Source organism: Nelumbo lutea, chromosome 2, assembly GCF_056320005.1.
Source record: "Nelumbo lutea isolate HS-2025 chromosome 2, American lotus-T2T, whole genome shotgun sequence".
NCBI classification, from domain to species: Eukaryota; Viridiplantae; Streptophyta; class Magnoliopsida; order Proteales; family Nelumbonaceae; genus Nelumbo; species Nelumbo lutea.
Window position 1 is genome coordinate 73,230,662 of NC_142685.1, and position 72,089 is coordinate 73,302,750.

Genomic DNA, 72,089 nt, shown 5'->3' on the forward strand with positions numbered 1-72,089 from the left:
GTTGAACCAGTTTTGGTAACAAGGGTTTAAAGTTTATTAGCTAAAACTTTGGTTATTATTTTGTATAGAACTTTGTAGAGACTAATTAACCTATAGTGCTTTACGGATTTAGCTCCCTACTTCTTTGGTATGAAAACTAGGTTTATGTAATTTAGTTCCTTTAACAACTTTTTGCTTTTGAAGAAGTTTTGGACAACTAATGTTACATCTGGGCCCACAATGTGAATGTGCCAGTATTTTGGAAGAAGAAAGGTGAGAAACCATTTGGGCTAAGGGCTTTGTGAGGGTTCATGGAGAAGGTGGCCTGCTTGACTTCATCCTCTTTGGATAGGATCAAAAGAGATTTTTTTTTCTCTTCCTATGTGATTGAAGGAAGTTTAAGGCCACCTAGAAATTCTAGTGAGAATTGCTCTTCCACCCCACTAACCTTGAGAATTTGATTTTTTAGACAACTTATAATTTCTTTTCTTTCTGTAACCCAGTTCTGATTGCTTCGCTTTAACCATTTTGTTGAACTCCACATTCTTCAAGATTTGGTCCAGAGATGGAAAATCTAGTGTTTTGTCTCCATATTTTACCCACAATTCCCTTGATTTTAGTCTCCATAGCTATTCCTTAAATTTTTGCCAGTTATTCAACTGTTCATGCAACTCTTTGACCTTTTGCTTTTGATCTTCCGAAGGGGATTGATTCTATTCCAAGGTTAATTTTTCTTCTAGGTCCTTTAGTTTGTGGCTTATATTGCCAAAACTGGTTTTGTACCATTCTGAAAGTTGGACTTTATTCTTCATAATTTATGCACAATAGAGAAAGCTCTTGAACCATTTACTTCCAATGACCAACTATCTAGAATGATTTGGTCACAGTCCTTATAGTTAGAATTAACTGCTAGATTTGTTGCTGATTTATCTAGTCTTTCTCTCACTCATCTTTTTCTTGATTGTCTATTCGTCCATGTGAAAAAAAATGACCTAAACTTCCTAGGTCGGTTAGAGAGAAGAAATCAAAGACCCCTTTCATACTATGAGAGACACAAGTTAAGGTGCTAGGTCCTTTGTACTCGGCTGGATCGGTTAAATCATTTAAATCCCCCGTTAGAAGCCAATGTTTGTTATTGAGGTAACTCTTCTTAGAAATGATGTTTTCTAGAAAGTAGCTCTATCTTCCCTTCCAGGGCAGCCATGGATATATAAGGACCAACTCCCAAAATTTGTTACTTGGAGAGGTTCCAATTTCCAATTCTATGAGTCTGAGAGAGCTATCAATTATGTTTACGTCCAATCCATCTTTCTAGCAACATAGCGTGCCACTTTTTATACCTTCAGCTTATATTGTTTGATAGTTGAAATAGTTTATTTATTTATTTATTTGTTTTTTGCTGAGTTTTTAGTTTCTGTCTTGATTTAATTTGGTTTCTGAGAGAAAGAGCATGCCAGGGTTAAATTTGTGGCATAGTCGTTCAATGGCACGTTGGGTGTCAAGCCCTCCTCCTCCTCTAACATTCCAAGAAATTATTTTCATAATAGTAACATTCCACAAGAAATAGTTTAAACGAGTATGGAGTTTTTGATAAACAAAAATTACAAAGTTAAGAATTAACAAATAACAAATCATAAGTGACTGGATTACAAGAGAGGCAATGGCAACAATCTATTGTTGTTATGAGGGTAGAGTTTCCCATTTCTTCCACCAGCTCAGATCTTCGAGGCTTGCAAAGAGGTCAGCATTAGTTGCTTCTAGGTCAGTCTTGGATGGTAGTCGGGAGGGCCAGTGGTTCAGCGAGGGGTTAGAGGTTTGGTTTAATGGCTGTAGGAGATGGGAAGCTTTTTGTCAACATATCAGTTTTCCCTCATGTCTCTGTAAAATATGCTTCTTTCACTTGAGTGATCCACTTTCTAATAGATTTTGTTTTTGCCTTCTACCTTTCTTTTTAAGAGGTTCTATATTTGTTGAAGCTTTCCCATTTAAATGGGTTTTTAAGTTGGATGTACATTTAAAAGGCATTCCTCTTCTTTTTGATCCTATGGAGAGATTTAGAAATCCAAGGCCACCATTTTGGGTGGGATAAACTAGAAGATATGCCTCTAGTAAGTTTTCTAACAACATCTCTTCATTGGATTTGAAGGAGTCATTTTAGATTTTCTTTTCTTCTTTCAAGTTAAACCCCTGCTAGAGTCATTCTACTTTCATTTCGATGACTTACTGATCTCATCTTAGGGTTATGTGGGCTTCTAGTTAGTCTTCTTTCCCTTGGTTTGTATCATGGTGGTGGAGAGAGAATTTTTAGATATTCATTGATGTTTACCTTGAATGTCATCATTTTCCGAGTCCTCCTCCAAACTAGAATCTCCTTTGGTTAGTAGAAGTTGCTTGTAGGGGGTGGTGTTTCTTTTAAGCTCTAGATATCTGAGAAGGTTTTAAAGTTTGAAGCCAACTCATACCTAGTTTCCTAGGGAATTTATTTTTCTTTCTTCTATTTCTTTTAGCATTGCTTTATGAGACTTGTCTAGGGGGATTTATTTGCATTTCTTCCAAATGTGGCCCACTAAGTCACAGTAAGCATAGGGTTTGGTGAGTCCTTCATAGGTGAAACGGATCCATATTGGTCCTACTTCAGTATTGAGGGAAAAGCCTCTAGAAAGTGACTTGCGAAGGTCGATCTCTAAACGTAAATGAATCATGCCTCCTCTTATGTGTTTGCTTGGCTAAATCTCTTCATTTTTGTTAGAACCATTCCTGCAGTTGAGGTGAAGAGTTTGAAGTTATTGTCTAAAATGTATTACTTGGGTATGTGATAAATTTGCATCCAGATTTTTTGGTTCTAAATCTTTATTTTCTCATTTTGTTTTGCATCCTTTCATTCTGCAACAAGCATCCAACTCGAGCGAATGAACCAAGAGCCACTGTTTAAGACTCTTTGCATGTCATCTTTACCATCGAAGGTGAACTCCCACCCTTCGCTATCGTCATGGCCACCTTGAACTGGCTTGACAAGGTCCTAGACGTGTTTAATAAAGTTTTTGACATTTTCTATACTTACTTGAATGTGGGGGAAGATTCTCCTCCTTATTGTTCATTTCACCAGGTCTTTAGCTTCCAGGACTGGGTTGACTATGATTTTGAGTAGAGAGCCATTAATCCTTGCATGTTGAACCAGCTCTTCTCCTAGTTCAGCAACTTATGAAGGAAAGAGGAGAACTAAAGGTAAAGAAAAGGAAAACCAATACAACAATAGTAGAGTGTGAGGTTTGATGTCAAACAACGTGGAATGGAGATAAAAATTCCCAAATTGATGGTTCAAATTTGTTAAAACCACCCATTTTCTCTCATTCTTTATAAAATAAATTGTCAAAAATCATCCATCTAAATTATTCTTTCCATTCAAATTCAGATTGTTTACACCCCTACTAGTATTATGGCAACTAGACCCCTTATTTATGTGGACATTAAAATGATCAGAGAAAACTCTGATGCCGTCCTCTAAATCTTTTTAAGTATTAAGATTATCATAGTGAGAATCATTTTTCTTCAAATAAATATTTCATAAAGTAGGGAGATGATGTTAAGAATGATGGTCAACAATCTTCCACGGTTTTGAAGAGAGTTTCATGAGAGATTGTCGAAATTAAGGTCTTAGAAATTGAAGATGACCAAATGCACTATTTTATCCACATAATGATAGGAAGGAGAGGTGGAAACTAGAAAGAAAGAGACAATAGGTAAAATCTCAATGGGTTTTCTTTTCTTTTTCTTTTTAACTACTTTTATTCTTCTCCCCCATTTTTTCTTTATAAGCAAGAGGTTGTCTCTAGCTCTAACAACATCCAAAAAAGAAACACACACATGTTAGTGACCTCAATGAAACATGAATATGACATGTTCATACTTCCCTATTTTCCTATATGCATTTGGGTTGACAGTTTTCAATGGAGGAATGATAGATTGTAGGCATACACGCATATGACCTATTCATGTTTCTGCAAACATCGACAACTCTCCCATAGGATAATGGTGTTTAACTAGAAAGCAATGAAATAGCATGAATCTATAAAGTTTGAAAAGTCTAAAATTTTGTTGAACTATTGCATTTAACATAGAGGAAAGAATGCTTTTCCCAAGCTATTGATTTGTTTATTAATGGTTCTTCTATGTGTTCAAAACCTAGATTGATTTCACTAATAAATTAACCATGGTCAAGCTCATCTTCCCTTTTGTTTTACTCAAAGCCCCAAAATTCACCCTTGAGGGCGATCTTGTTCATGTATCCATTTTATACCAATGAGGATGATCTTTTTCTGTCACGTTGAAGGATGATTTTGAAGAAGTCTATAATTCCAAATTGCATGTCCTTGGCCTATGACAATGCCTCTTTGTATTGTGGTTCTTCCACTGTCTTTCTATAAACACAAGGTTCATTTGGATTTTGCTCAAAATCAAACTTTTTGACTAATGAATCAAAATGAATGTTCTATCTTTTGGAATGTTACTTTAATCCCTATGGATCTATTGAGATTACACACCATGTGTTTATGACCACTTGGCAACAAAATCTTTCGGTTGTTGCATATAGATATTTTTAGTAAGATATCCATTCAGGAACACAATTTTAACATCCAATTGTTAAATTTCGTAATCATAATGTGCAAATATAGTCAATAGTATTTTAATAGATTTAAACATGACCATGGCGAGAAGGTTTCCTCATAATCAAATCCTTTCTGACTGTAACATTTTTCCTAGACCTGGCAAAAAGTTGACCCAACCCGCGAATCCGACCCAACCCGACCCGAAAAAACAGAGTTAGGGTATCATATTTAGCAACTTGAATGTGAAAATGACCCGACCTGGCCCAACCCGAAAAAGACTGGTTGGGTTGGGCCATGGGTCAACCCACTGACCCCGATTGTCAAGTCTAATTGAGATTATTTATGCATTGTTAGAAGTTTCCACTCTTTAATTTATTCTATTTACTCTTTACTTTTTTATTATTTACTCTTTAAATTGTTAAATGTTCAAGTTTTTTATTTTATATTTGGAATTTTAAGGTTAAATATTTTAATTTTGACATTTTCATGTAATTTTTCTTTATTTTTTTTAATTTCAATTATTTTTTGGGATGACCCAAAATGACCCATGGGTCAACCCTAACCCGAACATTTAGGGTTAGGGTCTAGCATTTGACAACCCAACCCGAAGTTCAACCCGACCCAAAATCAACCCAAAGTACCTTGACCCAGCTCGAACCTGACCCACCCAACCCAATTGCCAGGTCTACTTTTTCCACAAGTCAAGCTTTATGGTCTCAACTTTTCCATCAGGCCCTTCTTCCTCTTGTAGATCCATTTGCAACCGATTGTTTTTACCTTAAGATGTGAGTCTGCAAGAGTCCAGACTCTATGGGTATTCATTGAGTCCATCTTGGATTTCATGGCATCTACCCACTTCAATGAGTCTCTTTCTAACATAGCTTTTGTATAAGTCAATGGATCTTCTTCACTGTCCATGGCTTCCATCAAGTAACTTTCTTAATCATAATTGAAACGTATAGGAGGTTTAGATACCCAAGTAGATCTTTTAGGATGGGTATTGTTATCTGAAAATTATCAGTTATCTCCCACTACCTCTAAGCCCTCATCATCAAGAATAATTTCCTAATGATGATTGTTGAGGATGTAGTTTTCTTCTAAGAAATGAGCATTTTGACTAATAAACACATTTTGTTCTCTTGGATCATAAAAAAGATACCCAATGGAGTCTTTAGGGTAACATATAAATAGGCAACAATTGGTTTTAGATTCTAGTTTGTCTGCATTTGTCTTTTTGACGTGTATTAGACAACCTCATGCTTTAAAGTGTTTGACACTTTATTTATTGCTAGTCAAAAGCTCATATAGAGTATTAGGAACTAACTTGATTGGAACCTAATTCAACACGTAAATTGCAGTCTCTAATGTGTGTCTCCAAAAGAATATGGGTAGTTCTGAACGAACGAAGAGTGGTCGAATCATATCCAATAATGTTTGGTTTCATCTCTCTAATACACTATTTAATTATGGTGTAGTAGGAGAAGACAATTGTGATATAATCTTGTTATCCTTTAGGTAATACCTAAATTCATTAGAAATATTCACCTCATCGATCTGATCAAAGGGCATTAATTTGTTTCCCTAACTATTTCTCAACTTCATGTCTAAATTCTTTGAACTTTACAAAGGATTCAAACTTATGTCTCCTTAAGTACACGTAGACATATCGATAATAGTCATCGTAAATGTTATAAAATATGAATGTTGGGTCTGTGTCCTAATATTCATGGGACCACATGCAGTGTATAAGGTCATGTGTGTCTGTATTTCTTTCAAACTTACTTATAAATGGTCTCTATGAGTAGAGTAGAAGCCCTACAAAGTTTTACATGCATGGGTAGAAACTCAAAGCCAATATACCAGGAGATAAAAGTGACCAACATATTGGTCTCTATGTCTCAAGTTTTAAAAATACATTCTTTCTTCTTCTTGCGGAATTCTACATATCGATGATAGTTCTTCTTTTAGTGCCCAGTCTGTTTATAGAAGTGACACTCATATGATGATTTGTATCTTTTTTACTTCTTTGATTTATCGGTCTTCTTTCGATGACTCTTCCTGCCCTTACGTTTCTTCTTGCCAGATTTGTCTCTTTCAACAAGCATGGCCACTGGCTTGTCCTTTCTGATTAGTTCCTCGACCATTTACAACAAATTGCCAAACTCTTGCAAGTTATCTTTTAGCTTATTCATGTTATAGTTGAGGAAAAATTGATTAAAAGATGGAAGGGAGTTCAAGATGGCACAAATATTTGTATCATCATCTAATTTGGAGCCAAGAACCTCTAGTTCATTTATGAATTCTATCATCTTCATGACATGGTCATGAATTGACTGGTTCTTAAACATCATAGTGGTCATCAACAGTTTGAGGACCTTTTGTTGTGCAGAATGATTCTCCTCCTCATACATGGCCGTTAAACTATTTAGAATTTCTTTACAAGTTGTTGTTTAATCAAGTTATTTCTAGATAGAGTTGTCCAGTGAGCCGATGATGTAACAATGGGCAATAAAGTTATTCTCTTTCCATTATTGATATTCCTCCTTTCTGGCCTCAGAAGCTCTTTCATTGGGATGCTCAAATGCCTTCCTATTGGCAATTTTGTCTAATTTCTTGGATGTAAGCACCATGTTAAGATTGCGAATCCAGTCTATGTAGTTGGGTTCTTTAAGTTTGTTATCATCTAGCAACTTAGTGAATGGTTTATATGACATTTTTGACAAATTGCACGAGTAATTAGTTCAATAACTTAATTATTATTTCATGTTATATATTATAGAATGAACTTTTATCTACATTTCATTTCTATTTGTTCATTTATGAAATTTCAATCTATATTAAGGATGGTGACATTATTCATGTCTCTAGAAATGTGAGAATTACATAGGTGCATGGGACCAACTATTTCAGTTACATAATCCCATCATTTTTTGTAAATGATCATGAATCCATCAATGTCTCATAAGCTTTCCCTTTTACCTTTATTAGGCAATGTTCATAGCCATTATAGATTAAACATTTCTAATCGGTAAGTGTTGACCTATTGTATCGGCAACCCCAAGGTATTTTGAAAGAGTCTTTCATTTCAAGATAAACCCCTCCCACTAGTTTATGACATCCCTATCATCTAATAAAGCAATTCAACTATCTCAGTGAAATAGATAGCCTACTTTTATGAGCACCTTTGCTCACTAATTTAGTCAATTTTCATGGTAATGATGAAAGGCCTTTAAAGATGTCATCTTATAATATTCTTTATCATCTAGTACTTATATCATTGATGAGGGAACAATTACATCAATCCCTAAGTCAATTTTAGGTCTTACTATAGTGGCTCTCACAAACTTTCATAAAGTTAAATTTGAGTGAGCTCTAAATGGGATAGGGTTCCAATGGGGTTCCCTCTTTGGAGAGGAAACAAGATAATGGCCCATTAATCTGTGGACATTATGGTAATGATGTGCATTTAGTCATGATGGGCATAAAGAGCCACATAAATTCTTTGTATGGGCCAAACACTTATGGCCCATGTATGAATCACATTCACATAGCACATCATACATAATTAATCAAAAATCAACTTAAATCTTGTAAAAACCTAGATCCATTTAGATTAACACATTATAAATCCATTATTGGACCCATTTATCTAATAAAACTTGTCTTGGTATATGAGCCCAACTACAAGAAGTAGTTCGGCCCATATAGTAGTACATGTTGAAATTGGCTTGCCTTGTTTTAATCTAAACCTAACTAGGTTTTACAAGTGTGGACCGAATTGATCTATGTAATGGCCCATCAAACCCCTAGCCTAGGTCTAATATTTATCACTTAATCAGTAATCTAAGGGGCTCAAAATTAGGTCAAATCGGCCTAGGGTTTGGTGCCCAAAAATGCATCATTTAAAAAGAACTATGAAATGAAAATTCTCATGTATGATTCACAATAAAATCAACAAATAATTAGTAGTATAATAGACTGATATAACTAGGGTTGATAGTGTGAGGGTTCAAATCTAACCCAAACAATCAACAAGAATCCATTGATCTATTACCTCCATAACGATCTTGTACTCCATCATTCTTTGCGATCTCCAACTTGTTTTCCAATGTAAACAAACATAGAAAATACTAATTTCTAATGCTTACATCAAGAAAAAACCCTAATATATTTTGTCTAAAATAAAATAAAAATAATTAATTAGACGATGGACATCGAAATTGCATGGTGTGCATTAAACTTGCCACCAATAAAGAATTTGATCTCCATAACACTTTCAGCCCAAGATTTAAAGAATTCAGCATTAGAATCACTCTAAATAATATAAAGAAATATAAAGATTAAATTTAAGATCATTTGCCCCAAACTAAGAACTGAATTCTCAACTCATATGTCAACTATGCTAAATCAACTAGACTCGTTCATGGCAATTTGATATTTATTTCAAATCTGATTTGATTCAATCCAAGAACTAAACCTAATGCTCTAATACCACTATTGAAGGGGTTAGAAATCAGTTTAGACATGGCCTAACTAGGTTTAGTGGCTGGCTGAATTTTTAAAATTTTTCTAACCCTACTCGGGAACCGATTGCTAGGTGATTTTGAAATCTGAAATTTTGGGATTGATCTTGCACTGAACTGGACAAGATTTGAAACCAAATTAAAAACTGATTGTACCTGATCTGGAGATGACAATATGCAACTCCCAGAGTAGTAATTCACACCCAATGTACAAAAAATGAATCGGATAAGGAACTAAGAGGGTAAGGGCAATTTCACAAATTCTCTCCACTCTATTACTTTTTTCTCTTCTCCCTTGGCTCACATCCCAAGGTATTGTATGAACACTTTAGGCTCGGATATTGTATGGCATGGGATCCACAAAAGTCTCACATAAGTCCACGATGATTCTGCCCCACCTTTGGAAGAGATTTGGCCAAATTCACTTCTCAGGGGTAGTGAACCCCTAACACAATCAATTTGGGCTCAATTAGGGCCTAACATTTACACATAAATGGTCATTGGATTCAATCACCCTATGGAGACCCAAGGAAAATGGACTTATGAAAGATGAAGCCCATCAGGTAATTAGCCCTGTAATGGTCTCTTACACCTAACCTCTCGACCCATAATCATCAAAACACTGCCCACAAGGAATGACCTCTTCCCTTACTACAAAATGTTGTATCACACTCTTTGCTTGGATGGATCATAGGATTAAAACATTTTGCGAACATTTTTCCATAAAATAATAGCATAACATATAAATACATTTTGCAAATCAGATTTCATATACAGTTGAAATCCACTGCTAGTAGTTTAGGTTTTCATGAGAGAATGTAAACCTTGATATTCACTTTGTTTGACAAAGGGGTCGATCCTATCATTATAATCACCCACTTAGGTAATTTCCATGGTTTTTAAAATCGGATTGGACCAGAAAAATCAAGAACCGGTCACCTGACCGATTCCATTTTCCCCCAAAACCATTGATTTTGGTCAGCAAACTGTTGAACCGACCGGTTAACCGTTTGAACCATTTAAACGTTTTGATTGTTTTTTAATTTTTTCAATTTTTTGTCAGAATAGGTTGATCGTTTGAACCAGTAATTTCCTAAACTACCCAAACATGCACAAATATTTGACCATTGGTGGATCTCACAAGTTAGTATATCAAAGACAGTTCAGTCCAAAACTTAGTATAGTATCATAATCAAGTTTGGGGTTAAGTGCAACTTTATAGTTTTGCCCATCTATCTCTCGGGGTCCAGGGCATAATTGGAAATTAGTCTAGGTTTAGTGTTTCTTCTAAACACCCACTGGTTGTGCTTGGGGTCTAACCCTAGTAATCGAGATAAGTTGCTCCACCAATTCAACAACACACTGGTGTCAGTCTTGTCGTCAGGATAAATTCCCCAGGTCTATCCAGTGGAAGAGAACATTCTAAACTAATAATAGTCTCATAAGTGTCAAACTTAAGGAGTAATTCACAAAATCACACCAATTTAAACATAAAACAATAATATACTTTATTTATTTACTGGTTTTTCTCTATTTGGTAATGAAAGATATGAACTTGAAAGGCATATACTCTAAGAATCTCATAGAAGCCCAAAACAACCAAAAATCTAGAAGCTTCAAAATGAAGCCTCCTATCTTTCTAGACCTAAGATATTTCAGTTAATAGTTTTGTAAACCATGGTAGACAGATACTTACCAAACATTCTAGATCCTTAAAGACAAGACCCAAAAGCTCATTACATCTTTTGGCCATCTAGGCTATCAAAAGATCTTGCCAAAAAGACTTGCCAAGCGACACCTAAAATTCAACTAGTTTTTAATGGTGTTAGCACCTTATTTTTGCTTAGTCCCCTCTCCAACCCACTTCTCACACTCTAGATGCCCGATTAGACCTCTCCACTCTTTTTATAATAAGTCAAAACCCTAAAAACCAAATCTTGGCTCAAATACCCTTAAATCTAATGTTAAATATCTAAGATTCCCTTTCGGTGGTCACGATTATACCACATCGCCACACTTATCACACGATTAGGCTCCATCACATGAAACAAAACCTTTAAACAACTAATAACACTAAACTTGAACCTTAAATTCCTTGATTTTGTCATTTATCTATCAAAGATCTCATTTTGATGAACTTGACACAACAACACTTCTCGAGCTTGAAACCTATGATCCATACGTCTCTAACATGACCAAACCTTGCCGATAGCCTTGAAACCCAATACTCCCCCATTTACCCATGCACCAAACTAAGATTCCATGGCTAAAATACTCATGGCCCGGCCCCTGGACGGCCCCCATTTACCCATGCCCGTGGGCCTATAAACATGTTCAAGCCTGTCCAGAGGCTGGGACCCATGAACAGGTCTAATCATAATGTGTCACTAAAAACCTCTATTAACATCCCAATCCATGATCCGTGAAATTTCAGTTCTTAAAATAACTATTTTATCATTTGCTTAAAAAGATTCTAAATAAACTATTCTCGTTACTCGATAAACTATTTTATCAATATCCTCACTATAACGCATCATTCGACACCTATAAATTTCATTAAAACCTCTCGAATGGAGATTCATCAAATTGTAGACCTTAAAATGATCATTTTACCATTCACTTACAAAGATTTCAAATAGACCATCATCGTCACTCAATACCCTTCAAATTTAAGATTTATACCGTAATGCATCATCCTACGCCTCCAAATCTTATCAAAACCTCTTGGTTGGCAACCGATCAAAATTTAGGCCTTAAAATAACCATTTTACCCCTCCATTAAGAAAGATTCTGAATTGACCACTCTCATTAGCTGTTATTCTCTTACTCCAAGATCTTCATCGTGGTACATTATCCAAGATTTCCAAACCTTACCATGACCTTCATTGACCTCCTGATCGGCCAACCATCAAATTTCAAACCTTAAAATGACAATATTTTCCTCTATTTTAAAAGATTCCAAATAGGTCATCCTTATTGATAGTCGTTCTCCAGATTCAAGACTTGCATCATAGCACACCATTTAAAATCTCCATACTTTATCAAAACCTCAATCAACCTCCCGCCCCATGATCTGTCAAATTTCAGACCTTAAAATGATCATTTTACCCTTCATTTTAAAAGATTCCAAATAAACCATCCTCATGGTCATTCCTCTCCAAATTCGTATGCATCATCCAACACCTTCAAACCCCATCAAGACGTCCTTCAACCCCCCGATTTACGATACATCAAATTTCAGACCTTAAAATGACCATTTTACCTTTCATTATTCCAAATAGACTATTCTTATTAGTCGCCGCTCTTTGAATTCAAAATCTTCATCGTAAAGGACCATTTAGAACATCCAAACCCCATCAAAACCTCCATCAACCCCTAATCAATGATTTATCAAATTTCATATCTTAAAATGACCATTTTACCCATCTATTAGGAAAGATTCTAATTCGACAACCTTCATTACCCCATATCCTTTTGGTTACAAAATTTCACCTCAATGCACCCTCCAATATTGTTAACTCTCATTGACACCTTGTTTGGACCACATACAACACCTACGTTGAATTTTATTATGAAATTCTCCATTTTGCCCTTTCATCAAGAAAAATTCCAATTCACGTAATCTTATTAGCCGAAATACTTGAGGTTCACTTTATCCTTGATCTCGACCACCCTACTTAAACTTCATTCCATAAAAAATTTGTACAAAAATACCCTTCCTACCCATGCCAAAAATTTTGTACAAAAATACCCTTCCTACCCTTCCTACCCATGGACCCCATCAACCCTTGACTTTTAAACAATTGCAAGAGGCCCAAACTTCCCTATCCCTAGGATTTCCCAAACTTTTCTCCCATCAATTTTCGGCCCTAGGACAAGGTTTTTAAAAATGAAATGGAAATGGAACCGGTCAGAGGACCGGTTTCCAGTTAAGAGGTTCAACAGTCCAGGTCGAACGGTTTGACCCCTGATGTTATAAATAAATTAAAATAAAAAATATATTTATAAATAATAAAAATAGTATGATATTAAATAAAAACAGACAAAAATACAGGAAAATGCAGAAAAAAAAAACAAAAAAATAAAACTACCTAAATACAAAAATAACAAACTATATAACAAATAGAAAATAAAAAAGTAAAGAATTGTCCTCTCTGTTCTCCCTTCTTCTTCACTGCAATAAAGAGTAGAGCCGACAGTCTCTCCCCATTGTTCGTGGTGTTGCAATGAATCCAGTGGATCATCCTCATGGAGGAGGTAAGGGGTGCACGAAAGGAAGTAGACCTTCGGTGTCATGGGGGAAGCCCACCAAAGCTGGATTATTTTTAGAGAGAATGTCTCTTGGTAACTTCAAATTTATAAACCTTTAGAAATTAATATGTACAAATTCCATGACAGAAGGAAATAAAACAGAACTTACAAATTAAGGACAAAATAAAAAAAAATCATTACATCAGTTGTTAACTGTCGCAGCGAAAGGTTGAGGCTCAGGTCGAAAAGAGCCCATTGATGGTAGCAAGACCCAAATCAGTCTTGGGTTCTAACCCTCTTTGCAAGCTGAAACCTATACTCCGCAGCTTTCTTCGCCCAGGAGAACACATCGATCGGCCGTGCCAGAACTGACACACAAGAAACCAAATCAATCTCATCATCTTTTGAAACCCTGATCGTGGGGAAACACAAAAATTATTCTAAAGATGGAGAAAGTTAAAAAACAATAAAATGAATAAATTAACAAAATAAAAACAAGAGTATGAGGGAGAATGAGAATGAGAATAAGAATAAGAGAAAATAAGTGGAGAGATGGAAAGGGGAGGAGGAGCAGTGACACTGTTCTCGATGCTCGCGAAGTAGAGTAGATGTGTTACTTCGAAAACAAAAGGAATAGTTTTGAGAGAACTTATGTAAAATAATTGGCCGCCACTGTTCTTGTTGCTCCTTGTTGCTACTGATGACAAAATGAAGGAAATCCGCCGCTTCTCCTTGTTGCTCACCGCCGTAGATGAAGCCTTTTTGAGGAAGGAAATCTGGACGACAGCCACCGGTCATCGTGATTCATCGTTGGTCGACGTCGGTCGTAGCTGCCACAGGTCATCGGTCGCACCGTTAAGGAAGGCCGGAACTAGAAGGGTTAGAAGTTAGAACGAAAATAACCCTAACTTGTAAGGGAGAATCGTGAGATATGAACGGAATTAAAAAAAAAAATCGAACGAAAATAAATTTTGCCTACCCGCGAACCACTGCCCGAGTCAAACAGTTTAACGATTTGACCACCCGGGTCAACGGTTCTTTGATTTTTTCAACGGTTATTTTTAAATAACGGTTTAGAGTATAACCGGACCCAGGGGGCTGAATGGTTACCGGTTTTTTCGGTCCGATCGTCCGGTCCAGTCCGGAACTAGAAGGGTTTCCACTTTTTAGAAACGCTAGGTGCCCCTATCCTTTTTGAAGTTTCAAAACACTCCCCTTCTATAAAATGAGCCTTTTTGACTCCAAGAAAGCTAAAATTTTGAACCATGCAAGGAATCCCTCTCCCCTATTGATTCTAATTCAAACCAACCATTCTTGAGAAATCTCTCCCTTTCCTTCCTATTTGCATTCCAAAGCTCAAAACCAAAATACGCCCTACTCTTCTCTTCTCCCATTGTACTTTCTACTTTCTTCTTGGTGTTATTAGAAATAAAGCAAGAAAAAGAAGAAGAGCCCCTCTCTATTCTCAGTTCGTTGTTGGGAAGAAGAAGAAACTAGAAGAGGAAGAAGAAGAAGGAGAGGCAAGTCCAATTCAGCTCCTAGTTGTTTTGATGCCTCTCTCTACCATGCCTATGTTATTCTCTCTCTTATGTAGAATTGAATTGCTTCATTGGATAAATCTGCATCTCTTGTATTTAGTAGATTGTAGGAGTTAAGATTGACTCTCTAGAGATATCCACTAGTAGGAAGCCTATGAGAGGACAAAAAAGGATTAGGAGGAGATTTTCCAATTACTTTGCTCCTCTCTAGGGATTCCAAAAGGAGTGTCACTTGTAGAAAATCACTTTCAAGAAAAGAGACGGAGAGGAAATCTCTACCACACTTTGTTTCAATGGGAAATTTTGAAAGGTCCATGAGAGTCAATCTCCAATTCTTGTAATTCATTCTTGAACGCTGTCTTTTTTTTTTTTTGTGAAATTAGAAGGGTTTTTTTCTCTAAGAGTTAGTGGGAATTGCATTCTATATAAATCAAGGGTGTCTAATACCTTCCCTCTCTCTCATTAGATGCCTAGAATTGCTAATTGGGTTGTGAGAGTCTATGTTTTTTGAGTTTTTAAGTATGGAAGGCCCATCACTCCCATGCTTTTTCCAATTGATGGGTGGCAGCTCCATAGGATTTCAGCTGTGATGTGAGCCCCAAATCAGTTGGGTGCTCATAAACGGTTTTGCTGGGTTTTGACCAGTGATTCACAGGTTGAATGGTTTGATTGTCCGATCCGATCATTAAGCATTAAGGTAGCTAGAATATATATAGTTGGGTTGGGTTTCATCAATTCGGTTGACCTACACCAGTTTGCACCCCATAAATGAATCAATTTCTTGTCACTAGATCATAAACTATTGATTTTACTAATATTCTACTTTAAACCATTAATTGAAGATATAACTTGTGCATATCCATGATTTCTAGGATCAAGGGACTACTTGTAATTGGAAGATCTAGAGTAAGCACTTTGATTTGATTTATAAGGTAATTTACCCAATCAAAGTGCCTAATAGTTTACCCAATGTTGGTCCTTACATTGAAATGTAAATTCTTGTACATGAATCTAACAATTATTTTATTTTTCCTTGTAGGGATTCAGCAAAATCACAATGACTCAAAAGCTAATTGGATTGCGATGTTTAACAAAACATTTAATTAGACATGTTGAGATTTGATGTTCCAACTGAACACAATGATACACTTGATGCGACTCCTTTTGGGCGTTTCATTGAAATTCCACACATTATCTTGGAGAGGACATTAAAAGCCAATATGAAAAATCAAGTTATATTAGTTTCTCTTAATGTTTTAGAAAAGTTTACTACACAAAAGGCCAATTAAATTCTTAGTCTCTTGGAAATATCAAGTGAAATTTTTTTCTAATTATTCTAAATATAGCATCCCAAGTTTATTATTTTTCTCATTTCTCTTCCTAATGAATTTATTTTTTATTGGTCTTTTTGCATAGATCAACAGTGTTTGGTTCTGTGTGCGTTTATTCAATAAACGCTGCCACATAGGCACCGCTTCAGCAGTTCCCCTCTTGTTCTTCCGTACGCATCGAGAATGACAAAAGTGGACTTCGGTTTTTGTGCATGCCTATCATTTGGGAAAGTTATTTTTGAAAGCTTCCACAAATGGTTAGGCGTTTTTTCACTATTACACTGATGTGGAGCCTAATGGCACCTAATTGTCATAAACGGTTGTAATTATTACCTTTCTTGGTTTTGCAAGCAAATAAAGTACAAACATTGAATGTAAAGACATAAACGGAACAAAAAACTTACCAAATTAATTAAGTTGTTTACTCCTTCTAAATTGATTACTTGAATTATTTGAAAAATTTGCATTTTGAAACATGTAAAATGTTATTATTGTTAGTTGATTAGTTATTATTTTATTTAATGCTCAAACCTCGAATGCACAAACATATTGCTTATAAACTTATTTTATGGATATTTATACCCCCTATCTTTCAAACTTGGCATATTATATGTTACTTTTATCAATTTATAAACTTTAATTAATTTTACTCTTAAGTATTTTGAAGCTTACACTTCACCTTTTTGGGCCATTATGCCTCAACATGCCTGTCTGATAACAAAATTTAATCACACTAGATAGGGTAGGGGAGGTCTCAGTTCAATTTGAAAAGAGAGGAGTTTTAACTTTAAGTATTCAAGAGAAACCCCAAATGAGGTTGAAGTCTTTTCTTCAATCTTCAAACCAAAACGTTTTGACCTCTTTGATGGCATTCTGGAGTCTTGACGAGGTGACGAGTTATCGAAAACACAAAACAAGTAGAGCCAATATGATGGAGAACTCCAAAGGTCTGTCTTTTTATCATCAATACTGTGAAGAATTGAAGGGCAACTTTGTAATTCAAGATGTTGGGGGAATCATCTGGGACACTTTTGTTTGGTTATATTTGGTTCGAGAAGAAAAGAGAAACAGAAAGTTGAGGAAAAGTTTTTCCCTTACTATGTTTTGTAAAATTCCACAAGAACTTTTCTTCAACTTTGCTTCTCTCTTATTTCTATCAAAACACAGGCCAAAAATGTCCACAATCCCTGGGGATTGTCTTTTTCCATGTAGTTTCATGTTTTATTTTATTGGGGATAAATAAGAAAATCATATATTATCACCTACCAGACTAGAGAACTCAATGGAATTTTATGATATGTAATGGAGATAATGAAATCCCCATTTACAAGTCATTCCTACAAAATAAATTAATCATATCTTACTATTACTACCTAAAAAACAACAAAAAGAGGAAAATTAAAAGAAGCAAGGGTTCTAAACTCATAATCACTAAAATCAAGTTTAAATGTTCTTGATTCTTGTTGAACACTACTTGGCAAAGCTTTGCAGTAAACATGTTCCAACACCATTTGGTACCTAAAAGAATTCTAAAAGTGATTAAAGTGATTTTTTTTTTTTTTTGTTTACATTGACTGATAATCTTAATCTTCCAACTATTTCCCTATTTTTTTTTCAGCAAAAAATCGCCAATTCCTTTTCATGCTACAGATCAATGTGCTGTACATTGACTTTTTGTTCTACTTATTTTGTTTTGGCTCTAAATTTTGCTTGAGCCAATCTGTTTCACTCAGAAATTCTGATCCCAACTCCCAAGCAGTAAAAGGAGGAGAATGGTGAGACCAGAAAAATGAGCCTTGCTAGTCAATGATCAAATAGGGTACAAACATGTAATATCAAGACACTAATGGCACACTATACTGTTTCGAAAGCACTCCGCGCTAACCACCTTCAAAATTGCAAAATAAACACAGAAACCACAACTTCAATAGTAAAAAAAAAATAAAAAGAAAAAGAAAAAGACATGATCACAACTTTAGTTATAATAAAGATAAATAAGAGGGAAGAGGCCTTTTTGCGATCTCTGCCAATGTCAACAAGGATTTAACATACACTTGCAAGGTTCCAAGAAAGAATTTAATACACTCTAATTTCTGCACTTTTCATCTCCATGACTCCCATATCATAAAGAAAATTTACCTGTCAAGTCATTAAAGTAAATACACAAGAGAACAACCATAAGCATAGTTTCAAGAATTGAGTAATGAATATCAGAAATGTTGGATAACTTTGGTGGATTTACTGTTATGGACTGATGATAACTTTTTCAGATATTGACTATTTTTTTTTTTTTTGGTAAGTAGGTGTTGACACAAAGGTGCTGCTTTCTCTCTCCTGCACATGTGCAGTTCCTTGCCCTTGTTTAAAGGGACCGAATGTAACTGCTGCTACATTGACAGCCCACTAAATATTTCCTTCTCACTAGAGAAATCCAACTAACTACGTACTTTATTTCCTTATCCCCCAAAGAAATGTCGTATTGCATCAAAATATTTTGGTTAAGAATACGTTCATGATTGTTACCGATTATAAATGAAAATAAGTATTGCTTCATAATACCATTGCCCTTTACATTGAGTGCTAATCGGACGTGGTGATACTGAGAAAAGCATTTAATGGCTTTTTTTTTTTCTGATAGTGTTGTAGTTGTGAATCATCTTTGTGATGAACAACAAAGAGACCGAAACACTGTGTAGAGGAGGAAAATGGTGAGAATTCCCAAATAACAAGGTAGAATAAAAATAAAAAAAAAAGACTGGAAATCTTCTGTTTTTTCACCTTTTATCATCATCGATTTGAAGCAATGGCGTCGGGTTCTTCTGTCCTGTGAGCAGCAATCGAGAAGATGAAACGAGACAATAATGTTTTGCTCGATCTTTTAAAGGGACAATGCAGGCCGCTTTAGAAATTGTTGGGGATATTTTTGACATTATGCATCTAACTGTGTTTGGAAATTATTTGGGGTTAACTAGTCATGATAATGTCTAATGTGTTTGGAAATTAAGTAGCTGGCTCATGATAACATCTAATTGTGTTCACTAGTCATGTTTGAAAATCATTTGGGGTTTGAAAGTAATCCCAAAAATAGATGTTTTTTTTTTCTTTGAAGAGCCATGCATAACAGCATCCCCATTGGCATTGGAGCCTATTGCCTCAAAGGATACCAGGTATGGATGATAAGGTGGCATTTGATAAATCAGAAATCTTATGTCTAAAAAGTCAATAAACTATTTTGTCTCTGAAGTCTGAAAGGTGGCAGAAATGCTTTCTTGCCTTTCAGAAGCTTTGAAAAAATAAGATAATTTGAGTAGGAGCAATTCAATAATGTCTCTAAAACTATGAAATTCACAATTTTACCCTTAGAAATAGACTGTTTTTGAACCATGAAATTACAGAGGAATACAAGAATACACATCTAGCTTTGAAATGGGTGGGCTACTAGTTTTGAACCATGACATTACAGAGGAATACAAGAATACAAGTATGCAAATTGAAGAAGGCAACATATGGGCTGAAATAATCTCTTTAGGCATGGTTTGGCCACTTCAATAGTATGGTGCAAGAGTTTGGGTTGAAGCAATTCCATGTTGATTATCCTGTGTTCAGTCATAACATTATAACTGTGGAGATTGTGTTGGTGGTCTATGCTAATGATATTTTAGTCATAAGGTATGATATAGCCATATAGGTGGTATCAAAAAGCTTTCCACACCAGGACCTTGGATAATTAAAGTATTTCTTGGGCACTGAGGTAGTGCGGCCTAAGAAAGGCAGTAATCTCTCTTAGAAAAAATATGTATTTGATCTCCTTGAAGAGTATTTGAAGACCTTGGGAAGTGCAGAAGGTTGGTTGAGAAGTTGAATTATCTTACCATTACTCAACTTGATATTAAGGGGCCATTACTCGGTATAATGGTAAAATCTCAGGCTGCAAGGTGTGAGAAAGTGGGCTTGAGTCTGAGAGTGGTCCTTTATGTGAGAAAATGCCAAACATTAAGACTGTACCCAATAGGGGCGAGCAAGAAAAACTGAAAAACCAAAAAACCAAACCGAACCAAAATTCCCGGTTAATCGAACCAAAATTCCCGGTTAACCGAACCGGTTGGTTCGGTATTTTTAAAAAACCAAAGGTACCAGTTCAGTTTCAGTTAACCAATATAAAAACCGGCGGTTAACCGAACCGACTGGTATACAAATATTTCTATATATTATATGTATATTATATTATTTTATATTAACCATATATTACAAATTAATGAATATGCGTTATATATATTTACAAAATATAATATATTACTTATTATTTAAAATATAATATTTTATATGTATTTATAGTTTTTATTATATATTTATTTATAATATATTATAAATATAAAAAACCGATGGTTAATCGAACCAGTCAACCGGTTAACTGATCAACTTCAGTTTGGTTTTGGTTACCGGTTCGGTTTCAAAAATAAGCCCATGGTTCGGTTAACCGAACCGTGAGCACCCCTAGTACCCAATCTACCACTCCCAACAGTTAGTGTTTTGAGCCAATTCATGCGAAATCCTTGAGTACCTTACTGGGAAATGGTTATAAGGGTAGAGGTATTTGTAAAGTGTGCCAAGACATGAGCTATTATATACTACTAGGAAGGACTTGAAACTAGAAGGATATACCTATATAGACGGACTAGATCATCATCAAATAGACGGTTGGCAACTAGAAATTGTACATTCATAGGACATAATTTGGTGACATGGAAGAGTAAGAAGTACAGTTGACTAGGGGCATTGTAGAGGCAGTATAGACCCATGGCTCATATCACATGTTTATTGATTGAAACATGTACAGAGTGAGATTAGGATCCCTATCACATAGCCTGTAAAGCTATTCTATGATAACAAGGCAACTGTACACATTGTATCCGACCTAGTGTTTCATGAAACAAAAAAGCACATTGAAGTTGACTACCACTTTGTACAGGAAAAGGTTCTAAGTGGAGAAATTTCTATGCCCTATGTGAAGCCTGAAGTTGCCAATTTATTTACTAAAAAGATTTATAGAAGTAGAATGGACTACATTTGTAACAAGCTGGAGTTATAGCTTAACGGGAAGTATTAAAATTTATGATTAGTTGGGCATGTGAAGTCATGGGTAGTCTAAACATTTCCCATGTTTAAGCAAGGGTACAATTGTCTGACTCCTTTTATAACTTTAGGGTCAGATCTGTTTGTCTTTATTTTAATACTCTATGCATATCACACTAGGTGGGGACTCAATTAGTGTCTCCACCAAACTGGAGAGGAGTTTAATTCTTTCTTGCTGTCTACACTCTCTTTCTCTCTCTTCTCTCTATTCTTATGCTTTCTGCTTAATTCTGAATCATTCTTATAAATATTATTAATGTGCACTAGATTAGGCCTCAATCAACATATACTTGGTCCTCCACTCTAGCAATTTATGGCTTTCATTGCCTTTCAACAAGACAAAGACCAACTTAAGGTTTTTCCTCCTCTAATTTTTCCTGTTCTATCTTCCTGTCTGAATTTGATAATGCTTTGGAGAGTGAAATGAAATTGTTGTTCTTTTTAACAGTAAAAGGAAACTCAATTCAATAAGAAAACTAGTTTGTTCTACCTTTCTCTTTGCATAGGCTCTCCTAAATGGATGAAGTGTCCATGTCAGACATGCGTTGGACTCTTGATAATCCATGGAATCTTGAAGGGCACTTCTGTTTCAGATTTTCTTTTTTTTTCCTTGTTTATTCAACATAAATGAACAGCTAATCTCTACAGACTGAATGTCATTTTTCCTATAAAACGTTATTAAGTAGTAAAAACAATCTTTCAGACCTTTTTTTATAGGTTTATAATGTTAAAGTTTAAAAATATATGGCCTATTTTAAAAGTTTGTCCTTTTCTATAGACATGTCTGTGAATCCTTGTTTCTTTGTGTTGCAAAATCAGACTCCTGGACACGCATTGGATTCCAATTCCTATGTCTTTGTTAATGTAACATTATAAGAAACTAAAATTTTAATATTAAGTAGAAGATCAAAATGATAGGCTAATTATACAATTTTTTAGTTTAAATCTTGAATTACAACTAAATATAATATAATTCAATTGCCAGTAACAATGCACTAGCATCTGAAACAAAAATCAGTGGTATGAACAAATATGTTGCCTTACCTTGCAAACTGGAATTTGTGGAAGATGGATTTATATCTAGCTGCTATTGGACTGAGAGCTGTAGAACTGGAGGATGGGAATATGGGACTGGTGACCCTTCACTGCTCTGGTATTCTCCCCTCCATGCATCTTGAACCTGAGATGCAAACTGAAGGTTCCACAAAACATCCTCAATTGAGGGTCTATCTGTCAGTTCTTTAGACAGGCACCTTATGCAGATCTCAATCACTGTCCTCAAAGATTCATCTGAACATGTCTTGAGATTTTCTGCATCAACTATGCTCCTTTGAGCAGCATCATCAGATGCAATACTTATTTGTATCTGCAGGAGAATGATAAATTAGACGAGTAGGAACAAATCATGAAGCTTCATATGCATGGAATTTACTGACATAATATCAATAGTTTTTCTTGACCATTCTAACATGATATCAGTGTATTTAATGAAATTTTTCAATTTTGGTCATACTCCAGGATAATCTAAAAAATTAGATTAGTAAAATGTATTTTTCCAACATATTAAAAAGGTTTAAAAAATGAATGATGCTTTTTCACGTCATAAAGTATCAAGGTAAAGAAGAAGAAGAATATCTGCATGGCAAAATAGTTGCTTCCCATGGTTTAAGATGAAGATTTGTAACTGTTGAGTTTTGGGCTGATACAACATGTTTTTTTATTTACATAGCATAGTTAGGGAGCTGTTGGGCCTTAGGCCCATTAGTTTATCTTTTAATTTAAGAATGTTTTTAAGTTCTCACAAGTAGCTGATTACTAAGGACATACTTGTCTTTGTACTCTCTTTTATTTATGAGTATATAATCTAATGAAAGGGGCGGCCGGACCTAATTCTGAGCTTCTCCCATTCTCTTCTATATCTAATCTCTCTCTTTCTTAGCTGAAACCTTTTCTCCTCTTTTTCTTCTTCTTTTACAGTTTTTATATCAAAACAGGTTGTTCAAACCTTTCTACTGTAACTAATGTGCATTCATGCAGTACCAGTTTCAAAATCTGACATGAAAAAGCTTGGTGAACCTTAAGAACTAGGCTGTGGACTGAATGGTGAATTTTAAATACTTGTAACAAAATTAATAGTTTTCATATTAATCAAAAAGCATTATATTGAATTTAATAGTAGTGCATTTATTTTATGGGTTTTGCAACATACTCAGGGACAAAAACATAACTAAATGCAAGTGTCGTGTTATTTACCTAGTTATTTTCTTCACTGAAATTGAAATCAGTAGTTATTTTTAATAATTAAATGTAGCTAGAAACTCGCTTGCTTGTCTAGGCTAGCCAGCAGAGGTAATACATACAAACAGCATAAAGTTGACCATATAATGCAGGAAATCAATATTTTAGAATTACAAGTGAATCCCCAGGCCCTGGCATTCCCCAAAGACATCCTTGTATGGATACTCCTGCTCTAGAAAACCTGCCAGCTAGGGTATTAGCTGATCTAGGGATCCACCTGAACGAGTAGTTTAGATTGGTTCCAATGGATTTGGCTTTCCTAACCGAAGTTATAAATCTCCACATTGGTTCCTCTTCTGAAGTAAGCTAGGAAATAACAACATGACAATCTCCTTCTGGTAGCATGTTTCTCCAGTTTTGTTGTTCTATCAGCTTGAGACCTTGGATTAAAATCATCAGCTCTTCTCTCAAGAAACTTTCAAAGCCAACAGTACCAGAGAAGCCCAGCATAACAGTGTCTCTTTGTGCCTTACCACCCCTCCCACACCACTCACCCGAGTTGCCTAAACAGCACCCATCAAAGTTAAGCTTCATTCTATCAGAACCCATCAGAGCCCAATGTGCCATTTTTATTTTAATTAGTTCACTAGAAGTTCAGGACTGTTATCAGTCTTGAACCCTATAGAATCTCAGGATCGAAGATAAGAAGAAAGAAAGAGGAGAGAAGAGAAAGAGGGACGAGAAGCAGTAGAACACAAGGTTTGAAAGGAGGAGCAGAAGCTTAATGTTCTGCCGCTGCCACTTTAATTAATATTTATAGGTTATACTCATTACAGGGAAAGGACAGATATGCCCTTAGTTTTTACATAACAAATAGAGTAAAACAAAGACTGAAATAAATAACAACTGAAACAACTAAATTACCAATAGCTAACCCTAGGCAGACTAGAATATCTTCTACCCTACGAACACAGTGGGACCATAGCTGTGGGGCCCACTTCAGTGTTCTCTACACTCCCCCTCAAGTTGGGAATAAATGTTTATCATTCCCAACTTGGATAGATCTGCCTCTAACTTCTTTCGTGATACAACTTTAGTGAGGATATCTGCCAGTTGCATATTGGAGGTGATGTATGAGAGACATACTTCTTGTGATGAGACCCTCTCTCGTACAAAGTGTCGATCAACTTCAATATGTTTAGTCCTGTCATGCTGCACTGGGTTGTGTGCTATATTAATAGCCGCTTGATTATCACAATACAGCATCAAGGGCTTCTCATACTCAACGCCCAACTCCTCAAGTAGTGATCTCAGCCAAAGAATTTCAGCCACTCCATTAGCCATTGACCTATACTCAGCTTCAGCACTGGATCGAGAGACAACACTTTGTTTCTTACTCCGCCAAGAAACCAGGTTACCTCCCACAAGAGCACAATATCCAGAGGTAGACCTTCTGCCATCAACACTCCCAGCCCAATCGGCATCCATATAAACTTCCACCTTCATGTGGTCATTGTTCTTGAACAGTATACCTCTACCCGGGCATCTCTTCAAATATGCTAGTATACTTTCTGCTGCTAGAAGGTGTGTGGTTCTAGGAGAATGCATGTACTGACTGATAACACTAACGGCATATCTGATGTCTGGTCGGGTAAGGCATAGATATAGGAGTTTTCCCACTAACCGCTGGAACATAACTTTGTCTTCAAGCAGCTCCCCACTCTCTGCATTAATCCTGTGGTTCTGTTCAATGGGTGTATCTGCAGGTTTGACACCTAGCTTTCTAGTTTCAGCCAAGATATCTAACACATATTTCCTCTGAGAGACAAAGATCCCCTACTTAGATCTAGCAACCTCAATACCCAAAAAATACCGTAGTGTACCCAGATCTTTCACCTCAAACTCTTGATGAAGGAGCTGTTTGAGGGACTCAATCTCATGGTTGTCGTTTCCTATGACCACAATATCATCAACATAAACTGCAAATAGTGTCAGTGACGACTCCACCCTCTTGATGAACAGTGTATGATCTGACTGAGCCTGTACATAACCGAACTTCCCAAGGGCTAGTCTGAATCTGTCGAACCAAGCTCTAGGTGACTGCTTCAAACCATACAATGCCTTATTGAGCTGACAAACTTTCTTACCTGCCTCTGTATCATAGAATCCAGGAGGCAACTGCATGTAGACCTCTTCCTGCAAGTCCCCATTCAGGAAAGCATTCTTAACATCCATTTGGTACAAAGGCCAAGTGTAGCTTGTTGCAAGAGATAATAGAACCCAAATGGTGGTCATTTTGGCTACTGGGGCAAATGTCTCCAAGTAATCTATATCATAAGTTTGAGTGAACCCCTTTGCAACTAGCCGAGCTTTGTACCTCTCAATGGAACCATCCGCATTATGCTTCACAGTAAATACCCACCTGCATCCAACTGGTTTCTTTCCTTTAGGCAAGTCAACTAGCTCCCAGGTATTATTTTTCAACAGGGCATCCATTTCAACTTGCATTGCACCTCTCCACTCCGGGACTGATAGGGCTTCTTGCACTGTTCTCGGAATAGGGACATCAGCAACAGAGGTGAGATAGGACCTGTAGGAGGGAGATAGGCGATCATAGGACAAAAACTGGGAGATGCAGTGGGCTGTAGATGTGGTGCAATGCCGTTTTCCTTTACGGAGGGCAATGGGAAGGTCAAGGTCATTTGCAGAAGGTGAGGTAGCAACAATGGAAGGAGTCTCTATGGGCCCTGGGACTGTAATATCTGGACTTGGAGCCGCAGAAGAGATTGTAGCTGGCTGGGACTGCTGATGAACAGAATCAATCTGCCTGCATCGCCTGTGATAGACTCTCAACTCCCAATCCCTTTGACCACCCTCGCTATTACAACCCTCATCACTACAGTCCTCATCATCAATTGGAATAGGTAAAGGAATAGCCCCAAAGGTATTAACCCTGTCCTCACTACACTCCTCCTCCCCCTGAAGAAAAAGACCCAAATCTCCACGCTCACTACTCTCCCCTTGAGGAGAGACCCGAGAATAGTAGGGTGTCTCCTCAAAGAAAGTGACATCTATATATACAAACTTCTTCCCTGAGATAGGATCATAACAACAATAACCCTTTTGAGTTTGTGCATAACCAAGAAAGATGCATTTGGAGGCCTTGGGTTGAAACTTGGAGTGATTGAGACCAAGAAGCTGAACAAAACAGGTACAACCAAATGTCTTGAGGGGAATAGTGAACAACTCCTCATTGGGGTATAGAAGGGAAAAAGGAGGTTTCATATCAAGAACCCGAGAAAGAATTCGATTAATAAGATATACCGCCGCAAGGATAGCATCACCCCAGAAGCGAATAGGGACGTTGGAGGTAAACATAATACTTCTAGCCACCTCCAAGATGTGCCTATTCTTCCTGTCTGCAACCCCATTCTGCTGAGGTGTATGAGGACACGTGCTCTGGTGGATAACCCCATGATTAAGGAGGTACGATGCCAATGGCTTAGCAAAGTATTCCTTTGCATTATCAGATCTAAGCACTTTTATCCTGGCATCAAATTGTGTTAGGATCATTTGGTGAAAGTTTTGGGTCAGGACAGGCACCTCATCTCGTGATCGCATAAGATAAACCCATGAAAAACGGGTGTGGTCAACAACAAATAGCAAAAAATACCTGTACCCCCCCATAGAAGGAATGTGATATGGCCCCCAAACATCAGTATGCACAATATCAAAAGAACTATTACTCCTTTTATTACTCAATGAATAAGAGTTTCTACAATGTTTAGCCAACTCGCAACTTTCACACTTCAACCGAGATAACTCAACAGACTCAAACAAAGTAGGAAACAGACTCTTCAAGGACCAAAAAGATAAATGACCCAATCGATTATGCCACAACACAACCGGACTCACAACTTGAGAAACCAGTAACTTCTTATCCACTGACTCTTCCCGACGAGAACTCTCCCCGAGCAAATAGATCCCATTCGTCTCACAGCCAGTCCCAATCACCTTCTTCGTCTCCATGTCCTGAAAAACACATCGGTCAAGAAAGAAAGTTACTGAACAGTTCAAATAATGGGTAATGCTACTGACGAAAAGGAGGTTAGTATCCAGTTTAGGAACATGCAAGACAAAGGACAAGGATTTAGTATCTGACAGTTTGATGTCACCCTTGCCAGAAATAGGAACAAGAGAGCCATCAGCTATAGATACTTTATCCCTACCAGAAGATAAGTGATAAGTAGTAAACAAAGAGGGCAAGCTGGTCATATGGTCAGATGCACCTGAATCTATTACCCAACACGGTTCAGTAGTACCTGGAGCGGAGGCATGGTAGGCTGAGGCTCGAGTACCTGAGTGTGCAAAGGCCGATGTAGCTGGAGCTGATGATGACTGCGGTAACTGAGCTGAACTGCCAACTTCCTTTTCCAATTGTATTAGAGCTGCCCGAACTGCAGCTAAGGTCTCTAATGGTGTGCCTCTCGTGCCAGATGAGGATGTTGAATTAGTAGTCGTAGCCACATGAGCATTACTCCTTTTATTTCTCAACTTTGCCGGGACCAAATGTGGATGCAACTTCCAACATGTTTCTTTTGTGTGTTTAGGTTTCTTGCAATGCTCACACACCACATCCCTTTTATCTTCCTTCTTTCTGTCCCTCTCTGAATCACCCTCTGTTTTGGGTTTGACAGCTACCAAGGCAGGTGTAAGCGGCTGAGGTTGCATCATGACTTTCCTCCTGGTCTCTTCACTGTGCACTAAGGAGTATGCCTGAGAGAGGGTCACACTATCTCTGGTCAAGATCTGTTGCCTCACAATATCATATTCTGAATTCAGTCATGCCAGAAACTCAAACACTCTGTTTGTCTCAATGTGCTTTCTATGTATCTGAGCATCTTTGGGACTCTCCCACTCAAGAGTCTCTAAGTGATCAATCTCATGCCACAGGGACTGCAGGTTAGAGAAATAGACCGACACCGGTTTCTCTCCTTGTTTAAGGGCATTCACCTCACATTTCAACTCATATGCTCTGGCAACATTAAGGGGTTGGGAGTAAGTCTCTTTCATCACATTCCATATCTCCTTAGCTGTCTTTGCCCATAAGTAATTTCGGCGGATATGGGGCTGCATTGAATTACAGAGCCATGTCATAACCAAATAGTTTTCTTGGACCCACTTGGTATACGTAGGGTCTCCCTTAGAAGGTTCTGCTACATCTCCCAAGAGATACCCTACTTTGCCCCTTCCCCCAATAGCCATCATGGCTGATTGGGCCCATTCCAAGTAGTTTGATCCATCAAACTTTACGGTTGTAATCTGAAAACCAGTCTCAGAACCACCACCATAACTGCTGTTCCCAAAACTGCCTTCTGCCTGATTCTTAAACTCCATTTCAGTCAAGAACCAGAAGTATCAAAGATTATGGTTACTACAGTCAAAACCAGCACTAGAACTCCCAACAACAGTCACAACATCAGTAGAGAACCAATCTGTACTCACAATAGATGTGCATGAAATATATATAAGACTGATCTGAAATCAATAACCACACACAACAGCAACAGTCCGAACTGTTTTCACCCCTTCAAAAGTGTTTGAAACCCCAAAAAAAAGACTGAAACACAGTTTGAAGGGCAATCTGATATGTTGAAGCCAATTCGAGGTTTTAATCAGTCCTAAGAGCCGTACGGATAAGGTTTGTATTAGGGTTAATATGAAACCCTAAAACTGATCAATGTTGAGGAGAATTCTAGGGTATGCCGCAGGAATCAGATCACAAGTTTCGGCCTAATACTAGGGTTTGCCGTAGGGATAAGACAAAACCCTAGAGAAACCCTAGAGAATAGAGAGATAAAACCCTAGAGTAGTTCGGCCACCCTAACTGGATAGGTCCAACCTATCTTTTCTGATGTTACTTCTCTCAGAAAGTAAAAACTTACAGTAGAATGCAGTTCGCTGCCTACCAAGGTTACCCGAACCCTAGCCTTCTCTGATTCTTCCTGATCACCAACTTGCTACAACTGTGACACTTCTTCAAACAGCTGCTAATCCTCTAGAGATCTCCAAGAACCAGTCAACGAACTCTGCTTTCTCAGCTTCCAGCCTTAGATGGTTCTCATGTGGTCGGTTGGACTAGACTCACATGAGAGAACTTAGCTCTGATACCAACTAGAAGTTCAGGACTGTTATCAGTCTTGAGCCCTAATGAATCTCAGGATCGAAGATAAGAAGAAAGAAAGAGGAGAGAAGAGAAAGAGGGAGGAGAAGCAGTAGAACACAAGGGTTGAAAGGAGGAGCAGAAGCTTAATGTTCTGCCGCCGCCACTTTAATTAATATTTATAGGTTATGCTCATTACATGGAAAGGACAGATATGCCCTTAGTTTTTACATAACAAATAGAGTAAAACAAAGACTGAAATAAATAACAACTAAATGACCAATAGCTAACCCTAGGCAGACTAGAATATCTTCTACCCTACGAACACAGTGGGACCGTAGCTGTGGAGCCCACTTCAGTGTTCTCTACAAAACTTTCTTAACTCCCCGGGTTGGGCAGGAGCCCCCATAAAAGCGAAAGAGGAAATTACAAATTTGCCCAAAATAAAGATCCCGAACCACCCCTTGCTTAGCTAACCCATCTGCAAGAGAGTTTAACAGAACTCTTCACCCAGCTATACTTCACTTCCATCTCCTTTGTTAGCCGCTTGTAGTTTTTTATTTTCATTGCTGAAGTTCCACAGCCCCCCCTTATCCTATTGTAGCCATCCTACTACCACCTGCGAGTCACCTTCAACCACAAGTTTCCTTGTATTCAACTCCTTTGCCTTTCTTATTCCCTCCAGAACCACAAAAATCTCAGCCCTGAGGGAGTGACCTACCCCTATAGGGCCTGAAAACATAGCTGAAATAACCCTTTTCTCATCCCTGAAGACTCCCCCAATACCAGATTGTCCAAGGTTCCCTCTATTGCTGCCATCAAAGTTCAGTTTTACAAAACCATTAGGGGGAGGTCCAAGAAGGACTAGTCCCTGTTCTAATCTGAGCAGCATTAGCAATCTCCTTCCAGTTTCTCATCAAGTCATCCAGTGTAAAGTCAGTAAGAAGATCTTAAGTCTTTAACCACTGTGCTGCCCTTAAGTGAATCACCTCTATTACGGTTCCAATACTCCTCTCCTTATCTGATAAGATCCTTGAATTCCTTTCTTCCCACAATGTCCAACACACAACAGCCCTTATGCACCTCCACATGGCCCTTCCTCTTCTCAAATACCACCTGAAGAAGGATGAATAAAACAGAGTTTGCACAAACATAGGGGGGTTCCCTCTCCTCCCAAAAAGAGAAAAAACCCATTCCCATATTGTTTTGGCAAAAAAGCAAGCAACTAAAAGGTGATAACCAGTCTCCCCATCAGCTTTGCAGAGAATACACCAGTGCGGGATAAGCAAATCTTGGGTCTTTTTCTTTGAAGCAAATCACCAGTGTTGAATCTTTCCAAGAAGGCTTCCTAACAAAAACTCCCAACCCTTGGGGGAATAGGCTTACACCAGACCTCTTTCACAGGGAAGGAAGAGCCAATGGAACTAAAAGGTTTGAGTTAAGCTTTGGAAAAAGGAGGCACAAGAAAAATAGCCCGAAGAGGAAGGAATCCATATTCTAGCATCCTCCTTAGAAGGGCTCAAGAAAACATTTTCAAGGATACCCAATAAGGTTATGGTGCTATCCAAATCTGTATCCCTTGGATATCCCCAACCCAAGTTTGTTCCCAAAACTTTACAAGATTGCCTGAATTTAGATCATACCTTATTAGAGAGGAGAAAACAGAAAGTAGGTCATGAATGACTTTCCATGGTGAAGCGCTTGTAGTCCTTGCCAGAATTCCAGGATCCCAGTCATTGTCCTCGACCCCACGAATGCTAACCACTATCCTAGCCCATAGCTTCTCCTTCTCTAAAGGGAACCTCCATAACCACTTTGCCAACAAAGCCATATTCCTTAACCTAATATTCCCTATCCCAAGACCTTCTAACTTCTTGCTTCTAGTTACCACTTCCCAACTCACTCTATGATCCCTTCTCTCCTCTCCCAGTTCCCAAAGAAAGTCTCTCATCAACTATTCAACCTATTGGACACCTCTACTGAAACCTTGAACACAGACAAGAAGTAAACCGGCAAATTGGCTAGGCTAGCCCTAATAAGGGTGATCCTACCCCCAAGAGACAAATAATTCTTCTTCCAAAAGGCAAGTCTTCTCTCAAATCTTTCCACCACCGGATTCCAAAAGTTACCTTTATTAGGATTATCTCCTAGGGGTAAGCCTAGGTAATTAAGGGGCCACCTCAAGACAGAGCAATTGAGCAAATCTGCACACTCCCTAACCTCCCTCTCCTCCAAGTTCACACCCACTACACAACTCTTTTCAAAATCCACCTAAGGTTGGACATCCTTCCAAAGAGTTGTATCACCAATTTCAAATTTCTAATCCATCTTGAGTCCCCTCCCTCACCAAAAAGGATTGTATCATCTGCAAATTGTAGATGGGTAAGTGGAACCCCTTCCCTTCCCAATCTCCACCCTATTATCAATTCCCTCAAGTCCCCTTTCTATATCAATCTTCCTAGCACATCACATCTACCATCAGGGTAAACAGGAAGGGGGAGAGAGGGTCTCCTTGTCTTATTCCCCTTAAAGTTGGAAAGAAGTCTGATGTAATCTTAATTATGTGCCGCAGGGATACTTTTGTCATTTTAACCTTTTAATTTTTATGTAGTCTCCCTAACTTATAAATACAAATCCTGGGCACCGCCAGTTTATGTTTTTGGTCTAAATATTTCGCCTCTTCTTTCTCTTCTCTCCTCTCTTCTTCTTTCTTCTTTCTTCTTCCTTCTTCTCTTCTCCTCCTCTCATCTCTTGATCGAGATCTTTCTTCTTGCCGAAATCATGGTATCAGAGCAGGTTGGTGCTCTGTAATTTTTTTTTTGGTCGATGACATCCTCTGTATTCACTTGACTGAGAATGAAGAAACGAAGTCAGTTCTGGACCTGAGAACTCATCGGCTGAATTCCCTCTCCAGTTCTGGGCAGAAACTCAACGGAAGTGATTGCAGAAGATTGTTCTGGACCTGAGAACTCATCGGCTGGATCTCCCTCTCCTGTTCTGGGCGGAAATCAACTGAAGTGATTGCAGAAAATTCTTGATGACTGGTTGAGTCCTTCCAAGAGGCTGGCAGCTCCTTTTTTTCTATTCTCTTTTATTATTCTTGGACTGGAAAATCCAGAAACCACCTGAACTGAACTTGGACAGGTTGTTTAAACCTTTTTTTCTTTGGTTCTTGGTGCTGGTACCAAGAACAGGTTGAGGGTTGCCTTGACCGAATGGTATAAGGGAGGTTTAACCCCTTCTTTGTGGGTTGGGTGATCCAGAAACCTGTGAACTTGTGGAATTAGTTGTAGGTCATGAGTGACCTGGTTTGGTTGACTGTTACAGCAACCGTGTACTGATGCTTGTGGCTTATATTAGCCTTGGAGAATTCTGTTACACCTGTGAACTTGTTCAGATGGCTGGTACAGCAGCAGAGTACTGATGCTTGCAGCTTATATTAGCCTTGGAGAGGCCTGTTAGATCAATGAGAGTGTGTTGCAGCAAGGGTTGTGATTGTGTTCTAACTGTCAGAAAACTTAAAGTAAGGACTGTGTAGTCCATTTGTATGTATTGACTGAAGTGAAGGGACTGTTGTTGTCTTAGTAAGCATCGGTCATGAATTCTGAAGATTCAGCAACCTCTGGAACCTCTTTTAACCAAGGAGGAATGAACAACAGTATTGACTCCATGAGCTTTCCAACGACCATTACTCCCTTAGATGGCAAAAATTATTTGACATGGTCTAAGGAGATGCGGCTGTACATCACAGCCCGGGGTAAAGCAGGGTATATCAATGGAAAAGTGAAGGAATCTAGGACTGGTACGGCTGAATATGATAAGTGGGACCAGGAAAACTGCATGATTATGTCATGGCTCTTGACTACTATGCTAACATCAGTGAAGCAGAACTTTATGTGGACTGAAACAGTCAAGGAAATATGGGAACAAGCAAGGTCAACTTACTCCGAACAGAGGCACTATGCTAGAATCTATCAATTGCAAGCCGAGACTGCAATGTGTAAACAAGGGGAAAGAAGCTTATCCACCTACTATTCTTCCCTCACATCTATCTGGAAAGAGTTAGATTATTATCAGAATATTGACTGGGAGAGTGAAAATGATGCCAAAGCCTACAAACAGTTAGTGTCACAGCAGCGGGTGTTTGCTTTTTTGTTGGGACTTAATCCCATATATGAACCCATTTGAGTTCAAATTTTGGGCAGCAAGGATCTTCCCTCTGTCCAAGAGGTGTATGCGTTGGTTCAATCTAAGGAAAGTAGGAAATCTGCCATGAATCCTCCCGAGGGGGAGACCATTGCCTTAGCCACAAAAGGTAATATCAATTCAGCAAGAAAGGGAGATGATCAGAAAAGGGTTGATGATAAGGATAAATTGTGGTGTTCTCATTGTCAGAAATCCCGACACACATGGGAGACATGTTGGGAATTGCATGGCAAACCGAAGTGGGCATAAGACCTAAATAAGAAATCAGCACAAGAACAGAACCAGAAACCAAATCAGAAAAGGTTCACCTCGGCTAACTTGGCCTCTCATGAGTTGCAGAGTGGAGGAACTACTATGAACTCTCAAGATTGCCCCCCTAGGTCTGATCTCAAGGAAAATATTATCACTGCCTTTCGTGACCATTTGGAGCAATATGGTAGGGCCCTCACACAAACTGATTCTGGACCCACTCCTTCAACCTCTTTTGCCTCTTCCTCAGGTAACTTAGCTTTTGCATTCCATGTGTCTACCGATACCTCTGAATCCCCATGGATTATTGATTCTGGTGCTTCCAATCACATGACGTGTAAGTCAACCTTTTTCCAATCATACACCCTTCTTTCTGGCAAAGATAAAGTGATGTTAGCTGATGGATCCTTCTCCTCCATTGCTGGTCGATGATCTATACCTTTGCCATTTGGCTTACCCCTATTAGATGTTTTACATGTTCCAAAACTGCCTATTAATTTGCTATCTATTAGTAGCATACACACTCTTTGAACTGCTCAGTAACCTTTTTTTCTCAATCTTGTGTCTTTCAGGATTTGGCCTCCGGGAGGACGATTGGTAAAGGGAACATGGTGAATGGCCTCTATGTGCTGAAGAATAGAGTTGGTCTTGTGGCCTTAGAGTCTTTGAGTCAGTCAAATAAAAGTCAAGTTACTTTGTGGCACAATCGTTTGGGTCATCTGTCTTTTGAGTCCTTGAAGTATTTGTTTCCATAATTGTTTAAGCCTGTGTCTATTAATGATTTTCAGCGTCAAGTGTGTCAACTAAGCAAGCATTGTAGAACTTCATTTTCTTTATGTAATAAAAAAGCAGATGTTTCAATTTCCATTGTGTATTCTGATGTTTGGGGACCTGTAAATATTCCAACAAAGCATGGCTACAGATACTTCATATCTTTCATTGATGACTTCTCTCGATATACGTGGGTGTACCCTATGCACTCTCGAGACGAAGTTCCTAAACTTGTGAAAGCCTTCCAACATATGGCTTACACACAATTTCAAACGGAGATTCTAACTTTCCAATCAGACAATGCCGAAGAGTACTTTCATGGTGACCTCACAGAATTTTTTGAAACTTGTGGCTCTATTCATCGTAGTTCTTCTGCTCAAACCCCTCAACAAAATGGGATTGCAGAGAGAAAGAATCGTCAACTCTTAGAGGTTGCTCGAGGGTTGTTGATATACATGAATGTTCCAAAAAGGTTCTGGGTGGATGTTGTTATGATTGCGGCTTATCTTATCAATCGGATGCCATCTCGTCTCTTGGAGTACAAGTCCCCTCATCAACTCATCTTCCCTACAACTCCATTGTTTCCTATCCCTTTGTGTGTCTTTGGGTTAAGTGTTTTGTCCATGATCTATCACCTACCCGTGGTAAGTTAGATCCCAAAGCCATTGCTTGTGTTTTCCTTGGCTATCCCCTTTCCCAAAAAGGTTATCGTTGCTTTGACCCTATTTCCAAAAAGTACTTTGTATCTATGGATGTTTCTTTCTTTGAAGATGTGCCTTTTTTATTGCTTCTCCTCAGGGGGAAAGTCCAAGTGAGGAGAAACAGAGATAGGTTTTGTTGCCTTCTCCTCCTGACCCCCCTCCATTTCGGGTCTTTCGTAGACAGCGGTACAAAAGTCAAGGCCGTGATCAATGAAGTTCAATAGATACAGAGCATCATGAAGTTGTGCAACCTGTGCCATTGAACTCTCAGGAGCTGAATCAATCACCGCATCTAGGTACTATTGTTCCAGTTGACATCCCTGAGCCCATTGATATTGATACTTCTAATTGTGACATGGATTTTCCTATTGCTAAGAGGAAAGGTGTCAGATCATGCACCACACACCACCCGATGGCCCTTTCCTTATCCTATGAGCATGTTTCACCCTCTTTCCATGCTTTCCTCTCTGCTATTGACAGTGTTTCCCTTCCTAAGAGTGTTGCAGAAGCTTTACTTGCTCCTGAATGGACAAATGCAATGAAGGAGGAGATCAATGCCCTTCGCAAAAATGGCATGTGGGAGCTGGTAGATCTTCCTAAAGGAAAGGAACCTATGGGGTGCAAATGGGTACTCTCTGCGAAACATAAGGCAGATGCCACAGTGGAGAGGTACAAGGTCCGGCTAGTTGCGAAAGGTTTTTCATAGGTGTATGGAGTTGATTATGCAGAAACCTTTGCACTTGTAATAAAAATGAATTCTATTCGAGTCCTCCTTTCTTTAGCAGCAAATCTAGATTGGGAACTTCATCAGTTGGACATTAAAAATACTTTTTTGAATGGTGACTTAGAAGAAGTGTATATGATCCAACCTCCGGGTTTTCGTGCTAAAGGAGATGAGTAGAAAGTATGTAGACTGAAGAAATCTTTGTATGGTTTAAAACAGTCTCCAAGGGCCTGGTTCAGTAGGTTCCACAATGAAGTTCAACAGATGGGTTTTAAGTAGTGCCAGTCTGACCACACACTCTTTGTGAAGAGAGAGCAAGGAAGAATGGCAGCTTTAATTGTGTATGTTGATGACATTATTATCACCGGTGATTGGGACTCAAAGATACGAAGATTGAAGAGATGCGCTTTAAGCAGTGCCAGTCTGACTACACACTCTTAGTGAAGAGAGAGCAAGGAAGAATGGCAACTTTAATTGTGTATGTTGATGACATTATTATCACCGGTGATTGGGACTCAGAGATAGAAAGATTGAAGAGATTCTTGGCCACCCAATTTGAAGTGAAGGATTTGGGGCCTTTACGTTATTTCGTTGGAATTGAAGTGGCCCACTCTAATCAGGGTCGTCTCCCAAAGGAAATATGTTCTTGATCTCCTAAAAGATACGGGGAATCTTGGAGCAAAACCTGGTGACACTCCTATGGATGTAAACCACAGGTTCGGGGATTGCAGTGATGAGCCCATAACAGATACAAAGCAGTATCAAAGATTGGTGGGCAGACTTCTCTACCTATCTATGACAAGACCTGACATTGCGTATGCAGTGGGAGTCCTTAGTTTATGCATGCTCCCAAGGCCACACACTTGGAGACAACACAAAGTTCTTAGATATTTGAAGAAATTCCCTGGGACAGGACTCCTGTTTGGAAAACATGGGCATATGAGAGTTGAGGTTTACACTGGTGCAGATTGGGTTGGTTCTGTGGATGACAAAAAATCTACTAGTGGCTATTGTGCTTTTGTTGGGGGAACCTTGGTTACTTGGAGGAGTACGAAACAAAGTGTGGTGGCCAGATCGAGTGCAGAAGCTGAATATAGGGCCATGTCTCATGCTGTGGCAGAACTTCTATGGATAAAGAATCTCTTGGGTGAATTGGGCTTTCCTCTCAGTGATCCTATGCCATTATACTGTGACAATAAGGCTGCTATTAACATTTCTCCATGATAGAACTAAACATATAGAGGTTGACAAACACTTCATCAGGGAAAATTTGGAAAAATGAGAAGTTTGTACTCCCTACATCAGCTCTGAGGAACAACTGGCAGGCATCCTTACTAAAGGATTAAATTCCATGCGGCACTATAATCTTTGTGACAAGTTGGGGATGATTGATATCTACGCCCCAACTTGAGGGGGAGTGATGAAATCTTAGTTATGTATCGTAGGGGCACTTTTGTTATTTTAACCTTTTAATTTTTATGTAGTCGCCCTAACTTATAAATACAAATCCTGGGCACCGCCAGTTTATGTTTTTGGTCTAAATATTTCGCCTCTTCCTTCTCTTCTCTCCTCTCTTCATCTTCTTCTTTCTTCTTCCTTCTTCTCTTCTTCTCCTCTCATCTCTTGATCGAGATCTTTCTTCTTACCAAAATCAAAGTCCACCACTATCCCATTTACTAACACAAAGTAGTGGCAGTTCCTAAAACGTCCCATGACCCACTTGCACCATTTTCCCCCGAACCCAAAATTTACCATCACTTCCTCTAGAAAAGCCCAATCAACCAAGTCATAGGCCTTTTCTAAGTCCAACTTACAAACCACTCCCTTCTTCCTACCCTTCTTAAAATTCTCCAAACTTTCATTTGCAACGAGAATATGATCGATTATTTGCCTCTCCTTCACAAAGGCTCCTTGGTTTGGTGCAATAATGGTAGGTAGTACTAGCTTTCGTCTTAGAGACAACACCTTTGCAATTATCTTATACAAACTATTAACCAAGCTGATAGGTTTGAAATCTTTTGGGTGTAAGGCATTCTTCTTCTTTGGGACCAGAGGAATGAAAGTGGAGTACGACCCAAGATTAATCACTCCCCTCCCATAAAACTCATCAAACACTATCATTAAATCCTTTTCCAATATTTCCCAGCAATCCTGATAGAATGCCATTGTAAATCCATCTCATCCCGGAGCTTTTGTTCTCTCCATGGAGAAAACAACTTCCTTTACCTCCTTTCCAACTTTTCTTTGTTCTCAACCCCAATACTTGGCCAATCCAAACCTTCCAATCAAACCCTCTCACCTAAAGGTCTCCTAAAGATGGGATTTAAAGTGATCTATAAATGCCCCTACTATCTCCTCCGGATGAGTGAGGATTGAGCCCTCAACTTCCAACCTAGAAATAGAATTCTTCCTCCTCCAATTTGCTACCGCATGAAAAAAAAACTTGTATTTTTGTCTCCCTCCTTCAACCATTTACAACGAGATTTCTGTCTCCAACTAATCTCCTCCTTAAGCACACAGTCCTCTAGCTGATCCATCAATGTACTCCTTCTTTCCTCAATTCTGCCAAACTCCAGTAGATTCCATTCTTTGATCTTTGCTTTCAAGAACTGGAGCTTTTTGTGAAACCTCATACCTTCCCATTCCATTAAAGGGTGACACCCTTCCCACCATTTCCTAACTCTCTTAATTCAGCAGACTATCTGTTGTATATAGAGGTTCGCCCTGCTCTGCTATTTATAGCCTTAAAGAAAGGTTTTCCTAATCCTATTAGGAGTTTCCTAATCCAAATCTTTTATTTGGATCTGGACTCTCTTTAAGAGATAAGGATAATCTCTTATTTATCTGTAGATAAAGATCAGCCTTCCTAATCAAATTAGGAGTTTCCTGATCCAAATGTTTATTTGGATCTGGACTCTTCAAGTGGATAGGGATAATCCCTTATCCTATCTGTTAATCCAAATCCCAGAACCGCCCTCATTTAATTAATCTTATTAAGCCAGTTTGAGTTGGGCTTTAGGCCCATTAAGTCTATGTGCTCACTTAACCTCTTAATTTGCTGCCCAATTGGCTATCCTTGTATGGCGTGGGACCCAAACATTGATCTACACATCAGCCACATGTGTTCAGCCCAGCCTCTTGTTACAAGGCCTGGCCGAATTCACTGTAGGAGACAGTGAACCCTTGAGTCCATCACCATGGGCTCTTAATGGGCCCAACATTTACACTAAATGGTCATTGGGTCAAGCCACCTTATAAAAACCCAAGGACTGTGGGCAGATGCAAGATTAGCCCATCAGTTATTACCCTCAATGGTCTTACACTTAACCTCTCAACCCATAATGATCAAACACTACCCGACAAGAGAGGACCTCTCCCTCGACTGCAAGGTACAGTGCTACACTCTCTACTCACATGGATTTCAGGAGTTAAAACCTTTTGCAAACATTTTGAAACCATAATATGTGTATTTATACTACATATATATATATATATATATATATATATATATATATATATATATATATATATTATTTTTCAAAACAAATTTCAACGGCTAAAATCAACTGCCGGCAGTTTTGGTTTCCATTAGAGAGAGTGCATCCCCGATCATTCACTTTGTCCGACAAAGGGGCTGATTGATGTGGACGCGTATTGGGAGCAGCAGCAACAAGGATCCGGTGTTCTCATCCTATCCAATTCGGCAGCAACAGTCTTAGGTGTTCTCATCCTATCCAATTCGGCAACAACAATCTTATCCATTCAGCAGATTAGATTAGACTATCTTGTTATTCTTATCTTATCTTATTAAGTTAGTAGATTAGATTATCTTATCTTATTAGATTAGGATTAAGAGACTTTTCTTATTATATTAGGATTAAGAGAGATTATCTTATCTTATTAGATTAGGATTAAGAGAGACTTATCTTATCTTATCAATCTTATCTTATCAGGATAGAGTTGGAGATCTCCCTATTCAGCAAGGAGTCTCCCTAAGAGCAAGACTCTTGTAATCTCCTATTTAAGGAGCCACTATTATTGAATAAAGGCATCCAAAATTTCAGTCAAAGAGAAGAGTAAAGGAGAGTTAGGGTGATCTCTTGAACAAATCACCCCTTAGGTCACCACGATAGAATCAGCACGCAAAGGGAGGGGCAAGGGGAAACTAGAGGTTCTCCCCGTGGACCGACCCGTGACGAAATCCTACGCCCGGGCCCATAACACTGATCCTGTCACTATGATCACCGACTCAGATGAATTCTCGGACTATCCCAACATACCCAGGTTTTGACCCCCTCTAAGGATCTCGCTGATTGGCATATCAAAGACAACCCAATCCGACACCTAGTGTAGTATCATAATCGAGTCTAGGGGTCAGGTGTAACATTCTAGTTTTGCCCACCTATCTCCAAGGTCTAGGGCAATATTGGAATTTCGGTCTGGTTCAGGGTTTCAAGAAAACCCACACTGCATGTACCTTAGGTCTCACCCTGGCAGCTGAGACAAGCTACCCCAACCAACACATCAGAGTCAACCTTGGCAAGATAAATCTCCCCAAATCTATCCAACGGCTGTGAAGATTCTAAACTAACACGAGTCTCATAAATGTCCAGTTTAAGGGTATTACATAGAAACACACCATAATAACATGAATCAAATATGTATTTTATTCATTTACATTAAATGTCATAATGTACATCATTCTTATTGGAGCTAAGGGCATACACTGTCTAACACTATTCACTTCCCCCATTAACCCTTCTCTATCCTTCATCCCCTTCTCCATGGGTGTACTTCCTGCTAGAGTGGTTTTGCAAACATTAGCTCTCAAATCAGGGCTGAGACAGGAATCTGGAACAAAAGACATTGAGCACTCATTAGTAACAAAAAAAGACTTCACTTGGTTACCTGGGTTTGGGCGAGAAGGTGGAGAGGAGTGAGGACTGATGTTAGCAATCTCCTTTCCCTGTTCAGAGGACTAATCCCTATCTGTCCCCTTGGGGTGGTGAGAAGCCAATCCCGTCACACGGCCATCACTGTGATCACTCTCTATACCCTGCTACTTCTCCTTGTCCAACAACTTCCTACTCTGCCTCAAGTTGTCCTAATTCATTACCCTTATAGTACCTTGCACATCTTGGTACAATAGAGGAGGGTTACTCCTTCTTGCTCGAAGATTCCCCCCCCCCATCTACCTGGCCTTGCTCTGTCTTATTTTCCTCCCCCTTTCTGACATTCCATTCAACCATCTCGGCTTGTTGCTCTCCTTCCCCTTGCATCTGAAACCACCTTCCTAGATTGATGTTTTCTATAGGATCTTCATCACACACACCTTCATTGCCTACACTTCCTACACTTATTGCATCTTCTGAACTATCATCAGAGTCATCTGTTTCCTCCTCATCCAAGCTACAGTCGACCCAACCATCATCCTCTTCCTCCCTCTCTTCCATCCTATCCCTCGTATATCGTGGGCTCGGCCTCTTAGACGAGTGGTATTGGACCGTTACCCCTGGAGAGGGACCCACCAGAGAGAGGTTTCTCCGCCTTGTTCCTGTCGTTGCAAGCCTTTTCGTTCGAGTTGGCCCAAGAAGAAGAAGATGGGCAGGGAGTTCCCGTCTATTATCTCCTTAGCTTTACCTCGGTCCACGTGATCACTTAAGTTATCACGTGGGTCGGGTTTCTTCCTATCCTGGCCCACTGCTGAGCCACCCCTGACCCCGACCGGTTCAGACACCACAACTCAGCCTAACGCACCCAAGCCACAACCTTTCTTGGCCACGTAAGCGTAAGAAAACCCATCCCCCCTTCTTTACTTTTTAATTCAAACCGTTTTAAATTAATTTCCTTAATTAGATTTCTTGTCGCTTAGTCTTCCCCTGCCGAAAGTTCAGCTTCCTTCTTTATTTCTCTTTCCATGTCAGTATTTCCCCCATTCCTCCATCTCCATGTGTCCTTCTCCCTGCTCCATCAGCTTCATCTTCTACCTCCAAACCTCCTCCCCATAGTGACGCTTCAGCTCCTGAAGCCAGCCACACCCGATACCATATCCCTTCTGCACAAACCTGAACAGAGTGAGGCAAATAATCTGGTTTAACTCCGGCAACACAAATCTCAAGGGCACGCAAGCTTCGTGAATTAACCTCCAACAGAACTCCCCCCAGCATTTGTGCGGTGCTTCCAATAGTTGGTTCACACCAGAGATTGAAAGGGAGCCCTAAGAGTATAATTAAGACACTTCCTTCACTGAGCTCAATCTCGTTGCAGAGTGGAGTCCTGTTCTGAATCTGGACCAAACCACCATCCATAGAGACTGTTGTGAATAGATCGATTAGCCCTAGATTAGTTCTAGGTAAGAAGAAAGAAGAAAGAAGAAGAAGAAGAAGAAGAACCAACATCATCAAAACCAGTTTTATTAAGAACCATAATGAAGTTAAAGACTGATTTGCAAAAATTTTCCATTACTGAATGGACACACGTTCTTTCTGTCTTTCCCCTTGTACATAACATCAAATTCTTCAAACGTAGAAAATGGCTCCTCATTGGTTTTCATTTCATACAGAATACCATCATATTAAACTTTCCCTTGTCATTGATTTGTGCTAAGACAAAGCTCCTTAATATAAACTAGGTCTTATTTCCATTTATTTCTTTTCCATTCTATCTATTTATCATATACATACATATATAAGCAAAAGAAAATTGTGTTGCTAGAAAAGAATTAACTGATAATGAAGGAAACAACATCTACCTGATCTTTAAGAGCATCCACATCATGCTGGGATGTGATTGGTCTTCCAGTAACAATTTCCAGCAAGATTACTCCAAACTCAAAAACATCAATCTTATCTTCATGTCTTATCCTGCAATAAGTATGAATTAGATTAATTAGGATATCTATGGGGAAGAGAAAGCCACAAAAGAAGTACTTTGAATAAATTAAACTTGTTATTCTTAGACTTGATTACAGAATTACAGGACATTTACCCATGATATTTTCTTCATACCAGAACAAACATCTATAACATATCCAAGAATTTACATCTGAAAATGCATTATTGTTGAACATGTTCCTTGTCCACAGGATAATATCAAGCACAATCATGGGTATGATGGGAACAAGAAAAGGAGAAGCTGATATAAAATAAACAAACGACAAGAACACAATATTTTTACATGGTTTGGCAGGATGCCTACAACTACAGACAAAGATAATTGGAATAATTCACTATTAATCAAGGAGATTATAATGAAACCAAAATCCAAAAAAAATGCCAATGAAAAAAATCTCTTCCAAGAAAAACACCCACTATAAAATTCTTCCCATGAGAAACACAATTCTGATACCAAATCATAGTTCCCCATCTTGCAAAAAGAGACCTACATAAAAAAATCCAAAAAACCAAAATATAGGAAAAAAACTACATAAAACCCACAAAACCCATAAATAGGAAACAACCAAGAAGAACCTCCCATGCAGAACTAAAGTCTCACTTAAAATAGCGTTTAACCATGTATTTGTAGATGTCCAAGGAATTAATTCCTAGTTCCATAAGAAAACCCCCAAGAATAATAGTATCAGTCTCCAAATAGAAATCCTCCCAAAAGAAAGCTACAAATACACATGTATATAATGGCATAAATATAAGGCTCTAAAAGAATAGGGAGAAGACCAAAGAAAATATGGTCTGAAGTGGTAAAAATGTTAAGAACTTGAAACTTCACATAAAACATGTCTCTTGAAGTCTTGATAGGGCATAATGGCAGGACCAGTGTTTTAATGGAATGCCTAAGTGCACAGGTAAGGCACATTTTAGGCACCCAGGTTCTGCCCTTTTCAAAAGGCACACACCAGTTTGTCTAGGCATGCATCTGGTGCGCCTTGCACCTCAGGTGTGTTCCTTTTTACAATTGTCTTTCTTTTTGTGGATTCTTCATGATTTACACTTTTGTAATGGTTTCTGATCTACTGTATTACCTTTTGTTGTTATTTGTACACTAGTAACGATCCATTAACTTTTAAAATAAACAAAAAGAAAGACCTTTCAAATACTTAAAGCCTTAGTTATTGCAAATAGGATCTTTTTTGGGGGGGTCAGCGAAAGAGATTCATTAAATTAAGATCTGAAGCAATCAAGCAAAGTACAAATATTGGAGCACTCCAACCAACCCCACAAATAGGATCATAAATAGCAAAATTTTCACTAAAGAAGCAACAACCATACAACTAAGACTTGACCCCTAATCCTAAAACGGAATGAATTGCAACTAAAACCACAAAACTAATTATCCTTATATGTACAGGCCAAAAATTTAGTTTGAAAGCTTCACATACTTTAATTGTTGAATGCTTGATGCACTTTGGTACAATCCACATATGTTTGCTTTCACTTCCAAATTTTCACTTAGAATATATGCTATGTTTATCAGTTCATATATTTTAGTTTGAGGATAATAGGCTTTTTAAAAGATCTAATTTCTTTTAAAAGATGTGTTTTCATTTTCTAATATATTAACTGTTTTGTATTTTTATTTTGACTTTCCTTTTTCAAAATTTTGCACCTTGCTTTGACAAGGTGTGTGCCTCACCTTGCACCTTGCACCTTGCACCTTGCACCTTGGGTGCTAAAGGCCCTTGCATTTTTCTTATGCCTTGAACTTTTAAAACATTAGGCAGGACAGGTTTCATGTAGCCCACACCCCAAATAGTTGGAATTTTGTGTATTCTAGACTATGTTTGACATAATTTAGCTTGAAAAGGGTTCAGTCAAAACCTTCCAGCAATGCTATACTCTTTTGATACACTAGAAGAAATTCCTCCACCTACCTGCAAGGTATACGAAATTACCAAAAGCAGACCATCAACCCTGAATCAATTTCCTAAAGCAAATTCAAGACTTCAATGCATCAACAGGGGATAAAAAATATAGGATCTTTATCTGGACATACCTTTCCCATATTCTCTGCTAATAAAGGCAGGTTATAGCTGCTAATTTTAGCAACAAGGTTTTGATCCAACAAAATATCTGTTATTTTCAGATTATTTGAAAATACACCAGGCACAATCCCTGTATGAAGAAATTGTATACCCTTTGCTATGCCAATGGCAGCTGCTATCCTTTGTGTCCAGGTAAGTGTTTGTCCTGCAAGACCCTCTGCAAAATGAAAGATATAAATAAATTCAACTACAGGTGGAAAATATAATATAACTACAAAGATGACAGGACAGAACCTGCCTTCCCCATCCATGCAACAGATGCGTTTCATATAGCTCCTTCCTTCTATTTATATCATTCACTTAATTTCAGATCTTTAAGGCTTATTTTATTGCTGTTTATTGTACTATTACTTTCTGTTCTTATGTGTTGAAATATAGTTTCTAGTTGATATATGTTCTTTTTGCTTACTTTATTTACTTTTGTTCTGTTACTGTAATTTTTCTGTTACAGCATTCTTGTTTCTGTTAATGATGTATAGGTGGCAGGGGTAGTTTGGTAATTGTACCATATTATAAAGGATCTTATAAATACCAATGATTAGGGATCAGCAATCTAACTTTTCTGCTCCCTTATTTCTTTCATTCTTTCTGCCCTTTCTTTCTCTGTTCTTTTTTTTTTTTTGATAATCAAATGAAAGATTTATTAGATGTGAAAAAAGTTTATAATCAGCATAGAGAGAAGTGTGAGATGAGGCCTCCCCTTACAATAAACTTTACTCCAAAACTAAACAACTACAAAGCAACCCAGAATAACTGTTCCCGATAAGCCCCTTGTTTAGCAAAACCATCTGCCAATGCATTTGCCAATCTGCTTACCCAATGAAAACTCACTGTTATATCCCTTGTTAACCATGTGATTCTTTACAAAATCCCTGTAAACTCCAAATGACAGTATTCAGATCCAAAAACCATCCTATAACCACCTTAGAATCTCCTTCAACTAATAAATTATGCACCCCAAATTGATTAGCAATCTGAATTCCCTGTATATCAGCCAATAATTCCACCTGGTAGAATCCCCTTCTCCCACTGGTCCTGTAAAAAAGGCTATGATATTGCTGTCCTCATTTTTCAGAACTCCTCCTATACCTTCCAGTGGAGGTGACCAAACTACTTTAACAATATATTTCTTGGTTGAAGCTGCCTTACAAGCCTTATCTGAGGAATTGGATTATTACAAGGTTATTCATGGAGGGATACTGAAGCTGAACAATACTAGATTTTGAAAAATCAAGATAGGGTGTTTGAATTTTTATCTGGGCTGAATTCAAAATTCGAGACAATCAGAATGCAGCTATTGGAAGGGGAGATGTCCCATCTATTGATGAAGTGTAATTCATCATTCAGGAGGACGCCACTAGGAGGGTTGCTATGAAGACTGATGTAGAACATTCTTTTCTTGTTTCTATAACTGGGAGAAATGAAACATCCAGAAGCAAGCAACTAACAAGATAAAGATCATTTGATGTGAATGTTGAGAAGTCTCTTGTTCCTACCAAGTTCTCTACCACTACTACTGACAGGGATGGCACTTTTCCCCATCCCCAACGGGTACCTGACTTCCCCGAACTGATGGGGTCGAGGGTGGTGATTGCTTTGGCGGGGTGGGGACGGGGATGTGGATTAATAGGGATCCCCAACCGTGGTTGGGGTTGGGGATGGAGACTGAGGTCCCCATCCTGCCCCGACCCCAATTATAAATATATTATATATTATTCATATTAAATATATGTTATTATATAGATGATATTATTTATATTATATATATATGAAAATATATTTAAAATATTGTTTATATTTTAAATTTTTTATTTATTTTAAGTAAATTTATTTTTCAAAAATTATTGTTAACTAAAAAATTTTGAGGATTCGGGTCCCTGCGGGGAACCCGTACCCATTGGGGATTGGGGATGGAGGACAACTTTTATCCACAATGAGGATGGGGATTTATTTCAAAATTGGAGTCGAGGACAGGGAATATGATCCTGGCCCTGAACCCACCCTGTTGCCATTCCTAACTACTAAAAATTCTTGAACCTTCACATTTCCAACGAAGAATCAACTTATTAGAGTTGTCTCTTTGCTCAACTTAAAGCTAAAAATGGCAGTGCTTCTCCTTCTGGTGGTGTCAGAACATCTACCTCCAAATGAGTAATTACAATCAAATAAAAGGTTGATGGCATGGTTGAAAGGTATAAAGCTAGACTGGTAGCAAAAGGATGCGTGTAGACTTATGGTATTCTTTTGTAACCTGCAAAAAATATGAAGTCATAGGGATGGAGATTTGCTTGGCAAGGACAGGGACAAGGATGGGGAGTGAATTAATATATATATAATTTTCCTTTATTTTAAGTAAACCTATTTACCGAAATAACTTTTAATTAAAAAATTTTGGGACTTCAAGTCCCCAACGGGGAGGGGATGGAGGGTACAATCCCCACCCCAAACCCACCTCATTGTCATTCCTAGGCAGATGAGAGTGCTTATTTGAAAAATAAGTGATTATTATAATAAGAACTCATGAGTGTTTGGTGAAAATGCACTTATTTCAAACTAGGGTAGTATAGGTATTTCCAAAATGACATGGCAGGCCAAAATGGAAATAAGCACTTATTGAATAAGTAGTTAAAAATAATCCCAAAATTGGGCTTTTTTTTTTCATAATTGCCCAAAATTGGGCTTATTGAATAAGTGTTTATTGGTGTGGTCCTGGCCCAAAAAAAGTTCTGAAGAGAGTGAATGGGCAACTATCTAATCCAACCAGTCCTAGAGTGAGATTTATGTTAATCTTCTTATAAAATACATGATTGTACAATAATGCCCCTGATTAGTAATGACTTAAGAGAATGAATGATTAAGACCCAATAACACTCTTAACTTAAAACAGCACAATGGGACCACATGTGATCGCCTATCACAACAGCATTGACTACTTGCAGACTTTCACTAGTGGCAAAAATGAATTTTTCAGATTGTTATTATCTCTTGCTACTAATATTCTTAGCCTCCATTTTTTAAGAAATGTGAAGTAATGAATTATATTAATAATCAAAAGCCAAAAAAAAAAACTGTACAATAAGCTATTGTACAGAAGGAATATACAAAGCTGTTCACTAATCACTATACATTGAAAAATCAGACCCTGGCTGTTTACAAAAAGATTCCCAAAATAGAAAAATAAAAAAAGTATTTGTATTCTTTCCTGTAACATATGGCTTTAAATAGAACGGATTGGCAAAACAGGATTCATGTGGCAGACCCCATATAGTTGGGATAAGGCATGGATGATGACAATGATGATCATGATGATTCTCTACTGTAAACATCCTGTGACTTACCAACCAAGAGTCACCTTTCCCATAACTCTGCCTTTTTTCTGATCAATAATAATTCTGATTGTTATTACTTCTTCAGTGCTGAATATGTTTTCAAAAATCCTGGTGTTTCTTTCCTTCTACAAAGACTAAAATACTGCTGCAGGTAACACTCCTCATGCTACTTCCCCTTGCCTATCAGTCCCCTAAAACACCAACCTCCTAAATATTGTGCAATTGAGGCAGGGAAGCAGCTTTTAACCACAAAAACAAGTGGCTGATCATAGTTGTCCAGGCGTTGCCCAGGAAACTAGGCACCCTAGGCTGGGCACCTTGCCCAAACACCTTGACTTTTAGCAACAAGGCGCCTGCCTAGGTGACAAAAATGACAAGTCGGATGCCTTTTATAGTATCATTTATATTGCTGTATCATATTAACGTATGTGTTAATACATTTTATTATATGCTATATATATCAATTATACTTTGTTTTAATGTTTTACTATTGAAATTTAAAAGATCAAAGGGTTTTGAGGAGAGAAAAAGAAAGAATAGAATTATAAAGAGGATCTTTTTTTCTATTCTCTCTCTCTAATTAAATAAAACAGAAACACCATCCTTGTTTTTTCAATTTTACTTTCCATCTTGAATATTTATCATATAAAGTTAATAACCTTTTTAGCTGCTAATTGATATGAAATTTCTCTATTAAATACTTATAGTAATATTATTTTTGAAAACAATAAAATTAATATATGTAAAAGATTTTTATCTTTTAGATGTGTTGATTTGTCACATTTTTAGAGGAAACTTAATGTTCTTAATAAAGAGAATTGCTAATTTTTCACTTAATATACATGGTGAATGGTAAATAAAACTAGGGAACCAACCAAAAGTTAGTTTTTTATATTATAAAATTTTTATCGCCTAGGCAACTAGGCGCCCCAGTGTCACCCAGAATCACCTAGATGCCTTGAAAACTGTGTGGCTGACCATATCTAAAGCTTTCATTTGTAAAGAGCACTATTTGTATTAGTCATATATGCAAACCTCTTTTCAACTAGATGTGAACAATGCATATTTTATTTTATGAATCATGATTAATGAATATTGCAACCAGGATGAGCTTCCCAATAGAGGCAGGAGGTGCGACCTCTCACATTACAAATTACACAATAACTTAAATTACAGCTGAGCCCAATATAGATGATCCCTATTCACCCCTTGTTTTGCCAATATTTAGCCATCCCATTTCAGGATCTTCTAATCCATTTAATCCTCATTGTCATATTCCTTGTTAGCCAATTAAACTTCTTAATCTCATTCCCATAAGTCTAGATTACAGCCTGTTGTTTGTTAAGCCACCCCACCACCAATTTAGAGAGCATTTCTCAATGGGGATCTGTAAGAAGAAGTCTATATGGACATACCACTAGGATTTTATTGTAAGGAGGTAGAGAAGAAGGTTTACAAGATAAAGAAATCTCTGTATGGGTTGAAGCAATCACCTAGAATGTAGTTTGACAAATTCAAGGGTGCCTTACAAAGGTTTGGCTATTCTAAGTCACAATCTGATAACACACTTTTCATTAAATGGGATGATACTTTATTGACTGCATTGATTATATATATGTGGAAGAAATAATGGTGATGGAAAATAATGTTTCTAAGATTGATCACCCTAGTATGAGTAGGGAATTTAAGATAAAGGACTTCAGGGATTTTCAACACTTCATAGGTATTGAGGTAGCCAAGTTCAAACATGAGATCTTTATATCACGAAGTATACTTGTCTTTCTTAAGGACAAGGAAGATGAGAATGAAGCAAAGAAGCCTGCTGATGCACCCATTAATTAGAATAGTAAGTCAATCACTTGAGTGCCACAGATGGAGAGCCTTTGAAGGATAGGGCAATTTATCAGAGGCTGGTTCATAGATTGCTCTACCTTTGTATGATTAGGCCAGATATTTCATATACAATCAATGTTGTTATCCAATATATGCAACCCAAGTAGTTCTTATCTTGGTGCTATAGAGAGATTATTAGCTTACCTAAAGAAGCATCCTGGTAAAGGTAATATCGTATGCCAGTCATGGACATATGAAGATAAAAGTATGTAGACATGCTAGGCTTGTTTTATTGATAATTGGTTATCTACTTCTAGGTATTGTGCTTTAGGTGGTGGTAATCTAGTCTCCTAAAAGAGTAAGATGCAGACTATTGTAGCTCATTCCAATACAAAGGCAAAGTACAAGTCAATCTCTGTTAGGGGAACTGAGAGAATTGCTTTTGAGGGACCTTTGCTGCTATATTTTTCCAATCAGGCTGCTTTTTTTTGGATGAGCTAAGAGGATCTTATTAAATATTCAATTTAAATAAGTACAATGAGTTGGGAGGATTCAGCCATCCCAAAATACAAAATGAGTTACACTTTTGCCCAAAATATTTTTCCCCATTAACCCCTTGTTTTTTCTAGAGCATCTGCCATCCCATTTGCAGTTGTTCTCACCCACTTAAAAGCAACATTTAACTCCCTTGATAGGCTTTCAATTTCCCTAAAGGCGTGCCTAAAAATCCAAGGAATTTGACTGTTGCATCTTGTCCAGGAAATGACCACTTGGGAGACCCTTTCCACTTCCAATAGTTGGAACCCATATTGCTTTGCAAACCCTAGTCCTTGCAGTAGTGTCATCAACTCAGTTTAATTAGTCACCTCTTCCTATAGGGCTCGAATACAAAGTCAGAACCTTGACAGATGAATCCTGAAATACTCCCCCTATACCATCCATCTCTTGAATACCTAAAGGGCACCCATCAAATTTAGTTTTACAAAGTTAATTGCTGGAGGCTTCTATTCCATGATTACCCTATCTTTTTCTTTAGCAGATTGTGCTACATTAGGCTGCCTAATATTACTCATAATCCAATGGGTGGACAAACGCTTCATTTGTGAGAGGGTATCTACAAGATAAGACTGTCTTCTCATGCCAATTTTGAAATGCAATTAGCTGATGTTAATACAAAAGGAGTTAGGAAGTCAAAGCTAGAAGTTGATTTAGGCAAACTGAGTATGATTCACATATTTACCCAGCTTGAGGAGTGTTGAATGTTTATTTCATGCTTTTATGGTTTATTTTGTTTCTTTCTATTCTATATTATTTTCTGCCCTTCATGTATTGGGCAACCAAGGGTAAATGTGATGTAAGTAGAATAAAGAGGTGCACTGGTCATTGTTCAATTCTCTTCTCTTCTCCTCTTCTCTCTTGCTTTCTTTACATTATCAATCAGATTGTAAATGGTATTCAGCCTATGAGAAAAAGAAAGAGTAGAAGGGGGCTATAAAAAGGTGAGCTCTTGGATGGAAGACAGGGAGAATATCCCATGGATATACAGACCCTTGGTGAGTGGCACTTTGCCTAGGCAGAAATTTGAACCTCTCATTCAAATGGGTCCTATGTCTGCTAACATGTTTACTGGTTCTCCAGCTAAATCAAGGGCTGTAATGGAATTTTTGGTGTAGTTCACCGGGGCTCAAGTTTGATTGTAATTCTTTTTGCTTTTGTCTCTATGAAATGGAGCCATTCTATGGTGTTGTATTTTTGTCCTCCTATCCAACCTTTTTGGGTTCATACTTTCATATATTTTATTGAATCTTATTCTGGTGTTTATGAAAAGATAAAAAAAGAATATAGAGAGAGGGAGAGAGAGAGAAAGAACAGAATGATCTCTACCCAGTCGGCTAGGTCTTATTTATAGATTAAGGTTACAATCTAAATGACTGTTCTATCCCTAATAATTATGGGACAGTTTTATAAAGAGAAAAGGCATAAACACAGCTGTCCACATGCCTCTTAACACAGACAAAAAAATGGTTTTCATAAAATAAATCTAGAATTCTGAATTCCAAGTACATTCATGATTGCTTGCATCATAGCTGAATCAGCCCTACCTAGCAAATCTCCAGAATCCGTCATCTAAGCCTTGTTCCAAATAAATGGAGTCAGTTACATGACTTCTATTTCGCCATTCCATTCTGTTCAGTACCACATCAATTATTAACCTATAAGCCCTTAAAAATCATACTTAATACTTCCGTGCCTTTTTTGGCCTGCCCCTAACTCGTCCAGCCCCTTCATCTTATAAGAGATCACTTCTCATGGGTGATCTAGATGGTTTTCTCTGCAAGTGACCAAAGCATCTAGCAGATCACCAGAACTACACTAATGAAAATTGGGCAATCCTAAGAACCTTAAACTATGGTTGACATAAATTGTCTAGTAAGCTATACTTTTGGCTGATGACCCATAAATAATGAGCTAACACCCTAGATATCAGCATATTTGTGACAAAAATGAGCATAATGAATTCTTCCTGTTGCTTTACCCATTTAGAGATTATTCACTTACAGAAAGAAAAACTGATCAAAATAATTGTATGATATATGCAATTGACTATCCTCTCACCGGATAAATGGGCTCTTAGTGTTCCATTTGTAACAAATTCGAAGACCAGAAATATTCTGCTGACACTAGAATCATCAAGGTAACACTCAAAGCAGTGTCCAAGAGCACTGACCAAATGGCGATGTCTGAGTTTTGAAATCAATTCAATGTGATGCTTAAAGTTCTGGGTGCTGTGCCTCTTTTTCAATTTCAAGCATCTAACAGCAACAAGAGAACCATCACTGAGCCTACCTCTGTATATCTGAGATCACAAGAGAAAACATTCGCATTTTCAGTTAAGAAATTCAATATGTATAAAGTTCAAATTTCCAGGGAAAAGATTCTGGTAGCTGTTATCAGAACATCCAGCAAAAATTATTTTAACAAAGTTCAAAGATAAACCTGAGTAAAGAAAACATATAAAGAAGGTCAAAGATTACTCGCATTCCACAAGAAGGAATAGCGAATTGGGAGATGTTAATACATTAATATGAATGCTATGCAACAGGGAAAACAGCTCCAAGAGTCAAATTTGCTTGGTTTGTAGTCCTTTATCAGCCATCATCCACATTCTACTCATAGTGTAGCATGAAATTTCTACACAGATAAAAGAATTTTGTGCTTTTTCATCACATTCAAGCATGTAATATAAAACTAATCAAGGTGGTATCCTCCTAGAGATGGACCAGAGAACTCATCATATGCTTTTTCATCACATTCAAGCATGTAATTTAAAACTAATCAAGGTGGTATCCTCCTAGAGATGGACCAGAGAACTCATCATATATGTAAAATATTATAGAAGACATAAGAAGAAGGGCTAGAGCTGCAGAGGAGGGGGTGTTCTAAAACACCCTTCAATAAATTGGGGTAATAGGAAATGGACGCCCAAGTCCCATCCTAATAGAGTGCCCCCACAACCCGAGAGAGAGAGAGAGAGAGAGAGAGAGAGAGAGAGAGAGGAGAAAAGAAGTGTCCTGGCTCTGCTACTGACAGAAGGAAGACCTTAAAGATAAAATGACTACAAGACTGCTTCATTAAATTAAGTTTAATATCAGGTGAATAACAAAATGGCATACCTGACCATGTGAACCTTCACCCATGAAAGTTGATGTGTCAAAGTTATTTGTAGCCTCTTCAAGCTCCTCCAAAGAAAAGGTCCGGTAAGAAGGAAGGCCAAGTGCTCCCAGCTTCATTGTTTGAGATATATACCCTTCAGGGAAGGAACAGAAATCCGAATGTTAAATGTTGTGAAACCTAACCATTCTCTATACAGGTGAAGGGTAAGAAATCAAATTAGATTTGTATTTTCAACCAAAAGCAAGTTCACATTAATTGCACGGAGAGAAACAAAAAAGCCAATTGAACTAATTTTACAAAAAAAAAAAAAAAGATATTTTTTCTTGAATCGGTAAAATGGGATTGAATTGATTTGATATTTATAGCAAAAGGGATTCTGTTACGTGTTAAGAAGATGGATAACCAAAAAAAAACAGATTGGCCAAAAAAATGGTGCATGCACCATGGTACCAGTAGAAGTAGAACCAACTTCACCTAAGCAAAAGCTGCTCCGGTGAGAGAGAGAGAGAGAAAGGAAGGGGGGGGGGAGGAATACTGAGTTTTCCCAACATGCATGATAAAGGCAGGACACAAAAAGGGTTTTATACCATTATACCAATCAACCTGCAGTATTATTTATAGAACAACATCTAACATTTATCAATCTGTGTTACTGTTATCTGTATTTTCCTTGATATTATTTAAACATAAGCATTTGCGAAGAGAGAAAAACAATGTGAAAAAATGAAACTCTTACTTCCATCCGAGAGCAATTTTGAGGTGTACCCAGTTGAAGCATTTTCTGTTATTGACCTTGTTGTAGGTTTTTTCATCATCTTTTTGGTGTTTATTCTTCTAATAACCAAGAAAACCAGACCAGCAAGTGCAATTCCTCCAGCAATCCCTCCTATCACACTAGTTGCAAGAATTGCTTTAGCACTTCTCGACTTCTGCTGCTTATGGGGTAATATTCCTACAGCTAGAGCTTCGTTTCGACAAAATGAATTCGGATGTTGATTTTGCTCCGCAGTTGTTAGACAATTTCTAGCATACAGGACAACTCTTTTATTAGAATCCGAAAGTAGACAGGTCGGCAAGCTTCCACTCAAAAGATTGGAGGAAAAATCAACGAATTCTATTTGAGCATTGCAAGACATGTTTTCGGTAAGCATGCCAGTGAACTTGTTTCCCTCAATATTCAAATATGTAATGGAAGGTAGAGACAACAATGACGGAGCAAATGGACCAACAAATCTGTTGAAGGAAATATCGAGCTTCTGAAGTTGATAATAGGAGCTCAACTCGGAAGGAATGGCAGAGCTAAACCGATTCTTTCTTAGTATAAGTGTAACCAATTTGCTTCCCAAACTAGGAAACTGAGGTCCCAAAAGATTATCTTCCAAGTCAAGCACTTGAAGGTTTATCAAACTGCTGAGATTAGGAACATCCCCTGACAACCGGTTCATGGAAAGCGCAAGAACCCTGAGAGTCTCCAAAGCTCCTAGTGAATCCGGAAGAGGCCCGCTCAACGAATTGCTCTTCAAACTCAGGACAGACAAAACCGGAAGGTCGCCCAACCAGTCAGGAACAGGACCAGTGAACATATTATCATCCAGTATGAGTGTCTGGAGACTCCTCAGGGATGAAACGTCTTGAGGAATTGTACCATAAAAGAAATTCGAACTAATATTGAGTATTTCCAGCGAAGGAAACCGAGAAATTTTACCCGGTAGCGGACCCCATAATCCAAGTGAAACCAATGTCAAGACTTTCAAACTTGGGAGTTTTACAAGATTAACGAAGAAAGAATCAATAGAGAAATTCCGAGGCAATGAAGGGGTCCCCTTGTTTCCAATAATATGCACCTGCGTTATGCTTTCTTCGTAGCAGACAATAGTAAGATTCTCGCTTGGTTCAATATTGCAGAAGTCCGTCGAGTTGGTCCAGCCGCTTAAAACAGCCGGATAATTCAAGAGCCGCTGGAGTCTCAGAAGGGTGTGAACTTGAGATGATTGTAGTTGGTCCGAGTAACGAGTTAAAAGACAAAGAATAAGCAACAATAATACAGATGAAGGATAGACTCGTTTAGCCATTGTAACTAAGCCAGCGAACAAGCAACTCAGCAGTCTAGATGGGTCAATTAGAAAGGCTGAAAGAACCCTGAAATGGGACTCAATTGCAGAGGAAAAAAAAGGCTCACTCAATTGGAGAGGAAAAAACAGACCAAATGGAAGAAATCAGATGAGCATGCAAGATGGATTCAATCAAAGAGGCTGTGAGAGACCGGAAAAATAAAACCCACTTGAAGAGATAAATTTAACAGGTAATGCCTTTCCAAGAATCAGCTAAAGAGTATTAGTGCTGTTGAAGCTGGGAACTGCATCCTCACTGGAACCCAAAAGCGCAAGAATAAAGACAAGTCTCTGCACTCTCTGCAACCACCGTTAAATAATTGATTAATAATAAATAATTACAGTGCGAAAATAAGCAGAGAAAAAGTGATATATGAGCACGTATTTGTTCACCAAGAACATGATACAGAGCATAATGAGCATTAATGGAAAATATCGCGATATTTTAACAATTTCTCTCGATTTATCGGATAACGATATTAAATACTTCCACAAAGAAAAGAAATAATTAACCACTTAAATGTTAAAATAATTTTAATCAAATAAAACTTTAAAAAAGAATGTGGAGAATGAGTAGATTCATCATGCAGCAGTAAATTTTCCTCACATTGAGTCATTGATTCGATTCTTAAACCGTTCACACTCGCTCCAAGTAGCTATGAAGAGAGAACAGAGCCAGCGTTGTTAGTCTCAACTCTCAAGCAATTTAACTCTGCAAGTTGTGAATGGATCAAACGAACTCAACCTCCCGAGGTTTCACTTTCCGATCGATCATCGCGTTCTTAAAAGTTAAAATACGTATATCTAAAACACACTGCAGTAAACTGGAAATTTTTCTTCCAGGAACCGGCTCCACCTCTAAGCGCACTGAAAACCACAATCTCTGCTGGTTTTCAGGCGTTCCGGTTCCGAAATCAAGCTGCTGCAGTAGTTAAAAGTTTCTCAAGATTCTTCAGATCTCACAAGTTCCTCCGGGACGATCACATTCGGAAACCCTAGGCCGAAATGAAACCTTCTTGTCAACGGCTACCTGAGACCGGTCCCGAACGAGCTCTACGAAGAAGAAGACGACATTATCATAGGCGCAGGCGCGGATGAAAAAACAGGCAACCGTCCAAAAACGGATTACGATAGGCAGTGATTATGCTGGACTTAACGCCATTGAAGGCCAGCCACAAAGCGACAATCCGTATCTCCTTTTCCCCATAATACCATTTTCTCTTTGGCATCTCTCCCCTTCTCTTTTTGCTGCTTTTCAGTCTCGCACAGACGCCATTGTTGTGGACCAAAGCAAAAGCGAGATTCCCATTCAAGAAGAACGACACCTTTATTTATTTTATTTGTTCATCTCTTCTCTGCATCTGCTCTACACTCATCACCATATCTCTCTTTGTTGCTGTTGAATGAAAAGTTTTTTTTCCACCAACAAAAAATGAAAATTTTTAATTTTAATATATTTATTATTTACTTATTCAAGGTTCTCTCAACTCTCAAGTCTCACCGGACAGTGTCCATCAGTCACCGACTCACAGCGGGAGGTGAGAGTTTTTTGTCCTCCTTAGTTGCTGAGTTGAAATCCTCTACAGTTCTACTCTTGTCTATTACCAATCACCATCAAAAACTATGGTGGTTCCACGCACATACGTGATCACGGATTGTTGAGTCCATTTCGTAGACTGTTGGTTAGGTTTTGTCATTATGTGAGGCTTTTCAAAATAAGATTCCAATCGAACGAATAGATCAAATGGAATAATAAACATACATTTTTATTTTCACTTCATAGTGACCTACATTATCAGTTCTCCAAATTCCTAGTTCCAAGGACGGCTGTCGCTGTTCGCTGACGCTGTCCTCACGTGAATGCTCTACAGTGTTTGGCGCCTCATCGCAGCCGGACCTCACAGCCCCATCCCACCGTACATTGAAAACATCTCCCGTCCTTTGTGTTTATTCATGGAGATAGGGCTGTGAGGTCCGTGTGAGGTGCGATGTGTCAGGAGCGGATCCGGATTCCTCACATTCTCACACATTCACGAGACGCTGAGACGGGCATCCCCTGCAAGCAAAAACCCTGCACTGCTCGTGCCTTCAAATCATGGGCATCCATCCGCACAATGAGAACATCTTCCCGTGATTTTAAGGTACGGAAAATATTCCGAATGTGCGGCTGGATTCTAAGTGCGCAAATTTGCTTTGACTCCACGATCACACCTCACGGGCTTGACTTTCAGAGTCGAAGCCATGTAAAGGAAAAACTCTGCGCGTACGTGAGCCTGTTCCTGATCCTCTGAAAACAAAAACTCTGCGTACATATCAGTGGCACGTAATCACGACTATTTTTTCTTTGGTAAAAATATGACGATTAGTTATTAACTTATTATATTATAGAAGGGTCTCAACAAAACATGGTTTTCAAAATCGGGCTGGAGCGGACGGTCGGACCGCAAAAATCAGAAATTAGTCCGGGGCAGTCCATTTTACTCCAGAACCATTATTTCATCAAAAATCATTGATTTGGTCAGTATATCACTAATCCAGATGACCGAATCATTCGAACTGTCGTTTTTTATTTTTTTTTATTTTTTTATATTTTTTGTTAGAATAGACTATTCATTCAATTCAAACGGTTAGACTGTTCGACCCCAAAACCGAACATCTGAACAATTCGTTATCCGGTTCAATTTTAAAAGCCTTACAACAAAATATGATTCGGACTTCGGACAACGGATGGGATGAAAAATTTGGTATCGAAAGAGCCATTTGGCCGTTAAATAAGTGTCACATAAGCATTACGACTTTAACCAAAATCTTATTTGGTTGGAAAACATCTTTTGCGTCCTTAAAAAGCTCCCCAGTTATTCGAATTGGTATGGCTAGTGAATCAACCAAATAAGTACAACTCTTTCTTACTTTCTTACTTTCTTCGCCAATCATCCCCTCTTATTTGATTCGTCGATAGATCTCATATGAGACATCTTGAGATCATTTTTTATAGGCCTTCAAAAGCAATTCCATTCGTCTGCTCACCTCAATTCACTCTCTTTTCTCCTCTCTCTCTCTCTCTATCACATGAATTCGGACTACAATAATAACATAGCATCAACCACGCATTAAGCTGTGTTTGGTTGCAATGCAAATAAATAAGATAAAGCAAATTTGATAAGAGAGTTTTCCAATACCAAAAAGGCCTCTTCAAATTCACTAAAACAGCCTTACTCAGATTTCAACATGGGATGTATTGCCTACTTTTGGTATTATTATTAGGGTAAAATACAAAATTCTTCCCTGAAGTTTGTGACAATCAAAAAAAACATCCTCTATAGTTTCATTGTAAGAACTAACTCCCCTATACTTTTAAGAAATTCGACAAAAACCTCCCCTTCCACCATTGATCCGGACAGAAAACGTTAGTTGATGCATCAATTTTTTAAATACCAATTTTACCTTTTACCACTGACGCAGACGGACAATGGTAAGTCCCATTCAATAGCCTACCACCATGACTGAAACAAAGCATGTAAAGTCAAATTGAGCTCCTCTCTTAGTCTTTCAATTCAACAAAGTAAGCCAAGTGCTTGAATGCTGGTTCTCTTCTTTTGTATGCTCTGCAACTCCAATCATCCCATGGCAGGATGAATTGCTTTTGTTTCTTATTTTCTTTTGTTTTTGTTTTAATTCCTTTTATAAATATCTAAGTGACTTAACAGAAAAAGATGAAAAGAAATAAAAGAGATACCAGTCATCTTTGTGTAGAAGTGTTGGTGAACCTAATAACTTGGATTCTTTAGGTCCAACTTTGTGGGTTTGTATAAGCGAGAGGAGGAGGAAGAAGAAGCAAAGAAATGAAGTAATTCACAGCCTCAACACACTGTCTTTCTCTCATGAACCACTACAAAACTCAAAACAATCTCGCAAAATCATCTCCAATTTCTGTGTATCACTTTCAAAGAAAGCCCGTGATGAATCAGAACTCGATTTTGCTTCAAATCATCACTTACAATAGCTTCTCTGAAACACCAGCCATCACAAAGGATTTCTCTATAAACCAACAATGCGCGATTCTCTCAGTGGTGGTTCTATTTCCTCAACACTCTGAACCCTCCATGAACAGGAGGATATAGGGCCAATCACGTCACTCCATGTCCGTCTGATACGTGGCATCCACGTGTACGGACCAGATTACTTGCGCAGTACTATGAGTAGAAATGTAGACGATGGCAGCTCGTATAGTAATGGTTAATGGACATTGAAGTTGACGAAAGGGTAAAATAAGTATTTAAAAAAATTGATGCATCGTATGGGTCAATAACAGACGGAAGGTTTTTATTCAGTTTCTTAAAAGTTTAGGAGAGATATTTATTATAACAAAATTATAGGGGAGATTTTTATGATTATCAAAAACTCTGAGGGAGGTTTTTGTACTTTCCCATTAATATTATTATTCAACAGTAAACAACCGTTAATCGGTCATAGCTTTGTATTATAACAAAAACACTAACCACGATGTCAATAAATAATAAACAATTTATTGCATTTTGATTTCAAACAACCTCTTGATGATGTTGCCACGTGTAAAATTCTTAGTGAAGCTCCCTAACCCGAACCAGACGCTATAACACGAATTATTATTTGTCCCTTACCAAAGTAAATACTAAATACGGCATGCCTAGAACATTGTGACCGTGACGTCACTTACCTGAAAAAAGATAAAGTTTTTGATAATCATAAAAACCTTCTCTTTACTTTTATTGTTTCAAAAAATTTTCCTGAATTTTTAAAGATATCGAAAAAAATCTCCCTTCTCTCAGTGATTCAAACAGAAAATCCATAAAATTATGAAATTGTCTCTGATTAATTATTAAAAAATCAATAAAATTTTTCAAAATATCAGAATTGCCCTTGCTTCTCCTTTTTACAATGGAAGGGAACGACGTGATTTCTTCTTCTCTTCTCTGTCTCCACTCTCTTTCATCGAGTGGATTGAGTCAAAGCAACCAAAAGGCACCGTTCATCTTCTTCACGGTGGCAATGAGAGAGGAGGAGTCTTCTCTACAAAGAAGCTGGAGAGCCATATTTGCATCACAGAAAGATATTTTGAAGAAGGTTGTTTTACTTCTTAGAAAAGGCCTTGTTTATCATGAATCAAACATTTTTTTTTTCTTCTAATTACACAATTGAAATTTTAATAATAAATCTAGAAAAATTTTCCCTCATGAATTGACTTCTGGTACCTTTCTTGTGTAAATTTCCTTGATTTGGATCCCTTAGGATTCGCTGGGCAATGCTATTAGGCCAATGGTACTTGCGAGGAATTTCTATGAAGCTCAATCAATTATACCAGGCAATCTGCCCAAACTCCAAATTAACCAGTCAGAGAATTACCAAGAGATTAACACCGATTGATTTGCATAAGGGGAGTTAGGTTTACCGAGCTGGCATGGCTATTTACAAAAGAATTCATATGCCGAGCTCTCTTTGCCAGATCATGGGCTGGCATTCAACCCGGTTCACAGCAGGGTGGCATTCAACCTGGTTCACAGCATGCGGCACCTTTGCATATTTCATATGGTCTTCCAGATTCTTTGTAGAGAAGTTGCTCACCCCAATTTCCCTTGTTTGCCTTGATGCAAACAAGCCCTCCATTGCAGCCCATGTCTCTGAAAGGCACAGAAGAGCCATGACTATTGGCTCACGAGATCCCAGCTTGGACAGAAGCAGCCAGTGAATCTGTAACAAAAATATGGCAGCGAGTCCATCAATAGTGAAACCCTCACAAGACTTGAGGACCAAAACACTAAAACTCTTAAATTAATGCGAAGAAGATGAGCAATGCCTTTCATTGCTCCAATTCAATGGACTCGAGGGGAAAGAGAGAGAGAGAGAGAAGAAGAAGAAGAAGAAGAAGAAGAAGAAATCAATGAGAAAAACCAATGAGGGGAGATCAGGGGAAGGATTTCACACCGTTCCCTTCTATTGCGAGACGAAGGGGAAGCAGGGGCATTTCCGATATTTTGAAACATTTTATTGATTCACTGGCAATTAATCAGGGGCAATTTTATAATATTATCGATTTTCCGTCTGAATCATTGATAGAAAGGAGGTATTTGTTGAGATCTTTAAAAGTTCATGAGAGGTTTTTGCTAAAGTAAAACCACAAGGGAGGTTTTTATGATTGTCAGAAAATTTAGGGGAGGTTTTCTATTTTATTCAAAAAAAAAACTCTAAAATACTCATTTGGTAGGCATTTTTTTAGGTTGTGTTTGGTTTAAAGAAAAAAGTAGGGAAAGGAAGGGAAAGGTAGGGAAACCTATGCAAGATTTGTAAAGCTTTCCCCTCCTTTCCCTACTTTTTCCTTCAAACAAAACATAGCCATAAAAAAATGGGTTTTAGGGCGAACCGATTCTCCCCAACTCATATATTTTTGGAAGATATATAAATGCATGTAATTGAATTTTATTACTATATATTTTGATCAAATAATAAATGTTTTGATATTTATTTATGTTATTTTACTTTCTTATTATTTATATAACAGAAAATAATATAAAATTGGACTTGATTTCTGAACTCAATCCTAGGGTTGTTCACAAATAAATCCAAACCGACCAACCCGGCCCGACCCAAATCGAGTTGGCCAATTTTTCTTCACTACCGATTGATTTCGGGTTGCAAAAATGAACCAAACTGAGTTATGTGAAAAAATATATATTCTGAAAAAAATATCTATTAAATATAGATATTTTAGTTTTATATAATAAATATATATCTTAAAAAATATATATTCTGAAATATATCAGATATATATTTCCAAAAATTAGAAAATATATATTTTGATATATTTGTATATATGTTTTGGTTTTAAATATATATTTCCAGAAAATATATTCTAAAATATCATATATAATATTAGCACTTTGACTTCATGTGCATTGTGCAAGCTTGGAGTTGGTTGAAACCCAAACCGATCCAAATTGACTCAAACCGACTCAAACTGACCAGGTCATTTTTACTTAATAGAGGGTCAGTTTCGGTTTGGTCTATAGGTAACCCGACCAGGTCAAGTCGGTTGAAAAAACACTACTAAACCGACCCTACCCGACCCGTGAACAGCCCTACTCAATCTGTCAATCTACCCCATCCTCAAATGGAAGGAAGGTAGAATTGAAAATAGTTTTTTATTTTTCATGTGGAAGGAAGGTTTGGATTTTAAGGAGATGGATTTAGGAGGATATGGATTGGGAGGTGATGAATATCAAAAAGTTCACGATCCCTACTGGAGCTCAGGCACGAATCTTAGTAATAGATTTGCACAAATGGTGTCACAGGGCCTAGTGGATGTCACAGGCTAGGAACTATGATGCTTAAGTTAGTAAATGTCGATCTCTTCAAGGTGGCCAAAACTGCAAGAGCATGAATCAAATAGTGGAAGGTACCTTTGAATAGTGACAACTTACCCTTATATACGCCTCGAGGTTCAGCTAAGACATGGCAAGATAGGCGATTGGCCTTAGTGGGCACGTTTTAACGGTTGATGGCGACACATTTGCCGTTTTTTGGGGCATGCCTATGTGGCATGTTCGCAAACAATGAGCGCCTTGTATCCACTTTCTCACAAACCGGGTGGAAGTGGGCTTCTAGCAGTGGGTGTCTCAACTAGACCTGTTCATGGGGCGGGCCGGGCTGGGCTGGGCTAGGATCGGGCTTTTAGTCCCCACTAATGAAAATATGCTAGGCCCGAGCCCAAGCCCGACCTGACCTACGGGCCTATAACTTGAGCCCGAGCCCAGGCCTGATAAAAAGCCCGAAGCCCGACCTAATAAATTTCACAGAGAGAGAGAGAGAACTCATCGTCGCACTTTGACAGAGATCCCTCATCAGTTCGCAACTTCGCATCTGAGAGAGAGAAAAGTCACCGTCGCACTTTGACAAAGATCCCTCATCAGTTCACAACTTCGCATATGAGAGAGAGAGAGAACTCACCATCACACTTTGATAGAGATCCCTCATCAGTTCGCAACTTTGCATCAGAGAGAGAGTGATAGAGAGAGAAAACTCATCATCACTGTCAGAATTATTGTGCCGGTGAACGTTCGTCACCTCACTGTGGAGTGTGGAGGTTGAAGAAGAAGGGTTCGACTAAAAAAAGAAGAGGGAAAGAGGCAAAGAGATAATAAAAAGATGGGGCTATTTGATTAGGGTTTTTTAGGTCTAGCTTTAGGCCGGGTCGAGCCGGGCTATTTTGACAAAACTCGAGCCCGGCTCGAATTTATTGTAGGCCGGGCTTTTTGGACCGAACAGGTCTAGTCCCAACGTTTGCATAAAGTTTGGGCCGGCCATTCTATCCAGGCAAAGATAAGGGAGAGCTCACCATGTAGGTCGGACGTGTGTTGAGGTCGAAGAGGTCCCTTAGGTCATGGATAGCCGGGTCGGATGAGCAGGTCAAAACCATTGTGTGACCAAATTAGTCATACGCTCTATATCCATTTTTGGTCGGATTTTACTCAAGCCTCGTAAGTCAAACTAATGAGGTCCTACCACGTGTTTTGTCGAAGTGTGGGGGAAGATTATCCCTCATCAGGAGGTATAAGAAAACTGGTAGAATATGAAATTTACAAAACTTTCCCCAAACCTGCCCCATTTCCAACCAAGAAAAATTTGGATATTGTATTAGATGATACTCCAACAATGTTTTAAAACCAACCTAGAACTGAAACCATTTTGGCCATTGGTTTCTAGGTCAATGGTTCAACTGTCCGGTTTGAACAAATAGCCCATTCTGACAAAAAAATTTGAAAAAGTAAAAAACTAATTAAAACAAAAAAGGCCAAAAATCATTGAATGGGTTGGCACCTCGATTGCTCAAATCAATTGGTCATTGACTAATTCAACGGTTTTTGCCCAGAAACTAAATTTAGGGTAAAACAAAACCACTTACTTGGATGATTCCTATGCCAAATGGTCCAACCACCCATTCAACAACGGTTCGAAAACATTCTACTGCATTGTTCCAATGCTGTAGTTTGAAAGGCAAATGAGGATTTAACACTGACATCCGCACCTTTAAAGCATTCTTTTGGACTAGACGGCACTTTGCTTTTGGGCTTCCGTGGATTCAAGAAATAGAAATCCCAATAGCTATATTTGTTTGAAAACCAGCTTTTTTATGTTTATCTCGAACTTCGGGCAGATGGTAAACCTTTTCCCACTAAGATAGGGTTTTGCTACTTATAAAGCGCAAAAAAGCGGTTCCCACACCGACCTTACAGCATGTTCCAGCCGCATATTGGAAACATCTCTCGTTATTCTTGAGAAATGTTCGCAATACACGGTGGGGATGTGGCTGTGAGGTTGGTGTAAGAGCACTTTGTGAGGAGCACGTCCCAATTTGACCAAGTCATTTGACTCGTAACTTCGAGTCTTGTAATCCTGAGGTAAGCGTTAAGCAGTGTTGTAGCCAGTAGAGTGTCAATTGGGCTGGATTTGGTCCAATCCGATCCATTCTAATATGAATCCATTATAAATGGATCAGGTCCAATCCAATCCAATGAATAGTTTGGATCATTTTGAACCAGTCTCATTCAATGTCTGAACCGTCCAATCTATTTAAATTCGTTTTGATTTAGATTGGTTTCAACCCTAACCCGGTCCATTAACACCTATCTTATCTTATATCAATGGACTAGATATTGGCTTAATCCAACCCAATCCAATATAAATTTATTACAGATGGACTAGGTCCAATCCAATTTAATAAATATTTTGGATCAGATTGATCCAATCCATTATGTCTTGTTGGTCTGTCCAATCCATCCAAATTGATTTTGGGCTGGATGGGGTCCAATCCAAAACGGTCCATTGACACCCTTAACATGATGATCATGGATGGTTCGACCCAAATTTACATCGTAGAGGATGACCAAACCGATGCTGAAACCTCCCCTGAAGTTTGATAATTGTAATCACTTCCCCTGAATTTTTTGACACAGTTGCAAGTAGACTCCTTTTGTTAGATTTTCCTAACAAGAAGCATGTAAATGCTCACAATACTCACACAATTACTATTGAGGCTGGTTTATACATAAAAGTAATAACAAATTAACAATAAGAAAAAAAATAAAAAATTTAAAGTTGCATCTTTACATTTGAGCGATTGATATGAAGGGAAAATTTGGAAAATAAATCAATTTCAAAATAAAGATCGAAAGGGTTTGGGCTAAGGATTCATATGAAGAGAAATTTTGAAAAATAAACATTTTGGTGAAAAGTAATTGCATGGGTATTTTGGACATTTTAACCAAGGGGTCAACTTGCAACTATATCAGAAAGTCCAAAGGAGGTGATTGCAATTACCAAACTTCAGGGGAGGTTTAAGCAATTTTACCCAAAAAAGTTATAACACCATGTTGTGCCAAGCATGACCCACACCCCCATATCAGGCTGTGCCTGGGGATTAAGATCCACGGGCTGGCTTGACCCACAACCTATAAGGGCCCATACTGCACGACAAACATTATACCTATATATACAACCATTTGCCAATTGGCGCATCTTTAAAGATATATAGATATTTGCAATAGGTTTAGGGGTGTTCACAGTTTGGTTAATCGAACTATGGGCTATTTTTTGAAATCAAATCAGTGCCATTGGTTTTTTACTATTTCAATTCTTCAGTTTCTTGGTTTTTTATATTTATAATATATATTATAAATATATAATATAACATATATTTATATTTATATATAAAGTGCATATAAATTTAATAATATAATATAAATTTATATACTGGTCAATTCAATTAACCCCCCATTTTTTTAGGTTAATCAAAACCAAACCGATACTATCGATTTTTTTTAATAAAACACTGAACTAATTGGCTTGATTAACCGATTTTTTTGTTCAATTTCCTTGGTTTGGTTTGGGTTTTAGGTATTTTGGTTTTTGTTGAGCAGCCCTAGGTATCAATGCTTTTTAAACAACGGGATACTCTTTGGACTGGCCTGGTCCAACTGGATTGTAGTTGCTATCTGGACTTTTGGTAATTTGCCATGTGTTCTATAGTATAACATCTAAGCCACTAGTTGCTTCAACTACAACAAATCAGAAATGGGATGATTAGATGACTTTTGGAGACCGGATCTCCTCACACCTAGCACCTCACAGGCACCTCACACACATCCTATCATGCATTGGGAACATCTCTCGTACTTATTTGTTATTATTCACAGGAGATGTTCTCAATACACCATGGAGGTGCATGTGAGGCGCTCATTTGTGAGGAGTAGATCCCGTTATGACTTTTGGACATCTAACTTATGCATTTTTCTCCCCGAGATCTCTAAGAATTATAATAGATTTTTTTTCTCTATTTCCTAATGCATAATAGAAAAATCAAGTTTCAAACTGATTTTTATCCCAAGAAATTCTCATTCAGGACTTGGCTTTACAGAGTGAATTTGTTTTCAGCAGTGATTTCCTAAATAATGATTTCTTATTTCTGATTAGTTATATAATTTTTTATGAATTTACAAACAAATTTGTAAAATCTATATCTATACTACAATAAAAAGTACGAATGAGTAGGGGTGCAACTCGGGTTACCCCAAGTTAGTGTCTTACATTGCTTCGGGCTCAGGCCTTCAGGTTAGGACTCACCCAAATTTCACCACTATGAGTGAGGTCTTAGATTTCTGTGACTAAATTACCCTCTTTTTAAATTTGGTCCCTCTCTATTGTAAGGGCAGAGGTAATTTAAATACCACTATTTAGTTCATTTTAATTTCTTCTCATTAATTACCATATTTAATTTATTAGTTTCCATTCTCTTTTTTGAATCCTATCCAATGCACGCTGAACTGTGCATGTGGGGCATTTGTAGGGTGCAGATGTGATCTCTATGTTTAAGGCATTTGTTCTCATCATTAAACTTCATTAATTAAATTCATACACAATAGTTTCAATAGTATAAAACCTATACTTTTAAAAGCGATTTGGAATGAGGTTTTTTATCTGGATGGTGGGTAAGGAGTTCAAATCAGCCCCCCATGAGATTGCCCCCCACAATGTCCCACAACACATCTCCACTATGTATTGATGACATCATTATTTATGGGATTATCATTGGGAGATGTTCTCAATACACGACGGGGATGTGTTGTGGGATGTTGTGGGGGACTGATTTGGTCTCGTGGGTAAGCTATTCATCCATTTGGGTCAACTGGATTAACCCATGAGACCATATTAAATAATACAACTTTAAAAAGTAAATAAAAATACAAAATGCAAGAAATTATGGAAGAATACAACAAATTATAGAACAATTCTAGGGACATCTTTAGTATCATTAAATAATCATATTAAAAAAAATAAGTGTGATAAATAATAACTACTTTTAATCTTTTATTAACGATGTAAATGAAATACAAAATTTAAAAGTGAACAAAAAATGAAACTATTTTCGGTGGTGGTGGATGATCCAATCTTTTGGATCAAATGGGTCAATCTATAATGTGACAATTAAATAATAAAAAATACATAAGGTTCTAGAAATATAAAAATTTTGTAGAAATTTGGGCACATTCTAATATTACATATTTGTTTCAACTAATTAATTAGGCAATTTTATCGTTGATCAAGTCATTTTTTGTGCAAATTGGTTTGGGTTGAAACATACTTTTGTTCAAGTGATAGGTTAATCAATTTAGTTATCTAGTTTATGAAACATGTTTTACTACAGTTTCACTTTTTTGAGCTAGAAAACAATTTCTCTAGATGAATTACAATAGAGTTTGATTGGTCAAAACTCTTTTGGTATCATGGCTTTCTGATAGCAGAGACTTTTCCTTTTCACATGACATTGGTTTAATCATGTATATATAGGGATGTCAATGGGTCAGGTTTGGCTCAGCCCAAATCCTGTTTGATTAAATCAAGGGGGAATATCAACCTGATCATTCACCCAACCTGAAACCAACCTAAAATTTGATTGAGTCTGCCTAAACTTAGGATACAACTTGGGTGGGCTGGGTTGGGTTGAGGGCTCGAGGGTCAACCCAAGCCAAACCCTAAGTCTCAAATCTCGGGCTTGAGCCTAGCCAAACCCAAGGGCAAGCCCAAGTTTGCCAACATAGGTCCAACCTGAGCTTAATGCAACTAGGGGTGGCTATGAAACGAGCTCTTCATGAGCTACTTGAGCTCGGCTTGTGAAAATCTCAACTCAGCTTGGTTTCAACCGATCTTCGAGCCGAGCTTGAGCCCAATTGAAAGGCTTGTTTATTAATTGAGTCGAGCTCGAGCCTAATAAAGCTTGGCCTGTGAGGCTCACGAGCTAGCTCGAATAGCATAATAATAATAATAATAATAATAATAATAATATATTATTATTATTATTATTATTATAGAAAATAATATATATAATAAAAATATTATAGATATAATATTTTTTTATTTATATATATAATAATAACTAATTATTATAATTCTTAATTTTTAAATATCAAATAAAAATATTTTATATATAATTTTTTTTATAGAACATTTTCTCAAGTCGAGCTCGAGTTGAGCCGAACCGAGCTTGAGCTTACGAGCTTTTGACTCAAGTCGAGCTCGAGCCTCATACTACCTTGGCGAGTTGAGATCAAATAGCTAACTATTCAGTTCGGCTTTGCTCGAATCCACCCCTAAATCCAACACATCTTGGGTTGGGCTCGGGAACGGGCAGATTGATTAGGGCTAGGCTAATTGGTCGAGTTTGTAGGTACTTTTTAAATTAATTCATCTTTTGTTGTCTTTAAAGCCTAATTTTTTAGTATAATAGATTGAAAATATATATAAATATTATTAATAAATGTATATATACATAATTTGTACATGTCTTTAACATTTGGGGCAACAATCTGGGCTTCATCACAGTTATAATCACCACATGATAGGCATAATTGATGCTGTACCTTCATATTTACATGATTGTGTATAGTAAATTACTATAGAAAGTGTCATTCTCTGATTTTTATTCTGTTGGGACAAATAGGAGAGAAAAGCCAAAAGCAATGAGACCCAATAAAGGAAGAATTATGACTCAGAAAGCCCAATGAGTCATTTATGTCCCGATATGAGGTGGGCCTTCCCGTTTTAAACTTAATACAACATGCATCAATAATAATAATATGATAAATATATCAGTGGTTAATAATTGAGAGTGGCTTTCTCTCTCTCTCATTTTCTTTATCTACTGGATTTCCCCAAGAACCATTGGCTATTGCCTTGAGGTCCTACCCTCATAATTCGTTAGCTTCTTTCTCATATCACTTGTTTCGGTCTCCTTTTTTTTTTTTTTTTTTTTTTTTTTTTTTTTTTTTTTTTTAAGGAATTTGGATCTACAATAAACAAAATTTGTACAGTCTAACAAACCTGGGTAAGGATCTGTTACTAATAAAACAAGTTTGGATTTGAACCCTACCCATGCCTTGTTACAGCTCTACATTGATGGAGAGATGTTCCCATTATTTGCATGTTATCATTTATGGAGAGATATTTATAATGTATCGATGTTTTTGAACCTTCGTTGATTTGGATGTTACTTTAAAATTGGTTCTTGGCTAAAAATTATTGAATTGGTTAATGATTCATTGACTTGGGCGGTTGAATTATTGACCTATTTGACCCATTCAACGGTTTTGGTCGTTTTTTATTTTTTCATCAGCATGGGCCGTCCATTCAAACTGGATGGTTGAACCTTCGACCTAGAAATCAATGTTCAGAATGGTTCTAGTTTCGGGTTGGTTTTTAAAACCTTGCAATGTTCAGTTGTAGTGTCATATGGGTAGGCATCGGTAGGATTTAGAGGTGTAAATTAGGTAGTGTCGCCTACATCCCGGCATGACACGACACGACGACATGTGGGTTGTGCTAGGCCTGGCATGATGGTTTGGGCTGTGTTGGGCCTAGGGTTCAAAGTCCATGAGCCGGCATGACATGACACGACTATGTGCCATTTCGCCCGTGGCCCATGGGTTGGCACGGCCCGCGGGCTGCACTCGGCCTGCATGAGAATTAGCTGTTGGGGACCCCCCATGGCTAGTTTTTAGGGTATTTTGGAATTAGCTGTTGGGGACCCCCCATGGCCCGCATGAGAATTAGCTGTTGGGTAAAGTGATAAATGCTCTTCCTAACAACTAAAAAATGACTAGTTTTTAGGGTATTTTGGATAATTAAATTATTTTCAATTCCCATAAATAGCTATATCCTCCACCATTCTCATCACACCAATTCAACGATTCTCTTAATCTCTTCTCTATTTCTCATATTCTCTCAAGTTTCATTCTCCTAACCTTTCATACATTTTCTGAACTCTCATTGGTTGATTCTCCAATTCTCAACTTTATTGAAGTTTCAACAATAAGAAGGCTTGCTTAACCAGTTCAAGTATCTCAAATTGGCAATTTGAGAGGCCTTGAACTCTTGGAGTTGAAAGGCTTAAACCATTGAAATCAAGTTGGGATTTTGAACCAGCAATTTGGGTAAGTCCAATTAAATTAGTTTTTATTTTTCAGAATTAAAAAAATGGCCAGTTCCTCCTGAAACCAATTCCTCAACATGTTCAATGTTAACGATATTCAACCACATCATGATGGTGTTAGCACCAATATGGATGCTATTGATATTGATGGAACTTTCACCCCTAGTACTGATACTACGAGAATGAAAAAGATAACCTCTAAGTTAATTAGCCCA

The 72,089-nt window shown here is 37.9% G+C and overlaps 1 protein-coding gene and 1 long non-coding RNA gene across 4 annotated transcripts; both read right to left on the bottom strand.

Moving 5' to 3' along the window:
- Positions 1-13,110: 13,110 nt before the first annotated feature.
- LOC148871506 (uncharacterized) lies at positions 13,111-14,281 on the bottom strand. Its single transcript, XR_016106822.1, has 2 exons — positions 13,530-14,281; positions 13,111-13,423 (listed from the first exon to the last, which is right to left on the bottom strand). It is a non-coding gene; the product is annotated as an uncharacterized LOC148871506 (long non-coding RNA).
- A 3,724-nt stretch (positions 14,282-18,005) lies between these two features.
- On the bottom strand, positions 18,006-57,893 carry LOC148871507 (Leucine-rich repeat protein kinase family protein). Of its 3 annotated transcripts, XR_016107404.1 has the most exons (10): positions 56,968-57,799; positions 54,986-56,660; positions 54,249-54,382; positions 53,191-53,431; positions 45,364-45,569; positions 45,189-45,241; positions 43,166-43,277; positions 22,407-22,728; positions 19,008-19,053; positions 18,749-18,917 (listed from the first exon to the last, which is right to left on the bottom strand). XR_016107404.1 is itself a non-coding variant. In XM_088970700.1 (9 exons), the coding sequence occupies exons 2-8, from the start codon at positions 56,319-56,321 to the stop codon at positions 22,450-22,452; spliced, it is 2,361 nt and encodes a 786-aa protein (XP_088826826.1). In that variant the 5' UTR covers positions 56,322-56,660; positions 56,968-57,893; the 3' UTR covers positions 18,006-18,368; positions 22,407-22,449. The 3 variants fall into 3 exon arrangements, 2 of the variants coding, with proteins under 2 accessions (XP_088826826.1, XP_088826827.1); XM_088970700.1 differs by lacking the exons at positions 18,749-18,917; positions 19,008-19,053 and adding an exon at positions 18,006-18,368 and having other exon boundaries at positions 56,968-57,893; XM_088970701.1 differs by having other exon boundaries at positions 18,194-19,053.
- Positions 57,894-72,089: the final 14,196 nt, after the last annotated feature.

Coding starts and splice junctions, on each gene's coding strand:
- LOC148871507 (XM_088970700.1), bottom strand. CDS start 56,321: ATGGCTAAACGAGTCTATCCTTCATCTGTATTATTGTTGCTTATTCTT. Junction 54,383..54,985: donor AAAATTGCTCTCGGATGGAA/GTAAGAGTTTCA, acceptor CCTTCCCTGAAG/GGTATATATCTCAAACAATG. Junction 53,432..54,248: donor GTGAAGGTTCACATGGTCAG/GTATGCCATTTT, acceptor TTGTGATCTCAG/ATATACAGAGGTAGGCTCAG.